The sequence below is a fragment of the Fundulus heteroclitus genome, chromosome 3 (genome assembly GCF_011125445.2).
Source record: "Fundulus heteroclitus isolate FHET01 chromosome 3, MU-UCD_Fhet_4.1, whole genome shotgun sequence".
Classification (NCBI taxonomy): domain Eukaryota; kingdom Metazoa; phylum Chordata; class Actinopteri; order Cyprinodontiformes; family Fundulidae; genus Fundulus; species Fundulus heteroclitus.
This window is the reverse complement of record NC_046363.1, coordinates 11,376,902-11,448,990: the sequence shown is the minus strand read 5'-3', so window position 1 is coordinate 11,448,990 and position 72,089 is coordinate 11,376,902. Positions and strand designations below refer to the sequence as shown.

Below are 72,089 nucleotides of genomic sequence, written 5' to 3'. Positions count from 1 at the left end.
GGTGAGACTTTCAAAACATGTGGGCCAACCGTCCAGCATGGCGGTGGCAGCATCATGCTGAGGGTCTGTTTAGCTGTCAGTGGTATTCATGCTATGGAGAAGTAGGACTATATCCAAATTCTTTGACTATAACTCAAATCAACAACTAGCCAATTGAAACCTGGTCAGACTGGGTGTTCCAGCACAGCAATCCTAACAAAACAACATCAGAACTGCTTTTGGATTGGATGAAGCAGGCTGACAATAAGCACCTGGAATGACCCATCATGACCCAGTTGAACATGTTCTACTGGTCAAATGAGTCATTTGATTCATGAATCTCAGCTGTGAAAGTGTGTGCAAGGCATGGTGCATGTTGTTATTCAGACTCTTATTTTGAAATAAGACATGAAGTAGGCCTTCAATTGTTTTGTTGACATATGCGATAAACTAAAGTGGGTTCTGTGCCAAAGAAGCAACCAAGAAGAGTTATCAAACGTTCTGCCAGAATTATGGCAGGACCAAAAAAAAAAAAAACGTGGTTATTCTCAAACTTACTAAGGGACATATATTCATGTATTAGTATATTTAAGGCTTTGTCGATAGGAAAAAGAAGCCTCAAAGAGCTGAGACTGGTGAACCCGAATCTTGTTTTAAAAAAATCTACAAAGTTGTTTGCTTTATAGTCATTACACCATGAAGAAAGATGAAAAATGCAATAAATTAGACACGTGATGAGTTTCACTGGACATGTTCACATTTATCTAAGGCTAAAACATGAAAGCACTTGTCGTTTAGCTATTAGCCAAACCCATGCAGCAGTTACCTGTATTCCTGCAGGTTTGGCGAATTGTAAATCAAATCTTTTCTACCAAGAGCACTGATGGATTTATGTGGTTGTGCAATTGTGCTCGATTTGTCAAAAAAAAAAAGTTGTCAAAGAAATTTCATGGAAAAAAGTGTCGTGAAGCAGCAGTCATTCCTTTCTCTCATCAGAAATCAGCAATGGGAAAGGCCTTTTATGAAAAAAAATGTAAAAATAAATAAAGAACTTGCCTTGAGCCATTGTTCACAAAGCATTTTAAGGAAACGAATCACATGATTTTGTGTTTCTGCTCTGGAAACACTGTCAAAAAGCGTCTTTCTTCTTAGTTCTATTACTGTGCTCATGGAGCATTTGGAGAAAATAAACCAAAGCAGCATTCATTCCTCTAAAACAACCGCTGTAGGAGCAACCAAAACAAAAACTCCCAGAAAAAATTGACTTTTGAATACTTTGCAACCGGTCCAATTCATTGCACATACAGTGCATGCAATAGGAACAATGAGAAGGGTAAAATTATCTTGGTGAAGTGACAAGGAAGTGACAGGCTGTCCATTAACTCAACACCCAACTGCAGCTTCCTACCTTAGTACTGCTATGGTGGTCATTAACTGGGGTGACTGCCAATCTGTATTCTCCACACCAAAGCTTTCACTCATCCCTCCTTCAGGAACAGCAATGGGGAATTTTAGGTGTAAATCCTAAACACTAACCGTATTCTGAGATTCGACGGCCTGAATGCAATCTTTTTTACACACGGGGATTAAAAAGTGCCATCTGTGTACACTGAAATATTTATTTACATCCGTTTTGCTCTCTTATTTTTCTATCGCCGCCTTGCAAAAGTATTCCCGCCCCTTGAGTTGCTCCACATTTTGTCACGTAACATTCACAGACGTTGATTCATTTTCCTCAAGGTTTTTCAGTGCTAGAAAAACTAAAGTGTTTCATGGCTCTGAAGTGAATTAAAAATGAGACATTGAGGTCATTATTTTTTTAAATAAAATATGTATTTGTGTTGAGCCCTTATTTTCATAGAACCGCCTTTTGCTGCAAATGCAGCTCTAGGTTTGTGTGGGTATGTCTCTTCCAGCTTTGCAACATTTACAGACTGAATTTATTTTAGATTTCTATTTATACACATTTTTCTGAAAACCACTGATCTGTTTCTCTTTTGCTTCCCAACTATTCAAAACTTTATTGTTGTTCCGTCACATAATATCCAAAACGTTGCTGTTTGTGGTGACAACGTGACAAAGTGATGGAAAGTTCAAAGGTTATGGATCATTTTGCAAGGCACTGTATGAATGTAGACTTTGTATTTTGTTTTTGTTCTCTTTTTTTATGTACAAAATTGACTGAAAAAAAAACAACCCATGGTTGGACATTAATGACAGAGAGTGAAAAATCCCCTCACTAAAGTGGGATTATTTATATGCCTTCACATTGGATCTTAAGGGATATCAGCAAAGGCATTTAGTTTGGATGTGGTGGGGGGGGGGGGAGTAAAGAACAATTTGTACTTTGTCCAATAATGTCTGTCTTGGTATCTGGGTATGTTTATGGATTCAGCACAAGGAAACAGTCATTCCTCCTTGAGACGACACTGTTAAAATTCTAACTGTGTCACAAACGCTACATGTTTTGTAAATCTGTGTGTTCACTAAGGAGATAAGAAAAGGATTTCATTCAAATGTTTCCACTTCAGGAGGCATGGCAGAACGAAGAATTATCAGTCTTGCCATCGCAAAACTAAAAACTTGGAGCTAACTAAACACTTCAGGTTTTTTTTGTAATAAATCCTCTAGAAGTGTTTGGCATGAAAAAAGGACAAATATGTTGAAACCAATCATTCCCAATGTTTAGTATGGTGAAGGATCTGTGATGCTATGGGCCTGGCATTATGAACTCTTTCAAATACCACATAATTTTGAATTGAAATCAGAAAACAGTGAGTTTGGCATCAAGCTATTAAAGATTAATGTACAGTATTTTAGAGATTTCTTCTTTATAGGGATGCCAATAAATGTGAACCACTCATTGCATGGGACATGTAAAAAGTTTGCGTTTATCTGTTTATCTGAATAGAGACACAATTCATTTAATAATGATTTAGGGTCTGGAGGCATAAGAAGCAAAATGCTGTGATAATATAAGTATCATCATTATGTCCACACGGTGTTGGCAGGATCTCCGTCTTGCACATCAGATGCTCTAAATGCTGATTTAACAGCCCGTGTCCTTATTTCCACTTTCAGAACCTAACAACCACATCACCCTTTGCAATAAAGGAGAAATATGAGCCTTCTTTTTAATTTCTTTATTTCTGTAAGGTCTAAATAAAATGGCCGTGTCCGGGATAAAGCACGACCTTGCCCTGCTCCACCCCATGGCAACATCCTGGTTCAAAGCAGCACATGTAAGAGGATGGATTTGGGTACTGCTCCCATTCCACCCTCACCCTGCAGTGGACCTCAGAAGGCGAGAGCCATGGAGAGTCAAGGTTTGACAAAAAGATGGGAGGCGGGAAACTTTTTCTTCTTCTTTCAAGTCGGATCTGAGGGTCGAAATTTTCAGCAAACTAAAAGCAAACTAACCAGACTCTGTTATACTAACTTTTTTTTTAATATTATTTGTATCGTCTGTGCAGATCTCAGCTGTCCAGGTCATGGCAACAGACAGATTTTGTATTGGTGATTATTTAAAACCTAATCTACACTGGCACAGATCTTTTGCAGGTGAAAAACATGTGGCCTGAGTATTCAAAGATTACAAGAAATGGTGATATAGCAGCCCAATTTGCTCTATCCCACTATGGTATTATAACAATTGGACTGAATATTTGTAAATTTAAATCTAAACAAATGGCACATGCACTGAATTTCTATACTGAGCCACATTCGCCTATTTGCACTCACTAATGCACACACATTCATACACCCACACGCAGATCGATAGGCAACTCGGAGTTAAGTGCCTTGCCCAGGGGTGCATCGACTCGTGACAGGAGGAAGCTGGAATTGAACCCACAACCTTCCCCTTGAAAGACAACTACTCTACCCACTAACAACTTGAACCGAAATGCGTTCAATGTATAATAAGAGGCCAGTTGAACAAAATGTTTTCTGTCTGCTGCATCTCCTCTATTAGATAGTTAAAAGAGATGTTAAAGACAAAAGATGGAGTTTTCAGTCCTAATTGCTTCATAGGTTTTAAATCACTTGATTTTTGTTATATTCTCTCACGTTTGAGTCATTAATATTCTCACGTTTGAGTCATTAATATTCAGAAGTGATTTGAGAGAGAAAAATACTGTAGGCCAAATGAACAGATACAGGAGCCTGATAGAAACTGGTCAAAGATCTTGCTGAAGGTAAACCGTCCTCCTGCTCTTTGTCCGCTTGGCCTGATGCTCTCTGAGGATCATTCTGCTGCATTTCTTCTAAATCGCACTTCCCCTGTGAGATTTCCTACTGTCAAACTTTGTACCTCAGATAACAGCTTCCTTTTTTTTAATCTCCTCTTGGGGTTTTTCAGATCTTTTACCAACTAACCATGCTTTTACTCAGTGTATCCTAGCAATGCTGGAAAACATGATTGGTCGTGGGAAATCCAACCCATGACCCACACGAGATAAGTGATGAATTCACCGTCTGGATTAATGGGAGACCTAACAGGTAGCTGGAGGCAGAGAGAGTGTCTCCTTTAAACACCAGCTTACACATATAAGGCAAGAAGAACATCAGGCAGTGGGACCTTGGACTCGGAGGCTAGCTACACTACTCTTGATATTCTTCAACCCGATCATGTTTCTTTACCTGTTTTCTTTTTATTTAAACAAATACAATAAAATATTCCATTTTGTGTGAGTGTTTGAGCGGCTATTCCAAAGTTGCAGGGCCGGTGGATCCAAAACTTACGATAACATGACGTCGTTTGCTCTGACGGTTTTCTGCCACACGGTTATGTTTCCACGAGCATACAGAGGAAAACGGTGACCTCTAAACAATGCAAATCCTTCTGTTTCTGTGATGTTTTAGGTTGGTTGGTGAAAGGATTAGGCTTCAGCGTACAAGGTGGAAAAACTCTGCCACCAATGCTGTCGAGAATTAATTGCCGCGATTAGCTGTGTGATGTATCTCGGTAAACTGAAACAATTTGGTTCTCTCATAAACGTAGCCTCACTGAAACCTTGCTGATTATCATTAGTTTTTGGGAATGCATATTCATATACCCAATGAGATACTGTGGAAATCACAGTTTCAGTCGATTAGATGAATCAGAAAGCCAACAGAATAATTTTCAGTCTCTTTTTCAGTTTTTACAGGTCCATCGTTTCACTCTTTACCCTCCCTCGTTTCTCTCAGACAAACCTTGGGCTTTACAGTGACACACTAGGAGAGGACTGAAATTCATATTTTCTATGTAACACCAATGTAATAACATAAGTGGACAGGTGACCTATGGGGCCTTCAGGCCCTCCTCCCTGCCTGCCCCACAGCAGAGGGCTTGTCCAGGAGAAGAAAGGCCTCGAGGGCCTGTACTGTACATCGCAGTCACGTCTAATCTGGTTACCAGGGCAACAGCTGGGATTAGGGAGGGGCCTTCTAACAGACTAGTCATATGCATCATTTATGTAAATGAGTCAGGCTGGGTGTTGGGGGGGGGGGGTGTTCAGGTGAAGTTGACGGCTGATGAAAGCATTGAGAAGACACACACCTCACCACTGTTCACCAGGAAGGCCGGTGTTTACCCACCAGCTTGATGCTCTCATCTGCGCATTAGCGAGCGCCGCTGCAGTGCATCACCTTGTGCTGATGTGGCTACTCGTGGTGTGGGTTTTTATAGCTAAACAGCATAAACACCACTACATGTTCAATTGCTGCGCTGATTAAGTGCAGCAGGAGGAAAAGCGGGGCCCTGATGAGACGCGGCGGCGGTGGTGCGGCTCTAACGACGCGCTGCAGCTGGCGCCTGGAAGGCAGCCGCATCCGACGGAACGACACAGGGTCATTTCAAGAATATTAGTCATTTTCACTCACGAACAGATGTCTTAAGGGACGAGATTATCGCCGCGATTTCAAGATGGCTCAATGTGCGTGTCAGCAAAGCGTGAATGGTGGGTGGGGGGGGGGGGGGTGCTGTGTGTTTATGTGATAGAGAGATAGAGACAGTCTGGCTGTCTTGCATTAGTGCATTTGAATGCACTTGTTTATGTATATGTTGCTCCTCAGTGGACATGACAAACGTGTCGCCCCTTCAGCGTGTCCTACACCAAGATGCCGCTTCAACCTCCCCCCCCCCCACACCACCACCACTGTTGTCCCTCGAAAACAACACACGCCACCTCTTCGCCCTCGCTCTTCTCCTCCTGCCCTGATATTCCAACACCCCCCCACCCCCCACACCCCCCCCCAAACACCCCACCTGCATAATAACCGCCCCTTCTGTCTTCCCCTGCCAGAGCGCCCATGTCCAAACCAAACACAACAGATCAACAACTCGACATGCAGATCGTGTCACGGGATAAATTATGCGCGGCGTGTCAGCTTCATACGTGGGCTCTTGGCTGGGTGTCCGTGACATGTGTCAGGGTGCCCCTGCATCTCCGCCGCGCAACGCTAATGACGGGATGCCGGGTTAGCCGCCACCCCAGCTTTTTGCATGCCCCTACAACCCCAACCCCACTACCAGCCCCCCACCCATCATCGGCGATGAGACAGTGTGTCACCTCCAAGAAGGGCAGAAGATTCAAATGGAAGAAAAAAAAAAGAAGAAGAAAAAAAATTGCAGGTTTCAAAAGTGCGAAGAGGGACAAGAGTGTTGGGCCCTATGTGTGGATCTGGGTTGGAGGGTTATTGGGGGGCCTTTCAACAACTTTTTTGATATAAATTTGAAAACGGTAAGTGTCTGTTTTGTCATATCAACCATTATTTTTGTATCCCTTTAAAATAAACAGCGTCCGCATTAGTGACACATTAAGCTTACTGATTAAAAATACATTAATATGACAGTTTAACATTTTTTTAACCATTAAATGATGTACAAAAACAACAAAAACAGTTTTAGCCACGAGCATGAATAAACATCTGGGGATTTCATGTGACAGATTCATTCAAATTACTAGGTCATGGTGAAGTGGAAGGAAAATTATGGTTTTCCAAGATTTCTTTGTGATAAAAATGGCCACCACCTCTACCTGCTTTGCACACCTGGTTATGTTTTGTTATTTTTTATAAATATATCCAATAGCTCGGCCGTATTGGATGAAGAACATCTATGGACATCGGTTTTCAAGTATCGCCAAAGATGCTTTATTGGTTGAGTCATTCTAATACACAATCTAGACTATAATGTTGCATCCCTGGCTGCGTGTTTACGGATGCTGTCCCGTTAAATCCTGATTTTCTTCCAGGATTGCCCCGTAATTAGCTCCTCCTGTCAATCCTAATGGGCTACCCTGTCCATGCTGAGAAAAGACAGCCCCACAGCATGACCATGCCATCCCCATGTTTCACTTTTTAGTCACAGCCTTTTGTAAGTAGGCCAATAGATTAAATTTTGCCCTCTTCTGACCAGAAAAAAACAACTTTGTTGTGTCTCCTTAATGGCTAAATTGGGCTTAATACATAGGAGTGCCACATTTCTTTTAAACCATGGGTCATTTTTATTCCACTTCACAACCCTGTGCTGCTTTGTTTTAACCAATCACATAAAATTTTAATGAAATAAAATGAAATGTGTTGCATTGACACACTTTTGTAAGTTACTTTATTTCAGTGAAACCCTTTTTTGAATACATGATAAACAAGACCTTTTTTTTTTTTAAGATTTTACCAGTATTCCTCACCTTCCTATGTTCTCTTCCAGGCAAAGATAGTGCATTTTTTATTTATGCCCTCTTTTTTTTTTTGTTGCTAGTCTTTGTATGCAAATCCTGTCTGACTTGTCTGAATTATGTGTGTCTGTCCGAGAGCTTTGGTGATTTGGAGTGACTGAGGATTGCACACACGGTGATTGCATCCACTGGGCCCACTCTGAGCCTTGCATAAGTAATTGAGATGTCAGTATGTGTTCTCATATTCTCACAACAAAACTGCACGAAAACATGCACTGTTGAAGGTCATTTGAATAATTCCTTAATGGAAGGCAGGCCTTGTTTTTTCCCCTTTTTTTTTCGGGATGCATGAAAAAGCAAATGTCAATGATCAAAATCGAGCAGCATCATATCTCACGGAGGCAGCACTGATTCCTGGAGCACTTCACCCTCCATCTCTCCCTCTCTGCCTCTCTCTCATTCTCTCTGAAAAGATAGATAAGGGATAAGTGTCTTTGTACATATCAAACGCAGCACAAGCCACTATTTCTCAAGGGTCTTTTTGAAACACAAATTGGTTTTGAGACATTTTCTGCGTTGACCTCTTTGATTCAAAATAGGAAATGACAGGAACATGGTAGTTGTTCTCTTACACAAAAGGAAAAAAAAAATCCCTGAGAGGTCAATGATTAAATCATGCAGACACACATACATCTACAGACAGCATTTGGGGGGAAATATATCATTAATCTTTCATGTGTGCATTATTACTGCGGCTATTGGCATGTCCCCAGGTGAGTAGACAAATAGAGATGGATTAGCTGCAATACAAAACAGGCCTGCAAAGAAAATCACATGCAGTATATTAAAACTTTGAGTAAATGAAACACAAATAACATTGTATTTCCATATACAGTATATATATATATATATATATATATATATATATATATATATATATATATATATATATATATATATATATATGTTTTTTTTTCATGATAGCTTTTTACTTAAAAATGGAAAGAAACGCATATTCCCACTGCTGTTAGTTATATATTGCATATGTTACAGCAATGTTAGTGTCATATATATATATATATATATATATATATATATATATATATATATTTTTTTTTTTTTTTTTTTTTTTTTTTAACTGAAATTCGAATTTTGATTTATGGAGTTTAGCAAAAATATAGAATAATAGCCCTCAAATCTACTAAGAGCAATAGTCCAAAAATAAATTTAAATTTAGATATTAAATAATAAATGTAAATTTTAGGGTTAAAATTAGAACAGTAACGTATTTGGCAGAATATTATGCCTTGTTTTTTGTTTTTGCTGTGCTGCTCTTTGTAGCATAACAGCAGTACAACCTGCATTTATTGTTTTAAAACTGCTTTATTCTATTATTAGTGATTAAGGATGCTCCTTTAGTCTTTACAAAATGACTGTCCATGTTTTGTGTCTTCTAACTAGAAAATTTCAAAACACATAAATATGTCTTACTTATTTCAGCTCAGTTTTTAAAGTTTGATAATGTGTTGAGAAACAGTGGGTTTGGATACTTAGTGGGATTTATTGGTTTAACAACATCCATGTTGTACCATGCATGAATCACAGATACCAATGATGAGCCACTATGATGAGCCAGCATCACTAACTTCCTCTAAAGTTGGTGAAAGCACTTCATGAAGCTAAACACGTTGCCTCCCTTCTTTGCTTTTCTCGGAATAAATGTTTGACAAGGAAAGAAAATATTTAGAGAAGAATCTACACCCATGTTGGATTAAAAACGTTGTGAATGGGAGTGGTAATGTGCAGAGTTTATGCAGCTGGCCGTATCAGATTTCCTTCTGCTTGTTTACACACGTAATGATCAAACTTCATGAAAAACATTTAAAGCTGCATAACAGTTAATAACCTTCTGAAATGTCGCAATCTCATTTTGAATAATGGGTTGTATGGAAAAGGTTCTTCTTTATTTGGAGTTGCAGTCCAATAAGTGCTTTAGACTATTTTTGTCATACTGGCATCAGCACGTTATACCTACTACCAGTTTTGTACTTTAATGCGTCCTGGATTTTTTGTCTACTTTTTCGTGGCAAATGCTAAATGTCAAAAGTGGCTCTTACAAAATGCAATCAAAAAATTGCGTTTGATTTTTGGAGGAAAACTTGTCATTTAGATTAACAAATCAATTGCCAAATAGATTGATAGATTAATCAAAAGTGTAGGAGTCCGGGTAGCAGTCCTGGTTTTAACAAAAGTTCTCTTTTAAAAAATCTTAACCGTCTCTTTAAGAGAGAAAACAGTGAAACCTAAGCTACTGGTAGTCTGCACAACAAATCCGTTTCAGTTAATTTAATCACTTTTATTTATTTGTTTGCTTTTATTTGTGAGTTCACAACCGTGTCAGATGGAACGGACACAGGAGGTAGAATGCAATGCCTGACTTTCAGTCAGCTGGCTGGCAGTGTGCAGCAACGGGTAGGGGAGGAGGGAGTTACTCTATACTTCACATGACTGTAGAAAGCTCTGATCACTCTGGAACTTTACCTGGCAGCTCAATAAATCCAAGGAGCGTAAATGTCATTTGAAAGTAAAAGTTTTGAAAAGCTTGTTACTGTAGATATTGGCAACTGGCTCACGAGCCGACTAGCAGTTCATTTTATTCTCCAGGCCACACTGATCTGGATTTATTCCAGAGGACGACACTGAAACAAGTTCACTTCTAAAATTCAGAGCTGTCACTTTAAGGGAGAAAACAAAGAAGCCTGAATTGGTAGTCTGCATCATGAGGTATCAATTTGATGGAGTCCTTTGTCTTCGTGGAGGGGGGGTTGGGGAGGGTTTTAACTATAGAGCCAAAGAAAACTCTGGTCACTTCAGTTCTTTCTCTGGCATCTCATTAAAGTCCTTTTGGATCGTATGCTGAACAAAAATATCACCTGTTTCTGTTTTGTTTCTGTATTTCTCTTTGGGAAACAAACATGGACACATCAACAAAGAGATTCAGACTATCTCCTTCCTCTAACTCATATCCACCTAAAAAAAAAAGAAAAATGACAGGGCATGAACAGAATGGATAGGTATCCTATCTTGTTTTGTAAAACCACATCCCTCATCCACCAGGATGGAAGAAACATTTCATTCCCCCATGCTTTGTCCAGACTTGTGATGGATGAAGGGCCTGGCGACACACACCTGCAGATCGCGCCCAGCACCACATCATAACTAAAGCCTCGGCAGACCGCGATGATCTCCTACATCCGTTAGCACGCCGCTGTCAAACACCATCATTCTCTAAAGACAACTCTGTCACATCAGCCGTCCCACAGCAAGATGAACCCACCTTGATGAAAGACTGTCTATCAAAGAAAAGAAGAAGAAAAAAGAAAAAAAAAGAAAAGGTACAAATGCACTTGCCACCGACACCAGCTGGGCTGCCGCTGTACGAGGATCACAGTGTGCTGCCTGGAACAATGTGCCGTGGCTCTGATGAATAGGAGGAATATGTTTTAATAAAATAAAAGTGTCCTTGTGGAAATGAAAAGAGTGCCGAGAGCCATGGATCTCGCAGTAATTGAAGCTATGCTATGAGAGAGTGAAAGCTAACGCGGAATCGGGCCCGTACCACGGTGGAACGGCCGATCCGACACATTTCTCTGATTTTGAAAATGTAAAATTGGGAAAGTAAAAGAAGGAACTCCAGAAGGAACACCCACCATTGTATCTGTAGTCACACTGGCTTAAAACAGCCAGGCTATTCCGTGGAGTTGTGAGAAGTCCTACCTTACTAGAACAGAACATTCCTGTAAATAAACAAGTATTTTTTATTACACACAAATAACTGCTGAGTCATTATTTTCTTCCAATTTCAGAAATCTTTCAACAGAGTGTCATTTTCAACTAAGAGTAACATGATCAGACTTCCATTAAACCTCTGATGATAGGTTAGATATAAAAATCAAACAGTAATATCCTGGTAATGTTAGAAGGTTGTGTTCTTTACTTTAGTTCAGGCTACAGAACAAGTTTGTTAACTTAAAGACAGTAACTTTTTATTTGCTAGCCATGTTAGCTATGGCTAACATTCACACTTTTATCAAAGTATTGGTCAGGAATCCAATATGTACAGTTAATATGGTGTGCAATCAGTGCAGGGTTTTTGTAGAACCATCATAGTCCTACATAGCACCTGAGTTTCCATAGTAGGTCTTAGATTCAGCTTATGTCCATGTTCGATTTGGACATTCATCAAAAGTAAAAAGAGAAATGTTCAGTAAGAAATCGCCAGCAGCATTCATTTGTTGGGTGTATTGTAGTTCTGGTTGGTGTTCCAGTGCTGTGGTAAAACTACAAGGCGCATAATGCAGAGCAGCAGACAGCCCTGCTGTAAGGAATGCCACGCTTCTTCTTAGGATAGAATCAAATGGGGGTCCACTTACGACAGACTTGGCAATAAGGATGTTATTAAATAAAATCTTATGAAGCACTTTTGTTGGCACCCCCCTGATGTACAAACATCAAAGTAAATTCCTCCTTTTTTGGAGTAGAGTACAATAGAAAGTGGAAGTGACAGAAATTGTTTGTAGGGTAGCAAACTAAACACATTCTATAAAGTCACTTAAAAAGATTTGGAATCAGACTGAAAGAGGAATCTGCCAGCAAACACGGCTCATACCTGCTCCCTCTGAATGGCAGCATCCACAATGCGACATTTTATCAGGAGCTAAACAGATTTGTAAGACTTTAGTTTCTGATCCGCGACAAAGGCTCGATTTCTCTGTACTTCTGTCTGTTGACTCTCTGTCAGAGTTGTTTGTTTAGTCTGAGGTACTTTGGAAAAGGGTATTAAACCATACGTCGGGGCTGTGCTGCAGACTTCGCGAGCTTTACAGACACGAGCACGAGCTTTTGTCTTTCAAGTTGACAATGATTCCCAGGCTTTTATCACATGAACAATAACCAAAAAACATACAAACACCAGCTAAAGAGATTGCACGGTTGTTGTTGTTGTTTTTTTGTCCCGTCAGCAGGCTTTCTTTTTTGAGGCAATAACACACCTTGAAACTTTAAAGGGAGACCTCAGATAAGAGATCAAACATCACAAGATCAACACACCCTGCCTTACGTTTTAGCCTCCCTCCCGTGTGAGCCCGGGCTGTAAGGCGACACCTCTCCATCACTGCCTCCAACAGATAACACCTGCTCTTGGTGTAATGTCACGAATCAGAGCGTACGCATAAACATGCAATAACCCCCCCCCCCCCCTTCTACCTCGGCAGAAGCAACTCATGGAGGTTAATGCTCCCACCAGCCCAGGTGAGTTTGCTATTCCGTTTGTGCCCTCTTCCTACGCCCGCCCCTGTCTGTTGTACATAATGGTCCCAGCCCGGGGAGGAAGCAGGCATTTACTTATACAAAACCTAGAGGAAATCCCTACCAATCCTCGGGGCTCACGTTCAGCGGCGCCCAAAACACAAAGGCTATGCAAATCTGCCCAGCCTGCGTTTATCTACCCTCGGTTTCCGTTTGCACCACGGGAACCAGCATTGTGCCGTGCGTGGCGATTATCGCATGTAATTTACATAGAATACGCGCAGGAAACAGCGAGCTGATCTCTAACAATGCAGAAGGGGGGGAAAAAAAAGGAGCCTCTATCGGCTCAGGAGCTATCTGACGGCACAGCAAAATTACAGGTTTTAGCTGTGGGGTATTAAACCTACAAGGTGTTTTTTTTTTTCTTCTTCTCCTTTTTTTCATTTCTAGGGCCCGGGGAACACTATCTCCTCCAAAATGTTGCTTGTTTATCTGCCTTGTTTGTTTTAGAACCCAAGTCGGGCGGCCCCCTCCGTTCCAGGAAGACTGCGTCTTCAACCGGGCTAATCTGCCCTCTGCCTGTGTTTCCTTTGTCAGCCAAGCCATGTATCAACACAGCGAGGTGCAGCCAGATTGAGGAGGTGTTTGGAGCCGCACAAAGGCTCTCGTGCTAATTTCGCTGCGTGCGTGCGTGCATGCGTTGCGCGCGTGTGACTGACTCAGCTGACATGAGGCATATTGTGAACGCGAGCAACGGCAGTCATAACACCGCGGCGCGGATTCGTGCGTACAAAGGCCGCCACTGTGAGCTCTCCATCAGGAACTTGAGACATGAGGGTGAGATGAGAGATCAAATTCCTGATGTGGACGCTTCACCTGCAGGGGCCGCCTTATAGGAAGAAGGGAAACTGGCTGCCTGCCTCCGGACAGGGATCAGATAGAGGTCACTGTACATAATGAGTCACTTTCAGCTCACGCATCAGCTGAATGTTAAAGCGCTGGGCTGGGTTTAATCCGTTTAGGCGTGCGAACTAAGAAAAGAAAAGAAAAGAACGCTGCTCACCAAAGTAAAGACTTCTGGAATCTGCTTGGGTTTGTCAAAAAAAAAAAAAAAAAAGGTGATAAAACGCATGTATGCAAACATTCCTTTATGTTTGCATAGTTTGCTTCCAATGGGGTGGGAAGAATTGATCTTAATCTATAGGAAGATCTCCTAAGAAGCTTTTGCAGTTTGATGAATCAGATATTTTATGGGAGCATTGACGATGCCAGTATGAAAATCTCATAAAGACAAAGCTGTTGGCACCCCCAGTAAAAATGGGGGCAAGGGTTTAAAATAAATGGAGTTACATAATCTCACGCTGATTATTTTTTTAAATCTTTTTTAGTGGTGGTGGTTTAATTTAAGTACGTTTAACACGTGGAGATGCACGGGTGAGACTTTTCCTCGCCGATACCAGTTTATCTTTGATGAGTAGCATGCCGATTTCGAAGTTGACCAACTGATTTTTCTTTTGTTTGTTTTATGGAATATTATATAAAAGGCAGGGGCGGATATCCCACAAGTTTCCATAATAGAGGTGGTAGTTTTGAATTCAACAATGAAGGAATTAAGAATAATGATCCCAGTTTATGCATCAAAGTATAAGTCCTCATTCTTTATCTGATTTTACTTCAATTTTGAGGCTAAATTATGGATTTAAAAATAAAAGATTTTCAGTATGTGCAGTGTTTTCAGATTCAATCCAGCCCAGTATCTAGTTAGCATCTCTGCAAACAATCCCTTTTAAACATATTACAGTAAAACATTTTTTTAAAATCTCTTTTTTAAGTTGAAGTTTTTAAAGGAGCTTTAATCAGTAATCCATGAACAAAGCCAGAAAAAAGGGATTTGTCTTTCTTTCCACCACAGACATGGAGTTGCCTAAAAGTGACAGGGAATTTACATAGAAGTGTTTGCTTTGGTCAGATCAGACAAATGTGGTTTTTGTTTTGTTTTTGCAACTAAAAAGAAAAAGAAGACATTCCCACTTTAAGGTGCCCACTAAGTACGGTGGATGATCTGCTATGCGTCCAGAAGTCATGTGAACTCCGTGCACTGCATTGTAAACCAGGAGTAAAGTCAGGTGGACACTTAAATTAAACTGAAAATGGTTGTTGTTGGGACGTTTAACAGCAATGTGATCTAAAACATATGGTGAAATCAACATAACTTGTGTGCCAGACGGAAACTCGTCCTTCTCAGGTCATCTCAGTCCCCAGACCTAAATCCAGCAGAGGAGAAACCCTAAGGACCGGGACTCTGGAGAGATCGTGCAAAGATCGCCTTTATGGATGCACCCATCTTGTGACATGTAGGAAAACATTAACTGATGTCCTGCTTGCAAAAGAAACGAATGTTTCAAAACTGATTTGGCTAAAAGCATTTGTTTCATAACAAATGTGGAATACATATACTCAACTGAGGAATCAGTCTAGATTTTTTTTATTTCAGTATGAAAACATGCTGCTGCAAAAAAGGATATCTTTACTTTTTTCTGTCTGTACCAGGGGTGCCAACAAATGTCTGTATTTGCTAAGATTTTGTTTAATAATGACACCCTTATTGCCAAAGTCTGTCTAAGGCAGACACCCATTTGATGCTATTAAAGGAAAGGAAAAAGTACACATCTTTCATTTCTAACACTGATTCATTCAGAAGGGCCCTCTGAAAGCCAGTCACAAGCCTAGCATGGGTTTCTCACAGTACAATAGGGCCCCTTACAGGCTTATCATCCCCGTCATCTTTATCATCATAATCATTGGCGGTATGATGCAGCTCCGTCATCAGTTAGAAGTATGACACTGGCAATTTTTTTCCTTTTTTTTTTTTTTTGCCAAAACATTCTGGCTAAAAGTTAAAAGTGGGCCCGTTGCAGCAAACAAAAATGCGCTGCTACAGGGGCCATTTTAAATGGCACCTCAGCAACGCTCGTGTTTAGAATAACCATGAAAAGAAATCCTGTTACACTGGGTTAGGATTTGATATGGATGTGAATGGTTTATTTGCCCGAGAGCAAATTTCTACAAAGCCCAGATTTATACACGATGAGTTTGCTGCACCAGCATGACAAAAGAACACACAACCACAAATATTCGACTGTTAACAACTGCTTTGGGGTTTATTTTACAATTGAGAAAGAAAAGGAAACAAACTAACTGGTGCTAAAAAGTTTGTTTTGTTTCTTTTTTTCCATTTTTTTGTACAATATTGTCAATAAAACATTGAAATGTATAGTCATTGTGCATCGCTTATTTATTTTCCACACCATTTCATGCATCAAATTGGATGCAAGTATAATTAAAATCATTTCTGTAAACCGAGCCAAAGTAGCTTAATTTGTAATTTTCTTTAAAAAATGACATTTTGTAGCTCTACAGCATATATTTATATACACCATCTGTTTTTATGTTCTTTTTTAATCATTTTTCTATATAAAATGACAATATAAAAGTTAGAGAATGCACACACCTTAAGATACAAAGAATGTTGAGCCTCTTTAAATGGTATAAGATATGTCTTATGGAGCACTGACGTTTCACTGGTGGTCATTTACATGTAACGGACTGTTCTCTTTACAGCTGAAGAAAGCGACACAATTTTAGAAAGAGAAACTTGTAACAAACCATACAACTGGAAAATCTGCTATAAAGTGATACTTCACAGCAAGGAAACTTTCTTTTTTTTTTTAAGAGCAAACTTGCATACTGATGGCCGTTCACTTGTAACCGAGAAGCAGCATTTTTAGTTTCCCAAATGATCTTCTTTTTTATACACCAACAGATTCATGAGCAGGCTATTCATTATTTTAAAAAGTGAAAACAAAAATGAAAATATATAATCACAAGGAGAAGAAATGGAAAGGTGGGAATGATAATCCTTGGATCTTTCCAAATCAGACTTTAAGAAATGCAAGACACTTGAAAGCATGTTCTCTTCACAAATTCAACTGTCTAAGGTGCTACTGTACTTCAGTCTTTCAGAGTACCTTCTTTTCGTTCTTTTGGTGTACACATTTAATGTTAACTTTCTTGATATCAAGTATTACACAGTCCTGGCTTCCACCAATGTATGCCACTTTCACCATCGAAGCAGTAGTTGTAATTTTGCTATAAAAAAAAAAAAAAAGATTCAAATTTCGTGTTTAACCTTGATTCACTAAAATACATGCACAGGTCAGACAAATAGCATATAAATATTTTACAAAATAAGTGTAAAAAAGCTTGGCAAAACAAAACAAAAGAAACAACATTGAAAGAAATGGTCCAGTCAGGCAGTCGTCACAACTAAAAATAGTAAGACTGATTTTTTTTTTTTATTATTCTTTTTTTTTTTTTATTCTGGCGGCTCAGTTCGGCCCAGTGCAGTAACTGTGAACAATGTCATTTTAGTGCAATGAAATTCTAATCAGTTCCACAGCTGTCAGTCTTTTCCCTCAGCAGCTCATGGATTGGCTTGATTAAACTTTCTCCATTTTGTCAAGCTTCTCCAGTTTCTCCAGAGCAGTGACAAACACCAGGTGGTCCTCCGGAGACTTGCCGTGGGTCTTGCTGAGGTGCAGTTTGACTGCGTGTTTGCTGACGAATGTCCGATTGCAAAGTCTGCACTGGTAGACAGAGCCCGTGTCGTCCTCTGGTGTGGTCAAGGCTGACAGTGGGCTGCCGAATGTCATTTTGTCTGTGATCACCTTTGAGGCAGCCTGCTGCTCCCGTAGGTGCTCCGCTGACAGTTTGGACAGGTCCTTCAGGCTGAAGCCCAGGTGAGACTCCAGGTGGCTGATGTAGGAGGAGGGAGTCCTGAACTGAGAGGCACAATCGCCACAGAGGAACACGGGCTGGCACGAGTCCATGTTCTTGAGAAACTTGGTTCCCCCAGTCCGTCTCAGCTGATATTTTACGTTTGCCAGCCAGTGAGATATGGTGGTCATTGAGAGCCCTGTGAATTTACAGATGTGGACCCTTTCCTGGGGGCCCAGGTCAGTCATTGCGTAACGGCCCTCTGGGGTCTCCCTCAGGCTAGAGGCAAACTGTGCTTGCAGGATGAGAAGATGTTGAGGGTTCCAATTGGACTGCCTCCCTTTCCTCTTCTGCACGGGCGAGAGGTCCTCCAGGGCATCCTCGAATGCACTACCATCGGCATCAGACTTCTCCGAGATGGAGGAAGGAGTTGACGATTTGGGTGTCAGTCTTCCTGTAAGGTTCTTCACCATATCCGAGATGTCCATCAGGGCGTTCTCTCTCAGAGGAGAGGAGACAGAGTCAGGGAGGGAGATAAGAGGTTTGTTGCCATTGACACTGTTGTTGTTGGTCAACAGCCCACCGCTGCTGTTGGTACTGTTACTGCTATTCGTGGTGGACTTATTTTTACTCAGATCTATGGGCTGGTCGTTGCTTTCATACAGCTGAAAGTGGTTGATGGGCTCGGCTGGCTTGCCCTGAGGAGTTGGGGTAAAAGCTGGTTTATCCATCATGCTGTTGCTGATTTTGTAAAGCATAGACAGCGGATCTGCTGCTGGACTCACAGGTTTGGAAGCCTTTCCCAGATGCGTGTTCATGATTGACTGGAGTGCACTGAGGGGGTTGATGAAAGGACTTTCAGGTGAGTGATCAGTGATGATCCCAAGACTGTTACCGTTTGTTACCGGGGATTGGGATGCCTCTGAGCCATTTTTTGAAGGGTTGCTGTGCCCATCCAAGAGACTCTCTTTGGGTTCCTTCTTACAGATAAGCTCTGAGTCTACGCTACCCGGGCTGATGCTTCTCATTCCGGATGGTTTACCAACAGAAAGGTCATTTGGAGATGGTAATTGCTCTCTCTGCTCTCTCAGAGCAGGAGAAGGCGATTTCACCAATGACGGTGGCCTACATCGCTCCAGGCTGACCAGCTTCTCCTCCTTTTCTTTCTTCACCGTGGCAGTCTTTCCTGTCACTTTCTCAACAAGTTCCTCCATGGCAGTGACATTGCTCCTGAGGGGAGTTGGAGAGGAAGGGCTCCGAGGGGAGTGAATGACAGAGTTGGGGTCATTCACAAGACCTCGCAGCCCACTGTTAAACATTGGCTGCATCTGAACACTCTGGACGGTTGGGGGAAGAACAGTAGCTGAACTTTTCATTGCACCTTGCAGCTGGTAGGCAGCATGAATGCTCGGATAGCCACCCCACGTGGGTGTGCCTGTCTGGGCCTTACTGATGGCACTGGATACAGTGTTTTCAAGAGATTTAAGAATATCTAGACCCTCTTTGGGTGTTTCCTCTAGGTCTTCTTCTCTAAGGTATTTATAGGAAGTAGTGTCAGTCTCTGATTTCTCACTTGAGTCATCTTTCTCCTCCTTGATTTTTTTCTCAATAGGCTCACATCCTTCAACTTTTTCATCCTCCAGTCCCTCCCTCTTATCCTCAGAGCTAGAGGAGAGGGCAGGGGATACTGGTTGGGATTTAATAGTAGTGGGAACAGGGAGTCTGGTGGTGGTTGGGGGCAGTGGGATCGACTGAATCTTTTCTTCCACCACTGGATCAAAGACCAGCTGTTTGCCCTTCTTAGACGCAGAGTTTGTAACCTTCAAAAAGTGACCTGTAACCATCATGTGGGCAGTGAGCTGTTGTAGTGTGTCATGCGAGCTCCCACACTCCATGCATTTGAGGATCTGCGCTTTGCGAGCCTCAAACTGCCATGTGTAGCTGGCACCATTCTGGTAGCCATAGCGGTTGTTCGGCGTCACGTAGGGGTTAGCTGCAGATTTCGAATCTTTTCCCACATCCCCATGAGACAAAGCACCTCCACCACCACTACTAGCATGAATGGAGTCTGGGGAGCACGGAGAGACTATAACATCTTGAATAGCACGTTTCTTAGCTGAAGTTGGCACCAGCTTAGTAGCAAGGGCTGGCACTGGTTCTTTGAGAGGCACTTTCTGGTAATGCTTAGTCTTGATCATGTGTACGCTGAGATCTTGTAGGGACTCAAATGAGTGGCCGCAGTACATGCACTTCAGCACTTTCTGCGCATCCTCTTTGCCTTCCATTTCCATCAAGGAACGCTTGCGTGGTTTGGACCAGCGCTTACCCTGGTCCTCGTCTTTATCCTTGTTGTCGTCTCGATAGTGGCCCGTCTCGTTCATGTGGACCGTCAGGCCCACCAGTGTGTCATATGCGGCACTGCAGTCTTTGCAGCGGAACTTGCTTGCACCAGTAAAAACAGAGCCATACAGCTTGTTGTTCTGCCGGTAGAGCTGCACTGTGCTGAAGAGGCTAGGCTCGGGTAAAAGGTGGTATGGGGTCTGCTGAAGAGTTTTGGCAAGGGCTGCCTGGTGCCAGTCGTAAGCTACACCACTTCCATTGCTGGCCCCACCAGCACTGCTTCCACTGCTGCTGGTTGCACTGTGGCTGCTCACGGAGCTAGTTGTTGTGCCATTGGTGTTGGCACTCACGCTACTGGTGTGGTTGGCAGTGTTGGTGGAGCTTCTGCCATTGTGGTGACTGTTAGCCATGTTCACCACACTGCCCTTGTTTTTGGTTGTAGTTGGTGAGACCGAGACAGCAGAGACAGGTTCTGGAGTCATGAGGGCAGTGCTGACACTGCCAGCTGCAGCAGGCTTAGATTTCATTATGTCCATTGTGATGCTAGACCAAGAGGCATCTGAGATGAGATTTGCATAGACGGCTTTCATCTGTGCCAGGCTATCCTGGAAAGACAGGCCGTTATTGGGACGGAAGGGCGGAGCAGAGCCTTCCCTCTCCTGACCGTCCCTAGAAGAGGTGCTCTTGATATCTGCAAGTCGGTCGCTGGCATCACTGAGTGGAGACCCATATCCAGCATCCGGGTTAGTACCATTGCTGAGTGGAGAGTCTCTGTAGCTGGGCGGCTGGCCTCCATCCACATCTTCATCTTCGTCATTGCACAGGAACTCTGTGTCCTGTCCATCTAAAGAGAGGCCGTCATCCTGCAGGTGCTCTTCCTCATCATGAGTGGCTGCCTTAAGCTCATCCTCAGGCATGTATGCTAAAATGCAGAAAAGAGAGGGGAAAAAAGAGGTCAGCTTGGTGAAATTAAAAATTAACGCCACACTAACAGAGCCACTGACTAAATAACAAGGAGTGAATACACAATGATGGAAAATGTAAGCTTTTATTTTCCTCCAGTGTGTGTGTGTGGAGTCTGTGTGTAGGTCTGTCTATGTGACTGTATGCATGCATACATGAGCTTGTGTGTGTTTTACGCACATGTGGCTCTGAGAGGCAGTGGTGAAAAAAGCCTCCAAGGGAAAAATAAATCGCTGAGCTTCTGACAGTTGTCCTTTTCCTTCTCGGCTATCTATTCTTCCACACGTGTCTCATGTTCCCCAGGAAATCACTGTTTGGCCTTGTTAGCCCAGCTGCATGCTTAACTCCTATTTTTCCTTTCTTTCTATCTTCTCCAATCTTTACTGCATTTTACTCATCAACATCCATAAATTTCATCTTCTCAGACATTTATGTTTACTAATTTGTAGTTGAAATAACTACAATTATATCTTTTTTGTAAATACTACTTTTGGTTAAAAAAAAGAAAAACATTTTTCACGGCTGTACCAAGAAACCAGCTGGTGAATAGAATCGGAAAATGTTCTGCTCACTCAGCCCTAACCAGTGGCCAGTTTGGCCAGTCAGCAAAAAACAAACAAACAAAGACAACACAAATGCTATGTGCAGTTAAAGGTGAACGTAATTATGTCCCATAAAGATGTCTACACTATTCATTCAGACTAGCGCTTTTAAACAGGGGGTGAGACATTAGCAGATAACAGGAAGGCTAAATTACTTTTAGCCTTTACAATACATCCTTTACAATGCACCAAAACTTGGTTGGTTTTAATATTTTGAGATTTCAACTACTGCCCCTCCTGTAATATGCAGGACTTGAAAATGTTGGCAGACCTTAAGGTAAGTCTCTACATTCGTGAGGGAATGCATCTAATCATGCTAGCTGCCAATTATGATTCTACAAGTAATAGTTAAAGTCTGTTTTGCAATTTCTTTGACACACATGATGTGTGACGTTTCCTCTGATCCTAACAAATAAACAATTACGTCTTTCTGCAGCAAGGCAAAAAAAAAGGTATTTTGGATGCCTTTCTTCTACCTGTATTATAAATCTTCAAGAGAAACTGGAATTGGCTAAAATCATTATCTGCAGGTCAAAGTAAAAAAAAATAAAAATAAAATGTAAATGTAAATTGGCCACAAAAATATCAGCTACTGCATCTGCATATTTTTATTTGGGAAATTAAATGAAAGGGTTAAACATGTACTGAGAAATCGGCTAGTGACCGTAGTCTGACAATTTCCCTTTGACCCGGTCTGACCACTAACTGGTTGGTCACCCAAACTTATTTTGCACAATGACTGCAGAATACCTGTGTGCTAACTGGCCATGCTAACAATAGCCCTCTTCTGGGTGGAAGTTGGAAAATAGACACAAACTTCTTACTTTTAGAATCAGTAAAGAGTCTTAAAACGAAGGCAGACGAAGCACTAAATGAGTAAGAATTTATGAGAGAAAAAAATAGAGGAGACGGGCTGACATTTCCCTCAGAAGATAACAAGAAGGCTAAACGTAAAACAGGAAAATTTCTCTGTTTTATCCTTTTAAGCCTTTAGCCTGTCTCGGAGTTAAACGTGTCTCAAATGTCAGAGTTAAGGTAAAGATGAATACTTTTCTGGAGAATACACTCTGAGCAAGAGTTAACAATGCTAATCAGGGTAACTGCAGGTGTTAAAGATAGTTTGAAATGTGAATTCCACGATCATTTGTCGGCAGGGCAAAGCTGCACAAAACTGGACATTGGAAATCAGCCACGCAACTCTGACTGGGTCATTCCCAAAAAAGGTATGTGCATCTGCATGCTGACGGTAGATTGGGAAGAATCTGTATGCTACAGAGTGAGAAAAGTGAGAGAGAGAGGAACGGATAAGTGAATGAAAAGATGTGGGGAAGAAAGGAAAAGTGAGCAGGAGGTGGTGGTAGAGAGAAGGGCTGTAAGAGGAAAAAAAATGGGGAGAGGAGTAAGTGAGTGAAGCAGGGAGACAGGAAAGACAGCCCCCTAGCTCCTTCCTTTATCTCCTTCCTGCATGGTGAGATGTGCGTCCTAGATGCCAGTATCAGTCTCTCCTGATGAAACAGATGTGCTGTCAACTTCAAACGGCATGCTAACCTGTCACATCATAATCTAAGTGGACATAATACCTGATATATATACACTGGCACCATTTACTGCTGCCTGAGAGGAGATGGGTGGAGGAGGGGTGGGGGAAGGTGAGCAGCTGCAAAATCAAGTGTGACTGCATGATGATGATGATGCGCCAGTGCGTGCGCGCAAGCGCGTGCCTTTGTGAGTGCGAGTTCGTCCGCACGCTTACCTTCCGGTGCATATCTATGTATGCACTTTTTTTTTTTTTTTTTTTTTTTTTTACAGCTCATACATTTGCTTGTACAGCGCGAACCCGGAGCCACAAGCCACAACGCTGCCTCTGAGTCTGAGTCCGCCCGGTACCCAACTAAAACATCCCTCCCCAAATGAGCAACGTACTCCCCCCTAATGCGTGACAAGATTTCTGAGGAATGAGAGCACTACAGGAGAACCTGGCTGCGCTTCAATCCAACTGACAGACTGAGACAGTTTCTAAAACTCCTGAAAATCCCTAACACAGCAGATTAGCATTATGTGCCGTTCTCCCTACAACACATCTGCAGAGTCCCCTCTGTTACAGCAACCTCTCCTCTTCCTAACACGTTGCCAGTAGAGCAGGCTATCAATACGCATCAGCCACTTAAAACCAAAAAAAAAAAAAAAAAAACACAAACCATCCTAGAGAACGGCTATCCGCTCTTCACAGGCACAGCGGCACAGTGCAAACATACAGCAGGAATTACCTACGTGAGCAACTCATGTCTGCAGGAGCCAACAAAAAATGAAAAAAAAGAGAGCTAAACCCCAATATTTGGCAGTGTTTAACACAAACAGGCTCACGCACAGAGCACAGAGAACAGGTTGAGAGGCGGCGAATCAGAAATATCCCTGGGTGAGTGACAAAAAAGCAGAATGCAGCAGGGAGGGGCTTCCAGCAATGAGCGGGTCGCCAGGGAACCCTTTGACGATCCCTGTCAATCAATTCCTGTCCTGCCATGTTGTCATGGAAACAACAAAGAGGGGCGATATCAAAAGCACACAGACAAAAGACTGGCAGAAGCCGACATCTGTAAGAATCACAGGCAAGCAAAGTGAGCGGCTTTGCACGCCATCAACGTGCAATATTAGCGATGAAATGTGGTTAGCGAGGGTCTGATCGCTTCATCTGCATCTGTTTGGACAGGATGCTAAAACGCGAGGCGTGATGAAGAGGGAATATCAAAAGCCCCACATCAGCTCCATCACTGCATCCTGAAGATGGATGCTTCTGACTGGCGAGCAGATTAAGCTTCCCCCTCCCTCTCTGGTTCAGGGTGCACATACGCCGAGCAAATACCGGCGGCGCAGAGGACGGGCTAGGGAAGGGGCAGGGGGCTGGGCGCCGCCGTCCCTGGCGGTTTGGCTCGCAGAGCGGGTGATGCCTGTGAGCAGGGCCATCTGCACGGGCGCCAAAGCGCCTGTCACTTTTGCTCGGGGACGCGCCGCCATTAAGGAGACAGGCGGCAGCGTGGCCAGAACGGGATGGTAGACTCGCTGTCAGAAGCTGCAGCGATCAAGGCCGCCACCAGCCGAGCCAGATCACAACCATCACACACACACACACAGAGAAAAAAAAATTACATTACCACCCCTCTGTCTGATCTCCTATTAATGCTGTACTGATAAAAAGGAACACGGGACTATCTGGTCGTAGTCCTGTAACTGACATTCTTGCACGTCTCCTCACAAGGCCTTGGTGTTTTTCACGTGACAAGAGGTTTACATGCGAAACGACGGTCTGACACCCCGGATAGGCCAACCTCCTGACGGAACATGGTGGTGGCAGAATCATGCTGTGGGGGAACTTTTTCTTCAGCATGAACAGCAAACCTGGTCAGAGTGCATGGGGAGATGGATGCAGGTAAATGCAAGGCAATCCTGGAGGACAACCTATGAGAGGCAGCACAATACCTCCGACTGTGGTGGACGTTCATCTAACCCTAAACATACAACCAGAGCTGCAATGGTTTACAGCAAAGCATATCCATGTGTGGTCCATGGCTTAGTCATGGACCAGATATCAGAACTACTGAGAATCTGTGGAAAAACCGGAATATTGATATTCATAGAGGGTCCCCATCCAATCAGGCTGAGCTCTTTTGCAAAAAAGAAGATGTAAGGATTTCATTCCTTACATTTACAAAGCAGGTAGAGACAGCCCGTCAAATGTGCAGCTGTCATTATAGGTAGTTTTAGAAAGTACTAAATCAGGGGAACTGAATACAAATGCAAAACGTGCTTTTAAAATCTTTATTGGTAAAAAAAAAAAACAAATTGCAAACCTACATCGTCTTCCTTCCACTTCACACTTCTGCTCTACTTCATGTTGGTCTATCGTATAAAACCTCAATAAAATACATCCAGGTTTACAATAAAGGTAAAGATCTATGTGTACTTTCCTTTATTACCTAAAAATAACTCAAATATGTTTCTGGTTCCCATCTGACTTCATTATTGTTCTTATATTGTTTCTGAAGGACTACTCAAATAATTTTAAGAGCTTTTGATACTGGCTTGTGCCAAACATAATAAACACTACTGCATGGTACAAGCTTATGTAACTTTGACATTAGCATACCACCATACAATGAAGAACACAGTTTAGTGTCTTGCAAAAGATTTTAAATCCCTTAAACTTCTTCACATTTTGTCCCATTGCAATCTCAAAGTTCAATGTATTTTTGGAGTTTTTACGCGAGGTCGTTCACATAATAAAAATAAAGATCTGCCTCTATCTGAACTGTTTGCGGCTCCAAACTGACCTGCATATGCAAAAGAACAATAACCCGCTGAGGTCCAGGAGAGATGGAAGAAATAAGTGTTATGGTTCTAAGTGTCTAGCGGGTGCTGAGGGCGGAATGAGCGAGTTAAAAAAAAAGAGAGAGAGAGAGAGTGAAACAGTTTTCTGACATTTTATGGATATTTGGCTGCCAGTTTAACACAGAGGTCTTTTTGGATGCAGGGATGGTGGAGCAGGCCATGTCGACAACTTCACAGACACACAACTCACTCAGAACTTTTTAATGTCGAGAGCAACTTTTAATTGTATATGTCAGCGCCTCTCCTGCAGCCTCCTAAAGCAGGACACGCGTTGCAGTCCACTGTATCACAATGCAACATGGACAGATTACCACACCGTGGGTTACCTCTGCAAAGCCCTCTGTGTGTGCACGGCCGTGTGCTGCGCCCCTCATCCAAACGGTTTCTATACGAGCGTCCCATTTGGCTTGAATAGAGATTTGGCTCCATATCTTCACGAAGTCTAAAATCTCACTGTCCCTCCGTTGTGCAGTACTGTTGCGGCTGACGTCCATCTTGCTGAACGCTACACACACCAACAGAAACCCGGTTTGGGCCACATTTGTCTGCAGCGGGAACGCGGCCCAACAGCTTTTCTTCCTGACCTCTCCTGTATACACTCATGCTACCATCAGCTAAATCCCATCCCTGCTGAAGAAAAGTATCCCGCACCATAATGCTGCCACCTCCTTGTTCCACCATGGGGGATGATGTCAGTTCTCTGCCAGACATAGAGAAAAGGGTCTGTTTGTCCTCATCGGCCGTTCATTCAGCATCAATACTTTGTAGAAATGATGTCTTTCTGACAGGAACACCCCCCGCAGTAGTAAACACCCTGAATCCCACCTTAGATCAACATTGAATGGCACACTAGAACACAGCCAAGCGCGGGTCACCCCGCTAACATTCCTCCACTTAGGCAACGTAACTCTTAGCAACTCTTGATTTTTTTTCTAAACACCCCGAATGAAATACAACCAGCAGACATGTCAGCATTTTGGCAACAAGCGGGGCAAGAAACATATCACCCCCTTTAAAAAACTTTGCTATCCTCCCGCCTTCCTTTTTCTTCTCTCTTTTTTTTTCTTTTTTTTTTTTGCCTTCTTCCTTTTCTTTGCTGAGAGTCTGCTGGTTGTTAAATCAATATAACTCTCTGTCAGGCCCGAGGAGCTTCACCATTTGGCCGCTGTCAAAGCCAAACAAACCAGATAAGAAAGGCAGAAAGGCGATGAGACGGCAGAGGGAGGGAGGGAGAGGCAAAGAGAGAGAGAGCCGGGGATGAAACGATCCAGCTTCCCCTCACCGCCGGCCCCCGTTTCTCCAACACCCCTCCTTCTATTTATTTACACACATTTCTTTATTTATTTGATGTAGGTTTGGAAAGAGGGGGCAATCACCGCAGTCATTTGCGGCACTAATGTCCAATCAGGCGCCCCTTCACTCATGTGATTTAGGCAGTGCAGGAGTGTGTCCGTGTCAGGGAATAGCGGGAGGGTGTAGGTGGCGGGTACGGGTTGGGGGCGAGGCCGTTTAGGCCGGCCCCTAATAGGAAACTGGCAGTCTTATTCCTTCCCCAGATTCTGTTTGTCACCCGGCTCTCCATTACGTGCCTCTCAGCCCTGATGGCTTTGGACAGGAGCTGATCAAAAAGCCATCGCTTGACCTACACGCCGTGGCAGAACGCGGCTCGCGCCCGGCGCAGGCACAGCGCGAGATGAGACGGCGGTGGGAGGGGGGGGGGGCGGTGTGGGGTGCATGTCAGCGCAGGGTACAGAGCGGAGGGGGCGGGGTGGCTGATAGCACTCGGGCTGGGACAAGAGGGCTGTAAATAAAATGACATTATTATTTCCTCTGTCCCGTCATGTAGAAAAGCCAATTATGGTAATGCTGCTGCCGGCGTGTCAGAGGGAATGCTGGGATGTGCTTCCCGTGAAGCGGCTAACATGAGAGCAATGCCCTGATCAGGAACGCGGGCCTCATCCTGACAAGAGACAGAGCAGAGAGGAAGGAGGAGAGAGAGAGAGAGAGAGAGAGAGAGAGAGAGAGAGAGAGAGAGACAGAGAGAGAGAGAGAGAAGCGATATGAATCAAACTGCAAAAAGCCGTGTGTGGGCCTTGTTTTCCAAACGGATAAATATTGAGCTATCCGCCGCAGAGAGCTGTTTAGTCTGAGGATCCAGAGTCGAGAGCAGGAGTTTATTGTGCATTCACATCGTCCCTGTCATAATTCAGATGGGATCGCTTGTTTTCAGAAAAAAAAAAAAAAAAAAAAAAAAAAGAGTTTCCAGAAATCAACAAGTAACAAAAACATTTCTGTAGAATGGCTTCATCTGGACCTTTCTTGCTGTTGGATGATGATAGGAAAAAAAAAAAATAAAAGTTCACCAATCTTACTCAGCTCCCTTAAATCCTGATGAGATGAATAATGCAAAGAGAACGGTGAGAGAGCCGGATATTGAGAGGGAACGTGATCGTTTCCTTTTTGCAAGCTAACTCGTCCTCAAACCTCGTCTGGAGGCTTCTGCTGGAATTCTGTCTTAAAAAAAAATGCCTCCTGTGCTTGATAAGAGAGCTCTCCTTAAAATAATTCCTCTCTTACCTTCCTGCTCTTCTCTCCCCTCCATTACCCCACCCCACGCGCTTCAGCCTCGCTCACACGCCCACATGGGCCCCTCCCAAGCGGAATAATGGGAGCATATGGCCTAGGCAGCACCTACGGGGCCTTAAATAACTGCTGCAGTATCCCAGCCCGCTGTACCAATTTATCCCCCCCCCCCCTCGCCCCTCCCCACCTCCGCGCCCCGTCCCCAAACACTCGTAGCCCGAGTTTGAGCCGGGCAGACAGCGGCGGATGGGACACGTTGCTCTTCAGACACATAGCTACTATTATGGACTGACGAGAAGAGTGGTGTGAAAGTGAATAAGTGCTGTGCAAACAGGATTAGTGTGGAAATGCTGTTTTATTGGCAGATATTCCGCCAGCTAACCGCCAGCTTTCCTGGTAATCGTTTGTGCTGGTGGCTCTATGCAAACGCTTCAAGTCATGTCGAGTTACACTGGGCCTCTGACATTATGTAAAGTCATACGACGGATGCTTTGGGCAGCAAGCCGCTTGTGATGTTTCGCCCCGCGAGCGGTGAGGTATGGAGGCAGCAACGCCGGCCGGCGAGCCTCTGAAACTTTCCTCCACCAGCACTGGCCAGCGGTGCAAAGAAATTCAAGGTAGAAGTTGGCACTGGTTCGATTTTCACAAATACCACTAAAATGTTTCAGGTGGTTTATAAGTAAAACTCTTTTCTTCAAATATTTTTTAATAATACTTGTTAAATGATCATACACCATGATTCTCAGTCATTACACAAACTTCAAATGTACTTTACAGGTATATTATGGGACAGGTCAACAAGAAGTAGCGCATACTTGTGAAGTGGAAGGGGAAGATACATTCAATCTGAAAAGTGTGGCCTGCATTTGTATTCAAACCTCTTCCCGCAGCTTCAGCTTTCTGCATTTTAAAAAATTATCGCAAAAGTGCTCCTTGTTATCAGATAATGCATTAAACAGCACTTCGTAAGATGTTTAAAGTTTCACCACAACTTTCCTTCAGACCTATCTTTTATGATCTTCATGCTGCTGTTTGTTTACTAATGTTCACCAAAAAAACAAAAAAAAACTCTGAGACCTTCACAAAACAGCTGGATTTGACAATACTTGATTTCACTTAAATCCTTTTCCTTCCGGTTCATAATTGTGTAATACTTTGTGTTGGTCTAACACACAGAATCTCAGCAAAACACATTGAAGTTTGTGATCATGATGTCACGTGATTGGCTACAGCATAAATTGAATGTTGTTGTTTTTTTCAACATCATGCCAGACATCTGTTAGGGTAACCCGAACGAGGCCGGTCTGGGTCATGCACGCGTGCAAATATGTCAATATGTCCAAAGACTTTCTTCTTTGTGACCTTTAGAAAATGATGCAGGGATGAATGGCAGAGTATAGACGGAAGCATTTGTCTACATTATGGCGTCTGAACAGGTGCGTGAGATGCGGCAAGTAGAAGGCCAGGACTGAATGCATGTGCTTCTATGTGTGTGTGTGTGTGTGTGTGTGTGTGTGTTTTACAAAGAAAGAGTCTGTGTAAAAGGTGCTGCTGCTTTATTTATAGAGTGAGCGCTATTTATACCCAACTCAAAGATCAGTTCAGAGAAGCTACTTGCGGGCCACAGCAAAGATCACTCTCTATTACAGAGCATGCACAACCACCCACCCACACACACACACATCCTTGTTTTAAATGCAAAGTGAGGACCTTGCCTTGATTTCCATTGACTTTCATTCATTTTCAACCCTTTCTATGGCCTAACCTAAACCTAATTGTCACCTTAGTCCTAAACCCAACCCCTAGCACAGAAAAAAAAAGTGAAGAACAAAGAAAAGGTCTTCACTTTACATCAACGTCCTCACTTTACTAGTAAAATGTGCAAAAAAAAAATCACACTCAGCTGCACGCACACACACAAATGTTTTAACGTACACTTTTTTCTTAAGCATTAACGCAACATGCAGCTTCTGCATTTGACGCACGCACACAGAGAGAAGGCTACGAGAAACACGCGGCATATACAGCATAAGCATGTGTTAATAGGCGGAGGGCTTTCTGACTGAGAGTGCTTCATGGAGTACAGCAGGCTTTAACATGTTCAGGAATCAATAGAGTGAACCAGTGCCAATCGATTGCAATTCATCCGTCTCTCTTTATTTATTTATTTTTCATATTTCATTCTCGCACGCTGCACAATGAGCTGCAGCTGTCCTGCAGGGCAATACATAAATAAACGGACACTCATTTGCATACATAAGGGTGCATGAGCACGGCGACGCGCACACACACACACACACACACAACTAAAGAAGGGCCCGTACAACTGCACCCTCTGCACAAAAAAAAAAAAAAAAAAAAAATAGCGTTCAATAAACCCGTATGGAATTTATTTATTTTTATTGAGCATATCACCTTATCTTAGTCCTCTCTGCATAACAAGGCCCGTATAATTAAACCATAAATTTCAGCGTGCTCCTTTAATTACCACAGACAATGTCAGGAGGCAGCAGAGTAAACAAATGGCTTTGAAGTGAGCAAGGGAGCGAAAAAAACAAAAAAAAAAACGCTTCAACACAGCAACGGAGAAGCTGTTCATTTTTGGTGGAGATGTTGTTGCACTTGAAAAGGATGAAATGTTCAAAAGGGTGTGCATGTGTGTGTGTGTGTGTGTGTGTGTGTGGGGGGGGGGGGGGGTACATAGTCTATAGTTTTTCTCCTTTGGGTTTATCTAAGAATGCTTTTGAGGGATGCAGTTTTACCTCGGAGTGAAGGGAGGAATAATCAGCGTATCGGTGCAGACGTGACAATGTGAAAATATTTATATGTGGATGGGACTTGAGTGCACTTCTAATAAATATGTGTGAGAGAGCACCAACCCCCCCCCCCCCCCACCCCCCCGCCCACCGAACCTGCAGAACCCGTGTTTGTGTTTGCATGTAATTTACATCGACTCTTGTCCCACTTGAACGCAACTGCAGATGCCTTGTGAAGTGTTTGTCTTATTTAATATATGGGAGCCCGTGTGTGTGTGTGTGTGTGTGTGTGTGTGTGTGTGTGTGTGTGTGTACACATTGTTTGCGCGTGTGTACGTTTTAGGTCAAAGTCAACACACGGGCCTGCTTCTCAGCAGCTTAGCTAATTACACAAGAGCCCCGAAGGCCACTTAGAACAGGTTAGCTAATTAACAAACAGGCTGATTGCAGATTAATTGAGAGGTGTTCTTAATCTTCACCCCTAAATGCAATGACAAATGCTAACTGGCGCTAATTAGGCTGGTATGGGGAGCAGAGAGTGGAGGTTGTATTTACAGTTGCCGTGGCTCGTATTGGACGCGTTGGGTTCCCTCCCTCAGATCTGCCGACAGGTTGAGCAAATAAAATCTCCATAAAAGAGACGGAGCAGCGAGTCAAGATGCATATGCAGGACAACAGCTTGCCGATGTCATTCAATTAAGTTTGTTATACTTACCCCAACCCCTAATATTTGTCACAGATCCCGGTGGAGTAACTACCCGTCAGGCTCGTTAGAGATGATTCTATGTTCGCGATAACAAAGTGAGATGGGAATTTAGCGATATTTTTTGGAAAAAGTACCATTTCCACTTTGTTTATTTTCAACAGACCAAAAACCTTGTCGTAAAACAAATATGTAATGAGTGCAGAACAATTCAGTCCGGGTTTCCTTCGTCCAGATATTACCTTTTAATGTTTTTATAATATTTGGGCTGCTTCTAATGCCAAAGCAATGAAAATGCTCACCTTTGTGATTTTTTACAAACAAAAGGTTTCAGAAATCTCAAACATAGTTTTATAGAATCTATATTCAGAACAGAATCATCCACGTCAGGTTTGATCAGTAAGTATTTTACATTTTAAATACGTCTTTTACAGTTGTTAGCGGCTAGCTTACGGATCCTTCCCTAACCTCTCTGCCACTGTTTCAGTTTACTGCTGAATACCCAAAAATGCCAGAAAACAACATTTAAAATTGCGGAGGAACCTTCAAAGTGTTGGCTCCCAGCCAGATGAGCAGCCTTTAGTAGATGAGTCTGTCAAAACAACACGGCAGGTCAAGAACTACTTTTCTTCCTTTTAAAATAAGAGTTTATGACATAAATGCAACAGAACAATAGCTTTTACCTCCTTCATCAGAGGATATTACAGGATGACCGTTACTAGACAGACTGGACTAAACTTCATGGGATATACTGGCCTGTAAAGTGAGATTTTGCTACAGCCCTAGTAAGTACTGATTTTTTCTATTGGTTGCCATCTGAGCTGAAAATTATCCCAGCTTCCTTTCAGACCTTGAAACCTTCATCCTGGTTACGTGTGACAATCTCCTACTCTTCTTCTAAACTTCCCCAGTGAAAGCAGCCTGTTAAGGACATGTTCACAGCTGACCTTTAAGTGCATGTTTGCATGTGTGTGTGTGTGTGTGGGTGGGTGTGTGCGTGTGTGTGTGGGTGTGGGTGGGTGGGTGTGTGTTTGCGGGCACTGACGTCTGCACCATTATGAATGGTTTTTGTAGAACATGAAACCTGAGACGGTGTCAACACGACGGGTTACGGCGAATTACAATGGCAAAATGAAGAGGAATGGGCCCCTCGGCAGGGATCTGAACCAACACCCATCTGTGGATGATCAGCTGCCAGTAGGAAATACGGCTCGCTTTCTCACGAACACACACACACACACACACATACACACACACACACACAAAGAGAGAAACCGAATCTTGCAATTTTCACTGCCGTGAAAACTACTCCCCCAAGGATCGACTTCTTCCAACTTCCATCTGCCTGGATAGATTTATCATCCAGCTCCCCTGTCTGTCACCACACCTGTGCCTTTTAAGCCTCCCACCTATATACCCACCCCAAAAAGCACAAACACTCCGACTCCACCTGGCCCCTTTCAACCTCTGACCCCGCCCTCACCAGAGTCTGCCTCCTTCTGATAATCCTTCCCTCCATTGACTAACCGTTCTGCGTTGCTTCGACCACCTGTGCTTTTAAATCCCGGCATCAAGGCAAACCAACACAGCGCCGGTAAACACACTCCACGTAACAGCGTGCACACATCTCTGCTCAGGTCCCAGCAAAGACACACAGACACAGGTATGTACAAACACACACACACGCACCGTCCCCTACGAGACAACAGCTAGCAGCAGCTGCTTCCATCTCCTAGCAACAGCAAGCCTGATAGATGACCCTACGATGGATAATTACCGTAAATCACCACAGCTCACATACTAAAGGCAAGAGAGGGCTGAGAGAGTTTTTTTTTTTTTTTTTTTTTACAAAAAAAAAAAAAAGGTGAGAGAGAGAAAGAGAGAGATCAAAACTGGAGGACTGGGACTTGTCATGTGTGCACTAATGCACTTTGATGAGCTCAAATTCAGCTGTCCTTTAAAGCTCACAGCTAAGTGTCGACTGCACAAATGCACATATAACCGCATGCTTACACGTGCGTAATTTGTTTCGCACTGAAACTGCGGCCAATGGATGAGAAACAGATGTGTTTCCCTGCAAATGATTGAAATCTACGACTAAAACCAGGACGGTATATCGTAGAACACATCTTTTCACCACAATGTAGAACCATATGTAGCACTCCTCACAGGTATTGGTATCCCTGGAAAAAAAAAAAAAACGTTGAAATAAAAACTAAAATAAAATGATTTGTTGCGGCCACATGAACTCAAACACCCCAAAAAAAAATAAAAAATCAACCTTTAATTTCAGTACATGTATACAGTGAGGGGAAAAAATCCAATATGAAGAATTATAGTCTACCCCAATACATCCTGTACATAAATGTATCTAAAAATTCAGTCGATCATCAAACTAGTCATCTGTCACTAATCTGTGGGATTTATAAATATGACACGACAGTGTCATAATGGGAAAGATAAGAGGGCACACCTTTCATAAGATAGATGCTTGTCGGTCTTCTTAAGTCAGGAGATGGCCGCAAGAAAACAGTCACAGACCTAAAATAGTCCATAACCATTTCCAGATAATAAGAATGTTTAAAACAACTGGAATTGTGAAATTAGGCCACTGTAATGAAGACTAATTTATTCTGAGACGATATATACATATCTACAAGGTGATTGTGAATGGTGCTGCAATAACCAGTTCAGTATTAGGCTGATATAAATGGACATATCTGAATGGTAGGTGGAATGGAAGTGGAGAATTAAACCTAAAACTTGGTCTGTCAAAAAGTTTACAATAAGCTCATAAACATTTAAAAAAAAGTTCATGAATAATGGCCATAATGATCTGGAGGGAATAGAATCACTGTTATCGTAATAAATAGTGAAAATATGAATGTTTTATTGTTTATGAGCAAATGTGAATGTTTGGTGGAAGTTATAAACACTGAAATGGTCCTTTATTCTAGCAGTAAGAGACAAGATTGTATTATCACAGTCTTTATTAATCTTTTGCATTTTACCTGTCACTCTGTCATGGTTTCATTTATCTACCCAGTGATGATAATGCTGCAACAAATCAGAACAAGTTCGGGTGAAAATGTTTTTAGTTTTTACCAGCTGGGTAGCCAGTCCAGAAACACTTAAAAATCCTTCATATCTTACATTTTACTCTGTCAGTGTTACTTTTTTTCTATAGTTGCGGCTAGGAATCAGATGCCAATTATGACAAAGTTAGTCACTAACAGCAAGCGAGCCCCTATTTTTTACAGTTTGCACTTGTTATTTGTATTTTACCTGACCCTGTTATTGAATTTCTCTACAATGGACCCAAAATGTTGCCACAAATCATCATAATTTTGGGTGAAAACATTGATGTTTTGTCCTTGACCAAATACTGCTTTAGCCTAAAGTAACTAAAAAACTACGAAGCGTTAGCAGCTAACAGCTAGCCACGGTATTAGAGCAGTACTTACAAACTCATTCGTGTCTAATCTGTCACCGTTACCTTTTTCTAAAAATACCTAAAATGCTTCACATCACAATGAGCTTGGGTGAAAATGTGAAGGTTTTATTGTTTATGGGGACGTTTTATGAGTTGCGGTTTTTTTTTTTTAAGTATCAAAAAACAGCAGACAACTGAAACAACACATCTAAGAAATTTCATGTTTCTATGGATTAAAATGTTTAATGATCCTATTTTGAATATCTGTGAACAAGAAAAGATGTGTTCCTTTCCCATTTAAAAATACACGTTGGCCACTGGGCCATGTGAAGACAACGTTCCATACATTCTATAAGCAACGTAGCAACACATTAATCTCCCCTCCAGAAGGTACAAACAATCACGTCCCTAAGAAAGCGTACCCCAAAAACCCTCATCTATGCAGATGCAGCTGCTCTAATAACTCCATCTTCATTTTCAGCTCTCCCAGACACACAATCTGTCCCAGTCCTTGCCTTCATTCTTTCAAACGCCCCCCCCCCCCTCGTCCCTCCCTGTGCGAGTCCTGGCTGCTGCAGACATTTGATCTGGCTGCCTTGTGATAGATTGACAGGTAATGAGGAGGTTGAAGGGGCGTTGGAGACAGGAGCAGGTGTTCAGCACAGTGTTTTTGGCCAGCGCTAAGCTGCCATGTCCTTCACTGCTGTACCGCACCACTCCGCTTCCTCTCCCTCTCTTGCTCATTCTTTCCCTTGTTCTACTTCTTCTTCTTCTTCTTCTTCTTCTTCTTCTCCATCCCATCTTTCCGCCCTCCCTTTCTCTTCCTGAGAGAAGAGGACTATGCCATCCATCATGCTGTGACACGGTCAGACATAGACTGTCTTTATATGGGGAAAAAGCATCGGCCGTGGAAATAAATAGAGAAACATCCAGTTCCATGCTGGCAGCAGCAAACTGGGCCCGGGATGGATCAGTCAAACCGCGTGGAGGGCAGGAAGAGACCGATTTGGAATATCCTGCATAAGTAAGACAAATATGGACTTCTCAGATGTTTAAGTGACAGCCAGCATCACTTTACTGAAATGTTTACTTTTCTTGTTCTAGGGTCCGCTTCATGCACAGTATTACTTCAAAAGTCCCTTAAAAAGGGGAAAACAATAACATCATCAGATTCAGGCAGTCAGGAAACTCTTCCTAACCGTGCACACCTACCAGCTGTCTAAATGACATAATATTAGAAGTGGGCCGACTTACAGCCTTAACAGTGTCTGGTGCATCTTTGCACTCTTATGTGAGTCACTCTGTATTTTGACCCAGTCAGTCCTGCTGACACAGCAAAGCACAGCTTTGTGCCGTAGATGAGAACAAACTAAGGAGGGAGTTGAAGACGAGAGTGGACTGTGATGAGTGGGTGGAAGGGGCAGAACTCTCGGGGGGGGGGGGGGGGGGGGGGGGAGCTGAAGCTAGAACAAGAAGGAGCCACAAGGAAGATCGATATTTTGAAAGTTACTTCAAGGTGTTTTCTAGGAATTTAAGGTGGTTTGGTTGATTTCTCTAGATTAATCTGAAATAATTACTGGAGGAAAACAACAAAAATATACAGGGATAGAGTAAGTGTTTATAATCTAGAAGTTCAAATTCAGAAACATTTTGCTCGTGGGTAGAATAACCTAATTCCTAGTACATAGCAGATTTCACCTACGATGACCTCCTTTGTCTTTAGTTGGGCTGGAGCTTGTGTTTTGAAATCCAAAGTACGGTTCCTTATTGAATGAAACTTTATCTTTGTTTGATTTCCTTGAGTGAGGCAAATTCCCCCTGAAGGTCTACGTTAGGCATGGGTCGTATACTAAGGTTTTAAAAACGTTATGCCTTCGAAAGCAAGAACATTTGTTTCTCCCAAGGCTTGAAGTCCTTTTCATAAAACGCTGGTGCGGGCGTGAAAGTAATTTCTTCTCACTAAATGGAGAATAAAGGAGCACCACGCAGCTCCTTTTCCACCACGTGCTGCACACTTACAGCCAGCTGGCTGAAAAGAAAGCTATAGTTCTCTTTCTTTCCTCATAGGTAAGACACATTTATATATTTATATAGTGTCCAGTCGTAAAAAGCTCAACATCACAATTTTCGCTGTTTTGAGTGTGCAGATGGCAAGCCATAAGAGGCATATCTGTCCATCATCCGACTCCAGGCCATAGCCGAGCAGACAGTCTAACTAGTTAATAAAGATGCACTGATCAGGTGCAGGAGATTGATTTGGGATCTTCAGTTTTGGAAAGCTACGATCAGCTGATACGGATTTTAGCCGACAATGATTTCTCTTTTAGAGCTATAATATAACAACAGTTTTGACAATATTTTTTCCCCCACATTTTCTTGCCATGAGAAGTCCTTAATTTTATATCTGAAGCGGAGCAGTCATATATTTGGAGCGGAGCAGTCACTGTAAAACAAAGTTTTTATTATTTAAAAACAAAAAAGCTAAATTGAGACTCGACATTTTAAACTGACCGAAGCCTCTACTGTTGGTGAAGTGTGTGAACAGCACTACTAGCTGTAAACAGCAGTCTCTGAGCGTGTCCCCTAGAAATGGACACCCTTACCTGAATTCTAAGATTTCCAAAACCACTGTGAACATGTCTGAATTCAGATATAAGGGATTAAACACAGAACTGTGCTGTACTCCACCCAGCCTTCATGTTAGCTCCTTAAAGCCCGGTCTCTCCCAGCGTGAATGAAATGCAGAAATGCTTTCTCTCCCATGTTCTCCCGCTGGCTTTGGTTTCAAACACCTCTCTGATATTGAAAACTGTTATCTTTGCATCTGTTTTCAGGAACGGCATTCACAACAAAGAGCGTTCTTGTTCTGCCCAGCCTGGTAGCTCTTATGTGTGGTGCATTCAGTGATTACCTTTTATCTATATCTAAATGTTTGATGCATGTCTGTTTTTTTTTAAAGTGTCTTTATCATGTCATAGTTGCCATAACATCGTAATATAACCCAATGCGAAGAATACCATGTGAATCTCATTTTAGCCCAAACGTAGTTTAAGGTGGACACTTTGTTATCGTCATGGGTTGAGGGGACAGAGTCACCGAGGGGAGAAACGGGGCTTCAGACTATAAATCCAGCCATCCAGTTTACTACCTGGCATTACAGACGCTGCTCCCCTCCTAAATCAGCGCACCCACAGGAGACAGCCGGGCTAAAACAGGAAGCATTTGCATGGACCCCGAAACATTCCCGAGAGTTGAACAAACAACGCTATGCTTCAAACAATCACCCAAAAGTTATTCAAACCAACCCCCCCTCCATCCCCATCTAGCTTTACCTGGACGGTCTTACAGACAGCTGAATTATTTAACTTAACGCTGTTAAAGTGTAGAAATAAAGAGGACGCCGCCAAGCTTAAATTTAGCCTTTCCCAATTGTCACCCAACTCAAAGAGAAGCTGTTTCCTAACATCAAAAAGAAAAAAAAAAAAAAAAAAAAAAAAAAAAAAGGAAAAGTCATTGACGTGCAATCACATTCAAATGCGTTCGCCTGTCAGTTTATAACTCTCCTGCTCGCGCACACACCCAAAGACAAACTCACCGCATGCACAGACCAAACGCCGACCAACACACACACACACACACACACACACAAGAAATCGACACCAACACGTACACACTTTTTAAGCCCTCGGCTGGCATCAGCTGTCACATAACCTGTCTGGGAGAACTAAGCGGAGACAGACGTTGTCAACTTAGAGTGCCTCAAATGCCCACATCCAGCCAGGCAGAGGAGAAATCAAGCTTGTCTCCCAGTATAATTTGCGCTAATCCTTCGCGGAAGATAGTGAAGTCTATGGCATATCTGCCTAATAGCATCAGTCACTGGCAGGTTCTAATCTCATATTTAGACCTATTTCCACCACGGACTGACGACAAAAGCACCAGCACAAAGTGTGATTACCTTCTTTCTTTTTTCTTTTTCTTTCTTTTTTTTAACATTTCTGCATGACTTGACTCCTGATAATAGTGTCGGGGATGGGGAGGGGGGGGGAAACTTTAAAAAGCCCAAACTTTTAGGTTCTTCTCTTAGTTCTGCAAGAAGAAAGTCATTTCAGGCGACAACGGTAGGGCAGGTGGGCACGACCAGCATCAAGAAATGTAAGGAGTGGATGTAAAGAGTGTGAAATCCTTTCAGTTATGAGCTTGCACCCTCGCGCACACACACACACACACACACACACACACAACCCTTTAACACACTCGCATGCAGACACTCCTTTTCAAAGCGTTTACAACCAGTGGTGTTTGTCCTGCTCTGCTGGCTGCTTCACCACGTGCATTTGAATGCCGACTGGAGTGCATCCCTCTCTTTCAGACAGCGCCATAAAAGACGACACACACAATAAGGGGCTCTTTTCACCCAAGTGGGGCTGCCATGGGGGGGGGGGGGGCAGGGAAGCACCTCCAAAAAAAACGCCACAGCCCTTCAACTCGCCAGGCACAATGAGGCGCTAAGCCATGACGAACAATGACAGATTATTTATAAGGATGACAAACAAGAACTGAAACAAACTATACAAAGTGTCGGGAATGAAGTGTACTTTAGCCGCAGCTTTCCTTCGAGAGAGAGAGCGGCGTGTTGACCGTACGGCCGGCTGTGCAGTTTGTCTACAAATGCAGGCTCACAGAAGGAGGCAGACAAAAAAAAAAGAAAAAAAAAAAGAACGGGAGGTAGCGCAGGGATCCTAATGAAGCCGTAAATCAGAGCCCAGTGAGAACAGACTATGAAGGAGGATCACATCAGCGGCGATCAATGCAGACAGACTCACACGCAGATGAGAATGTAAATAAGTAACGAGGAGACGCCGAAAAAAAAACATAACCAGAGTTTCTCCACAATAGGGGCAAAACTAAGTTCAGCTTACAAGAAGATGCTGGTCATTTCGTCCCCGTGTGGTTTTGGTCGTTTGGTACCTGAAAAAAAGACGGGCACCACACGGAACCTTCTCAAATGAAATGTATTGAGTCAATTCGTACACACCAGTAAGTTATTGTTTAGACCCAATTAGACAACCGACAAACTTATTTTTTCCATATTCTATTTATCTTTTTTGTAATTTCTGTGGCACCGGTGGCCTTTAAGGAATGTAGGCTGACAAGAAGGGGGCTAAGAGAGAGAGAGAGGGGGGAAGACATGCGGCAAGGTCCACAGGCTACCCCCGCAGCACCGGCACGCCCAACATGCTGTTCTTCAGTTTCCATCGGATTTAAAACTTTTCAGTCTATCACAGAACCAGTAGTCCATTTTTTTTAAAACTTTGTGCTTTTATCTTGTTTAAAAAAATGTAATTGATCAAATGGATGGATGGATAGAAAATCAGAACTGACTGATCCTACCTTAAGGAAAACTGGAAATCTGTATGAATCAGAATGAGCCAGATCGGAAAAAGGGTAGAACTGAAAGTTTTCTTATTTATTTATATATATATATATATATATATATATATATATATATATATATATATATATATATATATATATATATGATCTAAATTATACAACAAATTTAAACATTTCTGTGAAAATAAATCTCAGCTTTTCAAAAAATACTTTAAAAATACTTTTCTAGTGGTTATGTACAGGTGTATGAAGTGGTTTGTTTTTGGGTACAAAGAAATAAAAAAATAAGAAAGCCCAAAATGGCAATAAATGGCAACAGTGTATACAAAAAAAAAATCATGCACGCTCCTCTAGAATCTATTAATCCCCATTTCCACCTCTCCCACTCCCTGCCTAATCATTAGGCTGAGGGTCCCACTTCCTTGCTCATTCCACCTCATCTGAATTATATCTACCGTGATGAATGGAACCATAACTCGGATACCCACAATCAATCTCCGCTTTCAAGACGCATCCATCTCCTAAAATGCTGAACTGGTTGAAGATGATGGTGATGGCAGCAGCAGGGGAAGACGTTGGGGTGCTTGCCTGAACCAGGCAGAGGGTAGGGCATTTGAAGGCCTAAAGGTGCTGACGAAGGAAAAGGCAGGGTATCACGGCTGCTGGTCGACTGAGTGATGTCTGTGAGCTCACATTTGGAGGCAAACATGAATACAGCTTGTGAATACACATGGAAAAAAGGTTTGCCTGTTTTGCCCTCTACCTTTCTGATGTAGACACACATAAACTGGGGGACAGGTGTAGAGAGATGGTTGGGGATGAAGGTGAAAAAGGAAAGAAGACAGGGAAGGAGGCTGAATAAGATGAGTCGGAAGAAAGGTTCTATCAGCATGTATGCAGATGACTTCAGGTCAGGTGCTCGTCCAATCAGAATTGAGTCATCAAATGTAGAGTAAAACCAAACTAAACCTGGCTGCACATTGCAGTCAACTACAACCTCCATCTGAATGCTTTAGGTCACAGAGGAAGGAAGAAGGACAGCAGGCCTTGAATTGGCCACCTTAGGAGTAAAAACTTGGGGACACATCGTTCACAGAGGAATGGAGGGTGGGGGGAGGATGTGCTTAAAGAGTGAACTATCCATGACCTCTCTGAATGGTCACTTGGTTACACTGCAGCTGAATATTTCCCTTAATGGTCGACCATGTCGTCTAACCCCCGCCGACGAAACAAAAAAAAAAAACGTCATACTGTCAGGAGCTCCCGCCACCACCACTTCTTCTTCTTCCTCTTCTTCTGCTTTCCCCACCTCATTCCCGATCTCATTCTCCCCTCCTCTAAGTCGATCTACGCTGTGTTAGATTTTGAATAATTAAAAGGAGAATTCCACCCAGAGAGCTCTTCTGCTTTTCTTGAGCCTGTCTGGTCTGCCAGGACGAGACTTTCTGCACGGCAAAGCGTAATGTTTTCTGCTTAGAGATGAATAGACATTTGTAATTACCATCACAAGTCACTATAGAAGAAAAAGAAAGATGAATTCATCCAAGTTTCCTCTCAACAGTTTGTGTCTGGAGCTCCCGGCTGTCCACGTTGCTTCGGGTTTGTTCTTCTCTTTTTTCTTCTTCTTAACCTTTAGAAACGTCCCTGCATTCAATACAGAAAGTCGCTGCAAGATCTTTGTAGCAACAATCTTGTTAAAAGACGTATACCTTCGGATTTATTTAGAATATTAGTGTGACCGCTGGGGTTAGCTGCTAATACGGTAGTAAGGTGTACCACGCTTTCCAGTAGTAGCAACAGCATTGATTTAAATAACGCCTCTGCTTCAGATTTGACGTTGGCAGTGCAATGACGAGCGTAAATGTGTTACGTGGGTTTTTATACAGCGAGAGACTACTTCCTGTCAACTCTTCTTCTATGTGTAGCTGTGGGACCTTTCTCAACAGTGACCCCTTCTGTTTCGGAGAGGACCTTAAGCAAGTGCAATGCACAGTCGTAAACAGTCACCCCACCATTTTGGTGCACAAAGCAGCTTAATCAGTTTTGGTTTGCCGTTAAAATTTTGTTTGTAGTCAGGCGAAATACCTTAACGTATGTTTAGCGACGGAAATTCTGTAAATTCTGCAAGCTAAGTCTATCACAAACAGCTCTGCGGGTGTCATACTGAAGGAAGACGGAAGCAACACGAGCTAAAACCTCAACAAATTTCAACATGAGGCTAGCTTCTTGATTCTGCAAATACTAATGCAATGGAGGCTGAATGTCACACAAGAAGAAGAAGTAAAACCAATCGTTACAGTTTCAACACTAAAGAGAGATGTATGCGACAGTGGATGAAATAAGATATGCAAAAACAAAGCTTCCCCTCCCTAACCCCATGGTGTAATATACCACTAGGCTGAGTTCTTAGGGCGATACAGCCAGCTCATGTCTCAGAGTTGTGACAATTCATTATATTGTTTTAGTAAGAGATGAGATCATATTTTAACATTGTTTTTGTGTTCTAACACACAGTAATAACTGATTCAGTTCAATTAAAAGTGTGTTTTAATTGAACTGAATCAGGGTACAAGATTTCCCGTCCTGATTTGACTCGCCCTTTCATTGTAGATTTTAAACCCGTCTAAATGTAAGTCCCAATGGCAAACAAGCATTGAAATTCATCTGTTGCATGTTTTCACAAACAAAAATTAAGATTCCATTTAAAATGTAGGGTTTTGAAGAATTTATTTTCAGTGAAGAACCTTAAAATTCAGGTTTTACCAGTCTTTGAGATTTTAAACCAAATATAAACATAACCAAATGAAGTTCAGACTCCTTACAAACAGCAGAATAACCCTTTAATTGAATGCTAGCAGGAATCTCTGAGTTAATTGTAAACCTTTGCATTGTTAGCAGTTAGCCAGTCACCGTATGCTCATAATGCTTTCTTCATTTCTGTCTTATCCCTTTGTCACCGTTTCCTTTTTTCAACCAAGTACCCAAAATGCTGCCAGATAAGCAATTTAAATATGATATAACCTTCATCAGGGATCATGTAACCACGTGTCAGCCAGCTGAATTACCTCTTTATTACCAGTTTCTGTCAACAGGCGACCAGTCAAGAAATATTATCTTTATTTCCTCCAAATAACGGTCTCAAACTAACACAGGGTGTCACGCTTAATGCACACCCCTTCATATGTGGAATTCATGATACTCGCTTAAACTTTCTTCACAAGACAAAGTCAAACGCTTACAGCAGCTTTGTAAGGGAGACTTTACTCTGACAAGAAATATGACTTATTTGTTCCAAAAAATCTTATTACATCTCTACAGATTTTTAACGTAAGCAACACGTAGAGGTGTTACGGTGATGCTGTAATCTTACCGTCACCTCGTGAACTTTTTATTCCAGTGCCTATCTAATTATTTGTAGTGCTTTGCTGTATGTTGCAATTTATTGAAAATAAAGCTGCATGTTGCTCCATTATTCCAAGAAAGTGAGGTTCAAGATAAATCTAAACGCATCTCAAGCCTGTCTAGGCAAATAGTAATGCTGCATAGCACGGTGTATATATTGAGCAAGATTTAGAAGTATTTTTAAAAATGGATAATGCCCAACCCCATGTAACAGCATTCAAAAAAGAAACTTCCCATGAAGTTAAAAACAATCTTAAAGAGAAACAAACATGGCAACAAGGCGTATGCGCAAATAAAAGGGGAGCTCATGGTGGTGAAGGTCAAGCAGGTAGGGTAAGTCAGCAAGGGACCAGAATGAAGTCTCCCCCAGCTGAGGCTGACTGTGGGGGTGGATGAAGGCCCGGGATAAAAGGTGAGCCGATGATGGATGAGAGGAAGTTGGGATTGGAGTCTGTGCGCTGAGGTAAGATGTCGGCATAAAAGGGGAAAAAAAAAAGCTGGTAGATAGACATGCTGCAACTGGACTGAAACTCTATTGTAGGTGGCACTTTGTGTACAGCATGTATTCCTGTGCATATGCTGCTCATCGACGGAATGGATTCTCAAATCAGGACTGTGATATCTAACACGCCAGGAAAGCTGTAAGCACTCATGCTTAACAAAAACAAAACTTTTGTAATTTTGCTCTAAGTTGTAAAGGGTGACTTCTGGCTGAAGGATGTATGTGGTAATTCCTCTACACAGTCTGACTGCAACCACAACTGGAACACCCAGACTCTTAAGATCAACACTTTGGTATAGTTCATGGCAAAAGTGTGAACCTTTTCACATTTGGTCACATTACAATTCCATATTTTATTGTATTTTATTGGAAATTATGTCATAGACATACAAACAGTGTCACAAATGAAACATTGTCTGTTTATTTTTACAAATAAAGCCCCAAAAGTTGTGAAAGTTATTTACTCTGATATCCCCAAGTCCCTTTAGAAGTAAATCAGCGGGCATCTGTGTGAAATGCACTCTCAAGGTAAATCCAGATGATCTATAAGGGTCTAGGGGTTTCGCAACAAAAGCATCATGAAGACCAAGGAACACAAGAAGACATGAAAATCCACCTAAACTGACAAGCAAAGGCAGCATTGATGAGAGTAGCAGTCCAGCGGCCCTTGGTAACTTTGGAGAAGCTGCAGAAATGTGCAGCTCAGGCTGGAGAATCTGTGGACAAAACTGCTATTAGTGGCAACAAGAAAGTGTTGAAAGAAAGTCAGAAGAAGTCCAATTTGCAGCTTATAGCAGGACAACAAGCCTAAGCATAGTCGGAGTTGGTGGAGTTGTTTCGATCAGACCTACATAGAAATAAAAGTCTGATTAAGAAGTGCCTCCTTTAGATTCAAATAGAACGCACCAAAATGGGTTTGCTCACAGATGCACCTCAACGCAGGGGTAATATAGGGAGAATGTGGAGGTAAATTAACTAGGATTTCAGACCAAATCATTGCAGTTCCACTTTATATAGACCGCAACTGAATGATTTTAAAGGCACGATCTGTCCCCTTTAAAGAATCATGGCGTAAGTTCCACGATTTTTGCATAAGTTCAACTAGTGTTGTGCACGTACATGGAGGAAGAGAAAAAGGCGCCTGCCGCTGCGACTGCACAGGGCTTTTATTTAGAGGCGTAGTGCCTCCTAAGGTAAGAAAGTTAGAAATACTGAAGTTAGCCCGTGTTCTCTCGCTAACGCATCAATTACGGCGGAGACTCAACAAAGTAGCCAGGTAATCGAGAGAGCACACGCCCATAGGATTCGGCCCGAATCACTCTCTCTGAATATCCAGCCTATAGAGTCAACTGCAGTAAATAAAGGAAAACTCATTTTACTGCTGTTGTGAGGACATGTATGGGAAAGAAAATAAATAATATTTAAATGTAAAACGTACCCGACGCACCTTTAAGCTACTTTTCTGAGGACAACACTTTTAGTCTCCAGTTTTGCAGACCTCAAAGAGTCACACCCCAAAATCCTTTAAGCTTTAATTGCATTGAAATGCGGTTCAAAATACTGGCTCAGGACAGCTGAACACAAACGCACGCCAGACTTGTGACAACCATGTATCACTTCCATGGTTCCAGAATTATGACCTTCAATGCTTTGGTCTGACACACAAAAAATGCCAGTGAAACACAAAGTAATGCATTTGTGGGAGTTTGAACACTTTTGCGGTATGAATACTTTTGAAACCCATCGTAGTAGTTTCTGAACAACTTCATAAAGACGTTTCGTGTGTCGGGTTGAGCTGTAACGGACACTCTCACAACTGACTGAAGATCCTTTTTCCTTTCCCCTCAAAGTTGAGCGGACTTTGGCTCTGAGGTGCCGCCCAGCCCTGAACACAGTGGGGGTAACCCTGCATACGCACAGACACACAGCTGCTGTGAAGACAGCAAACATTACAGGGCCCTTTTTTTTTTCTTCTTTTTTTTTTTTTTTTTTTTCCAGCACCAAGCGAAGTGAGTGGGTGGGTGGGTGGTGATGATTAGGGGGGGGGGGCTGTAGAGAGAGGAGAGAAAACGAGGAGGAGAGTGAACAGTGGGGGCGGGCTGAAGGAGTGGAGATGAGGGAGCGAGGAAGGGAGGGTTGTGTTGGAATGAACTCTCTCAGGCTTTGTGGTGCACGTTTCCCAAGGCCCCCGCCTGGCCCCTTTGATAAATGACACATGTCATTCTGTCAGCTTGTGACACTGCAGCTGGGAGGCCCGGTGATATATGGCTCTGCTGAAAAAGGAAATCAACTTTTTTCCCCTTCTCCCTCTCCCTCTCTCCTGGTTCTGTCCCCCCCCCCACCCACCCCTTCTTTCTTTCCCTCCCTCCATTCCCTCGGCCCGGGTTGAGTGCATGGCCTTTTTATATATAAGGATTTAGGTTTCCTCTGGTCCACTGAGCCCCGTCCACACACACACGCGCGCGCGCACAAGGCGACAGACGAGCTCGTATGTAGACAGGTAGCGGCTGGTTTGCTCTCTCGCACACACACAGGCAGTCGCCATGACGCAGCCATTATGATCGCATTCAAAGCCATAACCTGAGGAAAGGAGGGCAGCGCCACATAGGAGGTGGAACCAGGATTTATGGCAAAAAGCCGAGGAAGTAAACAAAGAGCACACTTTTTAATAGGCAAAAGGGAGGGGGGGGGGGGTGGGGGGTGGAGGGAGTGTGGAGAGATTCCGGTTGGGCAGGATGGCTGGTGTCTCCCACTGGGTCATCTGTCATCCATGTGTCTGACTGAAGTAGGGGAAGCACACCCACACACACACACACACACACACACACACACACGGCTTTGGAAATGTTGAGTGTACACACCCATAGACATACACACACACACACACACACACTCATGCTCCCACAGGAACTGGGATGGACTGAGAAAAGTATGCCACACACACAGCTAAACGAGCAGATACGGGATATGTACGTGAGCGGATAAATATTCGCACACTCGAGAGGAACTTTTCAGAGCAAAATGCTTCCACTATCAATCTTCGAGCGATGAGAGAGAGGGGGGGAGAGAGAGAGAGAGAGAGAGAGAGAGAGAGAGAGAGAGAGAGAGAGAGAGAGAAAGCAACACAAAGACACACTGAGATTTTATTTCACAGGGGCAAATGAATCTAGCCAATGAGCTGCTCCCGTGAGGCCTGCCCTAGCCCTCCCTTTCCTGGCAGATTAGCCTATCACGGCATCTTATTGACCTATTCCACTCAGTGCACCGCCCACGCTACGGGTGAGCCAACATAAAGAAGATCTTTCCCTTTTTTTTCTTTTTTTTTTCTTCCTCCCGTCTTGCTTACACACTTTCTTACTCTCAATAATCACATCCTGATTCTTCCTCGTCTCCCCTCCCTCCGTCAAGGCTCTGTCTATTCCTTTACTTTACACCCCTCCTCCCACCCTCTTGTTTCACTCTCAACGGCTGACCTGTTATCAGCACACAGGAGACTTGTGGGCAAAAAAAAAAAAAAAAAAAAAAAAAAAGGCGAAAAAAGGATAGAAAAGGAAACATGAAGGACGGGTAGTATCAACTAAGCCAACTGACTTGAAATTTTGGAAGTGCAATATTTCCTTCACTTTTTCCACAACGCGGTCGGGTGATAGGAGGGAGAGAATAAAAAATAAAAACGATGACAGTCCCGTTGGCATAAAATTACAGCAACGAGGAGCAGCATTCAGGCCATTCAGCGGCTTGCATACACAGGGTAATGAGTAAGAGTTCACCATGTGTTGCTATGGGGACCAGGGCTACTTTTACTGAAGGCGTGCAAAAGAGACAGGAGACACAGAAAGACGGGGAGGAGAGCACCAGGAAGGATAGAGCATGGAGAGGCAGGAGAAGTTAGCGATCTGTAAAAAAAAGGAGGAGTTAACGGTAGCTGGTAATGTAGGGGTGTAGAGACGCATCCAGCTCACGAGACGAGGCCATGCAAGATACTGAGAACAAAGTGTCTTTTAAAGAACCAGTAATCAGATGATATTAGTCTCTCTCCGACTAGTCCATCCATCACAATATTTTATGACTAATTGACTGTAGGTCCGAATGCCAAATAGACAAAATCCGCACACTAAAACGCAGCTGTTGTGTTTCTCCCCATACAGAACAAAGGCTTTGCGAATTTCGTTTTATCTCATTTTGGCGTGGAATTTACCAGTTCAGGTCAGATTAAGCGTTTCAGATGGCGAAGCAACATACGATCAAATCCAGTCCAGGCTTGGAACTGGATTTGATCTAGGAAATAACGCTTTCGTTTGGCACCGACAGGGCAACTCAAGAACTTCTTCCGTTCATGCACAATATCCACAAGAACCAAAAACCTCTCACTGTGCAACGAGAGAGCCATGGTTCTCACAGCCCCGGTTTGGGAGCTCGATCTTGAAACATCATCTGGGCAGAGCTCTTTTTCAAATGTAGTATCTGAAGACCATTGTGTGAATGGTCAGAAGTTTGAAGTTTGGTTAATGGAGAAAATGTTTTAATTCCAGCCATTTTCAGGGAGGGCTCAGAAAGGCCAAAATGTCCGGGCCAGAACAAGCTTTGTTCATGTCATCTCAAGTAAGAAGGCATTTTTCTCAGTTTTCCCACAGTATGTACACCCCTTTACTTCAAAATAAGAGTCCGAGGTTTAAAGGGTCCATAACAATAGCTCACTATTTAAAGTCATGCTGACAGAAAACTGGACTGCACCTCGGGTTTTGAACTATAGATTATCAAATATAGTCCAGGCTCCTTAACAACTGCAAAATGGCCCTTTAAACCCTTTAAAGCTAAGCAAAACGGGAAGCTCAGAAGCACATGCTAACTTTAGCATTGCATTTTGTTCATTTTTTTTTTTGCAGAGTATCAAAAACGCTGCCAACGATCTAAAAGTGGTGGAGGATTCTGCAATGATAAGGCAACTATCATGTATTGCCTCCATCAACACTACCTCCTTTCTGACCTCAAACCAAGAGCTTTGAATATAGGGCATAAAAGGTGCTCACTGTACATATACAGGGCTCAGGGTACCTTAAGATTACATGCAGATAACTACTTCCCTAGATGGACAACGCTTTCACGAGAAATACTGTGGGGTCAGCTATAAATGACAATGTTTATTACAATTAGTCCCCCCTATCAATCTGCTTTAAACCACCTTTCGTTTGTCATCGTTTTGTGACCTGAAATCTGCTGATTTCCCAGCATGCCACATCAGAAAGATCAGCTACCTCCCAGATGTGAAACACCGAAGTTCTTTTTCTAAAAAAAAAAAAAAAAGGGGCTCGCGTGTGTTTGAACTGGAATTTCGCCGGTACTCTGCGGCAGAGGAGGGAGACGACAAAAAGAGAGCAAACAAGGACCCGCACAGTCCAGACTGTGGCCACCTGGGGGTCAGGACCTGCCCACGACCCCGTCAGATGAGCGCGCTGGCTGGAGGGCGCATGCAGGAGAGGCAGGGAGGGGACGGGGATGGCTGGCGGTGGGGGTCTTTCTTCTGCAGGGTGTACACATTTATAAATGCCAGAGGGCCTTCACCATGCTGTCACCCAAACTGGTGTAACAACTTTGCGTCTGTGTGTGCGTGTGTGTGTGTGTATGCGTGCCCTGAGAAGAGTGGTGGATGGAGGGGGGTGGGATGAACAGGCACTGGTCGTAGCCCCCCCCCCCCCCCCCCCCCCCTCCCTCTCCCTCCCTCGTTAACAAGCTGCCTCTGTAACCCACAGGATATTGCTGTACACATGCAAACAACAAACACAGTGAGAACCTGCAGCACCGCTGCCGCTGGAGGAGCATTCCTACCTCTAATGTCCTTCAGTGCAAATAGTCAAGCCACTGTGGCCATTTTGTTTTTGTTTAGTCTCCACGTCTTTTTTTTTTTTTCCTCCTTTTTTTTCCCCCTTGGTGCAAAAAGTTTGGCTTGAGTGGTTTGATTTCGCTCCTTTTAATCACAGCTAGAGCAGAGGAAGGATGGAGGAAATGAAGGAAGTGATATGACAGAAGGGCCAGTGTGTGGAGGCTGGATCTGGGGAGTGCGCTGCTGTTTGCACGCGGCAATTTTTTTGGGACGCCAAGGTCAGCTGATAAACACCACATTCACAAGCCAGGAGCAAAGGATGGTGGTCATTCTGAAAACCCTCCCACACACACACACACACACACACACACACACACACACACACACAGACACACACACACCCTATACATACGCCAACCCCATTCATCCAGTCAGAACCCAGCATTCGCCTCAATTAATCACTGAAATTGTTACACCATGGTAATACAGAAAACAATCTCCATGATCACACGCACAAACAAAATTTCAAATTGCTATCATCCATCTCACCTGCCCCTGTTAAAAGCATAGAAGTGGGGGGAGGGGGTGGGGGTGAGGTGGATGGCTGAACCGTTCATCGGGTTCCCTCTCCCTCGCTCTGTTTCTGTTTTCCAGGCCCAGCCGGCGAGCTGATGGTGAAAAATTAACGGCAGGCGGCTAAACAAGTAAAGGCACCAGGGCGAGGGGGATCAATGTGCGGCATCCGTGGCGGGAGCAGCTATGTAAAACACTCGCCTTAAGTCGGCTGCATCCGGTTAATATTTAATCCCTCCATCCATCTCCACAAAGAGCATTTCCCTTTTCGCTTTAGCTGCCGTTTACTTTGATTACACAAAACGGTTTGGGGTGGCTGGGTGGGGTGGGGTGGGGTGGGGTGGGGGCAGATAAGAGCGCATGGTGAGGTGATTTGCATGAGGATGGAAAATATTCTCAGGTTTGATAATAGCTCGGAGCAGCATAATGCTGAATGAGGCCGAATGGAGGCAGGCCTGAGGAAAGAATGAAATAAAAAGAGGGAAAAAGGGGGGGGGGGGGGGGGAAAGGGTTGAGAGAGATGATAGGTTTGTCATGATGAAAACGACCGAAGCTTGAGGGAGAGAAAAAAAATCTCTCTGAGATTTTGCCTTTTTTAAAACAAGAGATATGCAAATAAAGCAGCAGCAGCAGGAGAAAAAAAAAGAAAACAGTGATATTATCTTCCTTGGTTATTTTTTGTGGCAAATGATTTCTAGAGAGGGAAAAAAAAAATCCAAAAGTCTAAGTCCCAAGTGAACATGCAATTGCGTCTGTGTGTTCCTGGGGAGCTTTTTATTTGTACGCGCTCGCTCTCATGTAGCTTTTTAGCATTGCAGTTTTTTTGCTTCCTCCATCAGCCGATTGAAGCCCTCCCATGTTTACTCTGCGCCAGCACTGAAAACTGCATTCATTACAGAATCGGAGCAATAACCACAGAGCGAATGGCGTGGCACATCATCATAGAGCCAGCGGACACGATGGTGAATTCCGTACTGTATGTAGAAAATACGGGCTTTCCCTCTTTATACCTCATGCCTGCGCGAATCCATTTCCCACTGACAGAAGTCTTTCCGTTAAAGCTTTCCAATCAAAGTAAAGGTGAACTGCATACTAATGCAACGGCCAAAAACCCCATTACCTGAGAAAACCAGGTAACCACATGCCAATTAAAACATTTCTAATGAATTTGCAGTAAAACCTTGAGCTAGTTAACTACAGATGCATCGACCAATCAGCCAGACAACAGAGTCAAGCAATTTCCCTTTGTTTAGATCAGAGATCAGTAAATGCATCAAAACTAAAAACTCCACAAGTTCCGGTTAGAATTGGATCGCCATGGGATGCACTTTGACGCACCTTTCCTGAGTTTAACTAAAGAAAATCTAATGAATGTTAGGGACACATGCTTGGATGAGGAGATTTGAAGGATCTTGTAATGCTTTCATTTTACACTACATTAGGAATTACAAGCTCTTTCAAAGAACTTGCGGTCTTTTTTTTTTTGCGTTTTAAGTGTTGTAGACAGGAAAGGTCAAAACCGGACCTGGTAAGTCAGACCACGATGCAGAAATAGGTGTCAGTGAGGAAAGCCTTGATGGGAGCCTCTCTGCTGTTGACGCCCCAAACACACGTTTGCCGGTCGTAGGTTTGCCAACGAGACGCGTCAAGATGTTTAGAAAGTTTGCAAAAAGCCGCCGATCACCTCAGGCGGTAAAAGCCAGCATTCAGCAAAAAGAAACAGAAAGCTGACACCAAAGATTTGTACGTCTGCAGATGGCTCATCGCAAAGTGAGGTAGAGGCGGCGCGCGCTGTGCCCGAAATGCATCTAGACGCACATACAAATTCAACCAGAGATGAAATGAGAAGACTTGTTAACCTGCAGAGTGGGAACGGGGCGTTTCAGAGCAGCCAGATCTGAAAGATTTAGATTTCTGAATACCTTGTGCAACGCAAGATACCGCTTCCTGAACACGCCTCAGTCTCTGCATCTGGCTAAAACTACTCGGGTTAATCGGTGGCCGAACTGAAGGCATTGAGAAACGGCAGTCATACTGGCACCCTTCGATGCTCCTGGTTGTCCAAAGTCGCACAACAGTCGTGATCCTGAATGCGACTGCTGCTCAAGAGACGGGAAACCGTGGATCTGAGTGCCATTTCTCTCACAAGTCGACAGCTGGACCTAGGAGGGGGGCGGGGGTGTATACTAGAGGGACGGAGGGACATGTGCGGGAGTCCAGAGGGGCACCCGGCCGGCCCAGGCAGTAATTCTTAATTGACACCTGTCAGGATAATGGCGGCAGTCACAGCTGCTGTAGGAGAATTTGTCCATCGTTCTTCCCGTTCATCTGTCAGCTTAAATATCCTTCCTAAAAGCTTTACCCCACCCGCCCCCCTCCTTCCCACGCATAGAAACACATCATAATAAACACCGCCTTCCTTGATGTTGCCAGCGCCCGGGACCGCCGTTTAACATCGGTACTCCACACAGCACTTCAACACCCGAGCAAACGGGACGCGACTTTTACCCGTCGCTGAGTGTTACCAAAACACGCTCGCATAATCCGTTATTTGCAGGAAAACAGCGTCAAACTCAAAAGACCCAGGCCCGGTGGAAACTCCCTCTCTTATCATCCTTAACTTCGGCCCTGATGAAGGGCCGCAAAGAACGGGAGTTGTTGGATTCTTGTGTATGTGTAAACGGAAAAGTAAAGTTTTTCTTCGCTTTTAAACATCTAACCCGAAAGAGAGAAGAGAAATGCGCGCAAGAGACGGGAAAAAGGGGGAAAAGACCGGAGAGGAGGGAGCGCTAGGAAACAAGAGTCGTGTGAAAGAGATGGAGAAGCAGAGAGATGAGGAGGGTTGGAAGAAAAAGAAGAAGCGGGGGGAGAGGGAGGAGTACACAGGGGTGTGGGTGTCCCTGGATAGGGCTTTCGCTCTTCTGTAGAGGACCCATCTCGTTTGTCTTGTTTGTTTGTTGGCATCAAAGGGCTGCCTCTCACTCCCCCTGCTAACTGATGTAATGAGTGGGTAAGCTACATGTTTTTTTTTTCCTGTTTTTTTTTTTCAAGCGCCGAGGAATTCAAACACTTATTAGACAAAATATTCTGTAATTGCTCATCTTTTATTGATAGTAGGAACATGATAAATTTGGTTCTGGCAGACTTTTCCCGTAGCCTCTTGAGGAGGCACAGCGCTGATCAAGAAAGCAAATTTACCCACAGCTAATGTAATACTTTACTTAAGAAAATTTGAGATATCAATTTTTGGGCCTTAAATGTTGGATGACTAGTTCTCTCGAACGCTTCCCCTCTTATCTTCCTCATGTCTCAAACTATGTGCCAAAGGCAAAAAAAAAAAAAAAAAAAAAAACATATCAACAGTTTTCTATTAATGAGCTCTTAAGTCTTACATCCCCGCTGTGGACCCTTAACAAAATGTAATTACTCAGCACAACACCACTATTACATCGTAATTAAGCACACTTCGCAGAGAGCTGATAACAGTGACAGGAAGCAATTTATCAAAGCGTTTCACTCCCTTTCAGAAATTTCTTTAAAAAGTTCAGAGAGAAAGAGTTTGTTTCTGTTGCTGCGTTTAAAAAAAAATGAAGAAGAGAAAAAAAAAAGCAGGAAGAAAAAAATTTTCTTTATTTGGGTGGAAATTGTTTTTCTATGGCAGTCAGCAGTAAGACTGCTTGTCAGGCCAGTCCCAGAGGGCTGCTTTCTATCTGTTTCAGACTTGATTTTCTCAGACTTGGATTTCTTCTCCCCCCCCCCCCTTTCAGATCCCATGACTTGCTGCTGTTTTTATGTGCTGCAAGGCAGGCAACAAAGCACATCTGGCTGCTTTAATGATATGATTTCCCATCATACTAAGCCACCTCCATTATGACCTCCCACAGAGACATGCTGGCTGCACTTAAGCATTAGGTATAGGTGTGTGTGTCTGTGAACGCGTGCGCGCGTGTATCTGACAGTGTTTATGGTTCACGGTGCGTATGTGTGTTTTAAGTGCACCGAGGCCAACAGAATGCGAGCGATGGCAGCGGCTCGCCCGAGGGGCCGGGAAAAGAATCAGGTAGAGAAAAAAAGACAAAAATCAGGTACTAAGATGCAGTGTGAAAACTAACCCTATCGACTGTGTGGAAATTGGAAATCCTTGAGATTGGCCGTTTTTTTTTTCTTTTGATTATTTGTCTACACTGACTATCACTCTCAAAATTAGTTTTTTTTTTTTTGTTACACCCCCTGTGTATGGTGACTACATGATAGAGACTTTAGCCTCTGGATTTGTTTTGTTTTTTTAACCAGGGCTAGGTATGGCCCAGTCACCAGTACCAAGGTATCTGGAGGTTTAAAGAAGTTCCGCTTTCAAAGTCACAATCGTTTTCTTCATCATACGGTTAATTTGAAAAGGAAGTGCCGTACTGACCGAAGTTTTTTTTTTACCCACCCCGACTGCATGCCTTGTTTCTTTGTGGGGACTGTTTGCCAGTTTAGGTGGACGGCCGTGTGTTTGAGGGTTTGCAGTCATGCCATACTCTATTTTTAGATGATGAACAGAAAAAGTGCTCTGAGGTTCAAAGCTTTCGAAGTGAAAACGATACAACGAAGCGGCAGAGTTTGACTCCCTTCTTTTATGTCTAGGATCAGCAGGCTCGCAGAGACATAACATGGTTTTATTAAAGGCTTTATTAAAGGTGTACAACACAAGGTGTATAAAAGGTGTACACGGATTGGTAGAGTTAAGGAACAATGCATCATTTAAGTTCAAATTAATATAGAGAGGGAGAGCTTTGTGGCAGTACAGGCCAAATTTGTTCAAACCACAGCATTTAAGATAGCTCTGGAGCATTCCGCATGGCAAAGTTTTCGAAATGTATTATTTTAGTAGTCATTGCACTACATCTAATAGCATTGATGTAGCGGTTTGCTAGCGAGAAAGGCTAAAAAAAAAATTTTAAGTGAAGTGTTTGGGCATGTTAACAGTATAAAAGGAGTACCACGGTCTTAGAAAGTTAGTTTCAATTTTCCACTGCACCATTCCTACAGTTTAAAATCCTGTTAATGAGGCGTCAGAGTGAGTGCCAGATTGACCAGAGTTTTCTGTAGCTGCACAGAGCCGCCGCCCCTCCCTCACGTGCTGCTGCATTCTGAAGTCAGGAGGATCTGACGGAGGCTACAACGTTACAACATTTGGTCGCAAAAAAAAAAAAAAAAAAAAAAACTATCATGTGCTGAAATCTGATGGAATGCCGTCCAGCATCCTCATTATGCTAATCCTGTTTAAAAACTATAGCTGGTAAGCTACAAATGGCATGTCTGTAAGGCAGCAGACTGCAGGCTGACAGTGTTATATATGGGGATAATCATAGAAAAGAAAAGTGTAATATCCTGCTTAATAAGCTTTTGAAACTTTAAAATAACAATAAACAAGTGCAATAGAATCTAATACATGTAATAAGCACTTATAATATATTACTATATTATTCAAGCAGGTGTAGAATTGATTGTTGCTTTTCTGGTCTAGATAAAAGCAATTCGCTGATGGCCTGATTTTTTTTATTGCATAAATTTGCGTTAATGCTGTGATATTTTTTTTTTTTTTTACTCAAGGTCGTCATACCTTGCAAGGATCCCGTAACAGCCCGTGGTGTGGAAAGGACACGTGGTTACTTGAGGCACTAAAAGGAGCAAGCTGAGCATGTTTGACCTCTGACCTTCCAGAATCCCAGATGTAAATTTAAACCATCGTTTTCAGAGGCCGGTGCAGGAGCAGAGAGCGCCTACTGACCAGGTCAGCCGAAGCCCACCTGCTAACTGCACTGCCGTAACGTCTCGCCCGAGAATCACTGCCCCACACACACACACACACACACACACACACACACACACACACACACACACACACACACACACACACACAGAGACATGTTACGTGGAACACAGCGGAAACATACGACTAAACAGGCAGCAAGGGGATAAATAGGTGGTCCCGATTTCAAGGCTTTTGATTGGAAATGGCTAAAAATATGTCAGACGAAAGAAACCCCCCGACTGTTGCAGCTCGTTTTCCCGTTCCTATGAAAGGGGGGGAACGGATATGAAGCGAAGGCTGGCTGTGGTAAAGAGGATGACTAACTTGGCGTGGTCGCCGCTGCGCTCGTTTGAGTTATTCATTCCAGGAAAACTGACACTGGTCAGTACTGACACACACACACACGCACACACACACACACACATCGCCCCGTCTGTTCCTGCTTCTTTCACACACACACACACACGCACACACGCTTTTCCTTTTTTTAAACGCAAAGCTCAAACACCAACAGTTGACTCAGACACTGTGAAGCCTTTGAAATTGTGAGTTGCCCCAGCTTCTCAAGTCCAAGACTCTCCGATTCCGTTTCAGACGGTTATGGCAAGTAGGGAAGTACCAGCTTATACACATTTGGTAGACAAAAAAAAAAACTTATTTAGAGAGGATAATCTAGAGGGGAGGTATGTGGGGGGTTGGGAGGGGGGCATAAATCTCTACCTGGTTATTATTTAGAGGGAGGTCTATCAAATAACAGCGTCGTTGACCGGGAGCACAAAGGTCGCTGTGTAATCTGATCTGCCCCCAACATGCAAAATCATTAATCCCTGGGCACTGCGATTCTCCAGCTCGGAATAAACCGGAGGCCTTCAGCGAGCTGGCTGGCTGGCTGGCTGGAGGGAGGGAGGGAGGTTTGTGTGTTCAGCTGAACTACATGGAAACCGTTCTGATTTACAAGCAACACATGCGAAAAATGTAAAAAACAAAACTCCCAACAGGACGTCGAGAACTTGAAAACGATTCCAAAGATCGCCTCAGCTCTGATTTATCAAGTGGCTGCGGCAGGCCCGAGCTGCGCCATCAATAAATAATAAGAACAATAACATTAATAACGCTCTGGCAGCGGCTGAAAAAGTGTTACAAGAATTTAGTGAAATCGCCGTGTTGTTAAAAAAATAAATAAAAAAATCGGACCTGAACGCGGTCGGGGATGAAAACTAAAAGGGGAAAAGGTCGGGACATGTCGGAGCAGGTCCGGGCTCTCTTATTACGACCTTATGAGCGTGGTGGGAGCAGGGGGGGGGGGGGGGGGGGGTTGGGGGACGGGCACACAGAGGTCATTAACTGGCATTGTCTCCTGACGTGATTAGTCAGGTAGCAAAGTCCATTTGTCACCTGCGCGGGTAAATTGAGTTGGTGCTGCACTAGGGGCTATGGGGACTGTATAATATCAACTTGATTACATCAAGGCAGCTGCGGACTTGACACCTTACTGAATTTGTCAGCATTAATCGTTAGGGCCTGTCACAAATCCATCAGCCCTGCAGATAATTAGGGCTCTCTCTAATGAAGCCAACAGGAAGCAACCTTACATCCACCACCCCCCCAACGCCGTCTCAGCGGGCACCATGAGCACCCCTTATCCACTCTTTGCAAGCTTAACACACACACACACACACACACACACACACACACACACACACTGTCTATCTTATAATTAACCACAGTGTTTCAAAGAAGAAGGAGTGACTATATGATCTGTACGCCGTTCTGAGCCCGCCTTGGATGAGAGGCAGAGACACTCCTTTTTTCTGTCCTCAACTCGCTCTCGTCTTCTGCACCTCGAAAGCATTCGCCTAAAAGGAACGACTTCAGGTGTCACACAGGAGGACACTTCTGGGCTCCGGTGGGATGCAAAAGCACGGAAACGCGTTCGGAAAAAAAAACAAAACACAACTACATCCAGTTTTGCCTTGCAACGAAAGGCGGATTTCCATCCAGATTTTCCATTTTGTTTTATTCTGGGGGAGTTTTTGTTTCAGTCGTTTTGCCTTTTTTTTAAAAACTATAGTAATTAGCACAGGAACCCCAAGGGCTTCAAAAACTTTTCTAAAAAAAAAATGGAATAAAAAGGAATGCTGAATTATTGTCTGTAATAAATTGATGGATTAAGATGTGTATTTCTTTTCTAGAAATATACAAATAAAAAATACCTTAAATTATAGTGGAAAAAAAACAAAAAAGAAAAGATGCATCCTATAATAAATGTATTTACTCATAAACATTTTAGCAGCTTATAGTAAAACTCTGAAATCTGCAGTAGCTGTCAAAACGGAAGTCGTCTCTCTATTTTCGTACCAACATAATTTCATTGAAGTGTGTGCGAAATGAAAAGAAATCCGCCCGGAACCTCTACAGTAGTCCCATTTTTTTAAAATCATGTGATGTCTGCTTTTTGCCACCAAAAGCAGTCTGAGCAGCAGCATACAAAGAGGAAGCTACAGGTCAGCGGCAGCTCCCAGTGGAGCATCAGGCTAGCCTGGTGTGTGTGTGTGTGTGTGTGTGTGTGTGTGTGTGTGAGTAATGTTCAAGTGGGAGCCTGGAGTGGAGGGCCTTATCTGGACCGGCCCTCGTTTTCATGGGAGAATGGAAAAGATCCCATTTGCCAAGCTCTGATTGACCATCAGGAGCCGTGATGTTTGCAGCTCTCAGTGGATGGAGGGGGGGGATGGATCGATGGTGTTTACGTGTGCGTTTTGGTAGGAGGAAGAGAAGGGCCGGGGGTCACAGCGATGTCACGTCTTTCATGCGTCCATCTACATAACGAGTGTAGCGCTCGGAGATTTTTTTTTTTTTCCGCTGCAAAACAATGGCACAAATTCCCTTAAAACACGCATGGAAAAGTACAGCAGACCTCGGCGTGGAAATCCGAATCCCTGCTTCTCAGTGTGGGCCAGCAATCCCAGCAAGGTTGTTCAGTTAGACAGGCAAAAAGGAGACGGCAGTGAGCACCGGTGGAATCGTCTCTATCTCACAGTCCCTCTCATCCTCCTTCTCCTCCTCCTCCTCACCATCATCACAATGATAAAACCCGCTGAGTTCAAAGTCCTCGGCGGCTGGGCCACACGTTCGACCCGCTCTGCACCTCATATTTAAAAAAAAAAAAAAAAAAAGAAAATCTCTTTAAAATTCTGTAACTGTCTTTTGTTCACTGCAGTTGTTAATGCCTAACTTCAAAGGCTCAGCCTCATTAGCACAGAGGTAGAAAAGCCCATGTCACTCATTTACATTTGTTTAAAGGCTGCAGGGGAGAAAGAAAAAGGGGGCGGCGGTGGTGGGAAGGGTTCAGATCCAAATCCAAACCAGTACAAGTCAACCTTGCGGGTCCTCTGCCAATAACTGGTTCTATCAGCTGGACACTTTGCAAAGATCACAGTGTATGGATACAGATCTGGACACTGGATCTGCTGTAGTATGGAGTGTGGGATGAATCCAGAAGAGAGAACTGGACACTCTCATTTGTCCCGTTAAAAAAAGGAATGTTTTGGGTTGATCCAGCATACATTATATGGTACAACGTGCTGGCCAATCACGGGGGCTCGTTCAGAAAAAGAATGATTCCACCAAGAAGCAACAGAACGCCACAGGAGAGCTTTCCTACCTGTGGCCATCGAAATGCAGAACCGCATGCACAACAGACAGTCATTTGCATTAAAGTCATTTTATGTACAGATGGGCTAACTTCAAACTGATTTGTCTAACGTAGTGTTCTGATTGGTGCATCAAATTCTGTAGTTATAATCATTCTTTCCAAATTGAGGTTTTTCCATTTTTTTTCCCCCTTTCGAATTAATATTTTCCCACTTCACAAATGTTGATTCAAACTGAGCGACTGATTAAATATTTTCTTCTGGCAAACGGTTATTATTGTTCTTAGGATTTTTTTTAAATATCCAATCTTCCATGTACATCAAATAAAATTTAATTCCCAACTTTGTATGATTGTTTGAGCCTTTCTGATTCTGGTTAAAAACAACTAAAACACGTAAAAAAATAACAGAAAGAAATTTCATATATATATATATATATATATATATATATATATATATATATATATATATATATATATATATATATATATATATATATATATATATATATATATATCATTAAACAGGAGGGGTTGCGTGTGTCTGATTGGCTAAAGCTGCTGCCTTCATGGGATGTATTGATGTTTATCGCGGATGAACAGATCAAAGAGTGCCACATGACAGGCGATCAATCACATATCAAATGAAGGATGGCAATCCTCTAATAAAACAGAAAGAAAGAGGGAAAAACCGACTCTTTGTGTCAATTATTCATCATTACTCACTCTCAAGCCTCTAAAGTCTCCGGCTTTTATCCCCCCCACAACATACCATTGAGTTTATCTCATTATTCTTAACAGAAGTTTCCAGGAGGAAAGTGCCGGAACCGTGCGTCTTTTGCGCAATTTGGGCACTTTCTCCAAACGAATATGCGTCACGGGTGAGTTAACACAACACGGGGTGATTGCAAGTGTAAAAATAAACAAATAAGTGGCAACAAAAATGAAATGTGACAAGGTTGATAAAAAGGAAAGGTTTGGAAGGGAAAGAGCGGGCTGTACCTGCTGATCGCCGCGGCTCTTGCTGCTTTCTCCTCGGCATAGTGACCGTCACCTTCCACGGAGCTTCTCATGCAGGAATAATTAAAAATAAAAATAACGAGTCAAAGTCTGATCAGATCTGAGGAACCATCCCGTTCTGAGCCTAATAAAGCGTCAGGCTTCTTTTTCTCTTTGATGTGATGATGGCTGGGTCGGCTTCAGCGAAATTGAGGGTTCGGCCAGCTCCCGAAACCTCCGTGTCCATCAAATATCATCTTCCTTCATTACTCTCATCGGCAGACAAAAAAATAAATAATTATAGTATTAATAATAAAAATAAAGCACCAAAAGTAAGTTTTCAGTTCACTCCTTTTTGTGAGAAAAAAAAATCCCCTATAATTATATAGTCCTGGTTGAAGGGGGGGAGATAGTTTGCTGCGTCTTTTACGCACGTCAAAACTATATATCAAAAAAGGTGATTTCACCAAACAAATAAGGTCCGATGTGAGTAAGCGGTCTCCACACCTCCTCCTGCTTCCTCCTTGTCTTTATCCAGACACCTGAAAGAAAGGAAGAAAGAAAACAGACAGAGAACAAGGCGTTAGATGGGTTAATTTCAACCCCGTGCCCAGCACACCACCTCAGCCCGGATCCAGCCTCACCAGTCCGGCGGAGACTTTCCCCTTCCCTCCCCTCCTCTCCCATTTGGAGAAAAAAAAACCCAACAAAACAAAACACTGGAACAATACAACTGAGACAAGCACTCTTTCTCTGTTACTTACGTTTTAAGAGTGGTGCGAATAATTTCAACGCCTCATCTCGGACAGAGTCGGTGTGGTTTTCCTTTATTTTAAGGATCTCCGCTTCATGCGGTGGAGAGGCGCATCCGAGCTTCGGCCAAAAATATAAAAGAAAACACCCGGATCAGATCTGATCAGATCACATCGACATGAGCGAAGACGGTTTGCGTCTTTGAAAAGAAGAAGAAACTCCAGGGGACTGATCCGAGGTTGCTCTCCCGAAAGGAGAGGAGGTGGGAAAAAATGGGGGAAACGCGGTGGATCTGGAAGCTGTTTCAGACAGTCTCAACTGATAGACAGACGCATCGAGTGGCTTTTCCTGCTACAGTTTTTACTCCTCCCCTCTCCGCAAGCGTCACCCCTGACAGAGGAGCCTACCTGTCAATCTTTTTAATTGTCTTGTTTTCTCTCTCTCTCTCTCTCCCTCCCTCCCTCTCTGTATCTCTCTCTCTCTCTGCCCCCTACTTGATTTAAGAATCCCAAATCTCCTTTTTGGAGAAAAACGGAGATCCTTTCGGAACTCAACCTGACACCGTGAAGGGGCGCATCCAGAAAGTTTTGAAAAGGGGCAGCCAGAATCGGGAGCCACCCCCCCAAAAAACACCAGAAGAGTTTTATTCAATAAAAGTATTTGTATTTTTAGGCGTTTTATTTCTCCTTCTTTTTTCTAAGTCCTGCAGGTACCCTCCCAGGACATTTTAGGACCATGAAGCCTTACGGGTTTGCAGGGGTGTCTCTGGGAGGTTTTGTTAAAGGGGCAGTTGGATGGGGGTGGACCTTGATAATTTTGAGGTGGCCCCTCTAAATCCCAAAAGCACTATATATATATATATATATATATATATATATATATATATATATATATATATATATATATATATATATATATATATACACACACATTTTGTTGATGTTTATCTTGCCTTTTGACTTATGGGAGAGGTTGCATGTTTGGTTGTGTGCAGTGGCCGAAGGAGGGGCTCTGACCCAGGTCCACATTCTTGCAAAACTCTCTGATGACAGCCAGATTTTCAAAACAGCGTTGTGTCTTCTGAAAGCGCTTAGAAGCGTTAAATTTCCCTTTTAAATGACACAAAGACCAAGGACGTAGGTGAAATCTTCTGAGGGAAACCGTTTCAACATCCTCAAGACTAGATTTTGCAGGGGCCAAAAAAAAAAAGGAGATAAAAACACGTGCAAACATATCAAACTAGCTTTTTTAGTGGTATAAAGGGACTTGAAAATGTGAAGAAAGTTTTCAGTTTTTTATTTTTTTTTTATTTTGCCATAGCAACATACCTGATAAAAACGCTGAAATACCATTATTGCTTTTGCTTTTGCATTACACCCGTCCCGCCCCCATCTCGCTACCCTTTCCAAAACTTTCTGGGAGCGTTCTTACATGACAGTACAAAAAAAAAGACACTTCCTGAAAAAATAAAGATCAGATGATAACGAAATGAAAACAGGCAAATTCCACATATCACCAGCGAGAGAGATCTGGTTACAGGTGTACACACCCACACGCGCGCGCACGCACGCACACGCACAGACTGAGGAACAGCCAAGGTAAAGGGGAGCGTGTCAGTAATGTTTTTTTTTTTTTTACATTTTGAATCAATCTGTGGTGTTTTCCAGAGAAGGAAGACGGTGCTTTGGGAGGGAAACGCTTGGATGTGTGCGGATTGATTCGCTTCACCTTCGCCTGTACTAGGAAGTGAATGCTGTGTCCGGGAAAGGGGAGGGACTCCGACGACAAGTCAGGGGCGCTGCTGTTGTGCCTCTTCCCCACTGAGCTGCGGCGGTGCTGCTTTTTAATCCTTAAAAAAAAAAAAAAAAAAACAGACACACATACACATCCAGTGTGCAGTTTTGCCCGAAGATACCGCGTTACAAAGCGGGCTGATTTATTTTTATTCATTTTTTTTTTTTTTTTACTCGCTAAAACGCGTTCAGCCTGGCCTGATCCGATCTGCCCGCCGTGCAATGCGCAAAGGAGGGAGGGGGGGGGAAAGCCTGTAGCGCAGGCTAACGGCAGCAGGGCTCATTGCTGCAAGTTTGCTCCGTGAACTTTGCCACAATTGAGAGCCATGACCAGCCCGCCGTCGCTGCTGCTGCTGGGGAGGAGAGCCGCGGCGTCGCTTATCGGCCGGGGCTGCGCCGGAGTCACCGACGCGCGTTCGGGAGTTCGCTCGGCGGTTCCGAGGCGCTTCATCATCGACACGTCCTACGCGGCGCACTTCATGGATTTCAAAGGCTCCGCTATACCGAGCAGCATGAAGAAGCTGGTCGTCACCAAGCTCAGTCAGGATTTCAGAGAGGCCGTCTCCGTGCGCACCGTCGCCGTTCCGACGCCCGGAGACGCAGAGCTCCTCGTCAGGAATCGGTGAGTAGTTGTTGCTGCTGGCCGGTGGGGTGGTGGGTGGAGGAGGGGGGGTGACCGACCTGGCGTCGATCTATCAATGCATTGTTAGGGAAGTTACAGAAAGCTCTCCGCTTACCTCAAATCCGGCGACCGCGACCATCGTCAGCACTATCATTATCACGAGATGGCAAAAAATAAAAATAAAACCCCCCACACAGTTACTCCAAGTTCCGCCCTCCGTGCATTTGTCTGTCAATCCATCTCCCTCTCCCTGTCCTCTCTCACTCCCTCTCTCTGTCCTCCTGTCTCCCTACGTCACCAACCTGCACGCACAGAAAGTCGGTGGGGGGCTCAGACTGGCATCAGGAGATGGTGGAGAAGGAGATGCGGCGTTGCGTGGCGCTGGAGCTGCAGCATCACGTCGCTCATTCAAAGCAGCAGCGCGTTTAGGTGGAATCAGCCACATGCTTTCTCTCAGCCTAGCACCGATGGCCTCTAAAAGCACAAGTTGCATTACACTGAGCGTTTATTGGCTTTGAAACAGGACTAAAAACATACTTTAATACCATATTTTCCTCTGCTTTTGATTTACCACCCAACTGCTGACAGTGCGGACGACCTGATGGGGTTCTTAATGTTTATTGTTCCATTTACTCCCTATAAAATACTTTGCTTCCCCATTAGGCTGAACGTAAATGAATGTAAAATGTTCTACATCAGAACCTTATTAACTTGTAAGCAGAGATCCACTGATCAGGCTTTTCCTGCTTCTCTTTTTTTAGGTTCATTTCTTCTTTTATTATGTTGAACTGTATAATTTTATTCTAGAGATTATAGAGAAAAACATTGTTGCTGTTCACTTGATGGTGATAGTCGTTTCTAATCCAACAGATTATCTAAATCTGTGCATCAGAGTCTTATTCAGATGCTTTAAATCCTCAAATTCTCTCAGTTGACGCATTTACGGACTAAAGATGAGGGGAGTTCCAGGTTTCAAATCATTAAATAAATAGGAGTTTTTGCTTATCGCAAGGGACAATAGGCTGATTCCAGTCTTCAGCAGGTTGATTAGTGCATCTCTGCTTGTAAAGTAGCAGATCTCTTGCTTTCAAATTGAGACCTCTGACCGTTTGTTCGTCTGAATCAGCTCTGGGAGCTGGAACATATTGTGGAAAATAGTTGTGTGTATGTTATTTAAAGGTTAACTATTATGTGTTTTCGGAGGGGGTATGAAATTTGAAGCAGGTGGTTAATTTTAACGGGAGAGGCGTAATTGTTTTAATAGCGAGCATCTGACTGCAGTTGAAGAATGAGTTAAATCTGAAAGAGAGTAGTGCTAATTCTAATTTAAAATTAAGTATTGAAATTAGTGCAGCAAAATCTTTTTAATCTGCAACAAACCATGAGTGTTTGTTAGAAGCAAATGTGATCTCAACAAACATTTAGATGTAATACGAATCTAAAAGATGTCCACAAAAGAGAGGGTGATAGAGTGTGTTGTAGGGCTTTGAAAAAAGCCCTACAACATGAAATATGAATGAAATGAAATGAAAACATTTTTCCATATTTCCAACAAACTATACCTCTTTTTCTTCTCCTTTTAAGTTCTGTGAATGGAAAGGACGAGTCCTTTAAGACATCTAAGCAATAAATATGATAACTGCTGATCATATTTCATTAAATACATCAAAACTAAGCATTTAGCTCATGCCTGGCCATCTAACAGATCAGCCACCAGCATTTCCTTTAAAAATACAACAAACATATAAGGACAAAAATCAGTTAAAGGATGGAGACATGTTTTAATGCATATGTTAGAATAATCTAGTATCCTTGTTTTTGTTGAATTTAAATCAAACTACCGCTATCGGATACCATGCAGCACATTTTTTTTTCTCTTTCATGCCTTTATAGTCTTAAAAAACAATTAAATTAAAATCTGAATCCGGCTGCTCATGCCTTAAAATGAAATCAGAAACTGGTATTGGCCCGACAGAAACCTGATCGGCACATCTGTGCGCTTTAGTTGTTGATTTTGCCCTCAAATATATGATGAATGTTAGACTCATATTTATTGAAATAGTCCCTGAAAGGATACGTGTGATTTTATTTTATCTAGTCTTCACAATATACCCTGTTCTTTTCTGATGAACATGTTGTGCTTACTGTCTGTCATGATTATTAATTTCGCTTTAAAACATACAAACTCTCGGTTTAAAGTGTGAATTGTACCTAAACTATAAGCTTTGGTTGTTCCACACATTTGGGCACGGCATTCTGTCAATATCATAACCTTGACTACCATGCAGCTTCACTGTATTACCACAAAATATTGCACTGAAAATGTACATTAAATGATCCCATAGAGGGGCGGCATCGTGGTTAGAGCAGCACGCTTGCACTCTGAGAAGGTTGCGAGTTCCCGGTTCGATCCCCGCAGACTGCCACTGTGGGTCCCTGAGCAAGACCATAACCCCAGATTGCTCCACGGGTGCTGTGATAGCTGCCCACTGCTCCCTAAGGGATGAGTTAAATGCAGAAGACTAATTTCATTGGAGTGTATAACTGCAATGACAAATAAAGATTTCTTCTTCTTCTAATTCTTCTTCTTTTACTGTTCTGCTTTAGTTTCCACACCATGACAGCCCATGTTTTTTTCTCTTTTAGCAGTAGGTGGGGGAGGGGCAGCCCTGTATTCCTTTCGTGTTCACTCCATTACTGCCTCGGACGTAATATTTACACATAAACAAAACATTTTTGTAACCTCGGTGTGCCTTGATGCCTAAACACAATCTTTAGCAAACCTCTATATCAGTGCTATTTTCTTCACAAAAAAAAAAGATTTTTAAAACATTATCTTGGCGAATGGCAATGAGTTTCCACACAATTTCAAACGCTGCAGGTTGGACAGATTCGGGCTTCATTGCCACAATAATCTCTGTATTTATATCAATGCAAACATGAAAGCTTCAATATTTCCCAGCTGTATAAATCCAAATAATTGTACCTCTTTGCTAAAACCACACCATGTCTCTGTGAGGCAGCCGATCCAACAGATGTAAAAAGGCAGTCAAATCAAGGCATTTTGTTATATCATCTTTACCCATCTATAAACCACAGGAGCATTATCTACAAGCTCAAAGTACACGTGTGACATGCACAGTAATGAGGCCCAGCATGCGCCGCCGCTCTAAAAGACAGTAAATGATTTATTTATACATTCCTTTTCTCCCAGATTTGTTCCCAGCGTTGGTACAAAAAAAGATGAAAACGGCCGCCTTCTCGTGTTGAGGCAAGAAGCGACTGTCTTATGATTTAATAAAAAATAAATAATAAAAAAAAAAAAAAACAGTGCAGTTTCAGTTTTGTGGTGGGTTTCTCTGAAGACAATGAATTATGACATCATTTAATTTGTTTTGTGCTACAAGCCTCGTCCTGTTGGTGCTCTTTTCTGGGCAAAAGTGGCGAAGCATTGCCGAAACAAACCCGAGCACGACTGGGGGACTTGAACCTTGACCTTCCCGCAGGATTTCAGAAAATATCCGCCTACACTTATGACATCGCGAGGCATCTAACGCTGGGTTTTGTGTCCGCCACATCGTGTTACAGCTGTCTTTTTTCCCGCTCACCTTTGAAGCAATAAACCTTTGTGTCTCTGTGTTCCAGCTTTGTGGGAATCAACGCCTCTGATATCAACTACTCCGCAGGCCGATATGACCCCTCGGTGAAGCCCCCCTTCGACGCCGGCTTTGAGGGAATCGGCGAGGTCGTGGGCCTCGGCCTCAGCGCCAGCTCTCGCTACGCCGTCGGCGACACGGTGGCTTACTTCGGCAGCGGCGGCGCATTCGCCGAGTACACGGTGGTGCCTGCCAAAGAGAGCGTGCCCGTTCCCTCGGTGAGGCCCGAGTTCCTCACCCTGCTGGTGAGCGGCGCCACGGCCTACATCGCCCTGCGGCGCCTGGGCGACCTGGCTAAGGGCGAGACCGTCCTGGTCACAGCGGCTGCCGGGGGAACGGGACAGTTCGCCGTGCAGTTCGCCAAGCGGGCCGGCTGCCACGTCGTCGGCACGTGTTCGTCCGACGAGAAAGCCGGCTTCCTCAAATCCATCAGCTGCGACAGGCCCATCAACTACACCGCCGAAGATCTCGCCAAGACGCTGAGGAAGGAGTACCCGCTGGGCATAGACGTGGTGTACGAGTCGGTGGGAGGCAGCGTCCTGGAGCTCGCCGTGAACAGCCTGGCCAATAAGGGCAGGCTGATAGTGATCGGCTTCATCTCGGGCTACCAGACGGCGTCGGGCATCGCTCCCTTCAAAGGAGGGACGCTGCCGGTCAAGCTGCTCCAGAAGTCGGCCAGCGTCCGGGGTTTCTTCTTGCCCCACTTCGTCGGGGACTACAAGGAGGCCCTGAGCAGCATGATGCAGATGTTTGCCAAAGGGGAGCTGGTGTGTGAGGTGGATTGTGGGGATATGGCGGAGGAGGGAAGATTTGTGGGTCTGGAGTCGGTTTTCAGGGCAGTGGACTACATGTACGCTGGGAGAAACCTGGGCAAGGTCGTTGTAGAGGTGGCACCTCCGATTGTTGGCGATAGCAAGCTGTGATTTACTTGATTAACGATGCACTAAAATCAAATCAAACTTTGAGTGGCCTTAGAGTTTAGATTCTATTTTCACAAGATCTTTAGTAAAGCTCAATAAAGAATGATTGCTAAACTTGCACTAAATATTGAAAAAAGTATTTTGCTTCTGTTAATAAGATTTGAACAGTTTAATCTATATTCCTGTATTTTTATGTATGAGTTAATTTCAGGTAACACTTTTTTTTATATATATTGTTTTGTTTTTTAAATGGCACACAAGACGTACACAATGTAACAATCTAAGAAAAAAATATATGGAAGTCTTAAAAACAAAGACTATTCAGTTCATAAAATTATGTAATAGTGCAGAGGACAGTAATATGCTGCTTTGATCACATCTATGTAAACCCTCTAGTTAGAGTAGACGCGATGTCCGGTCCAACATAACATAGAAAAGGCTCCCCCACGTTTTATAAGAGGTATTATCTTTACTATGTCATTTACAAGTAGAGTTATCTGAAGTAAATATATTCTGTAATAACCTTTGGCTTACAGTTGAAACCAGATATTTATATACACTTTGTAAGAATACACACAGCTGTTCTTTTATTCTTTGACATTGAGTCAGACCTTTTTAGGTCTGTTAGATGGACCAAAATGCCAGAATCATTTTTATTCATCTTCTTGAAATTCTGAAGTTTGCATACACTAAGAAAACCATGACTCAGGGCAGTTTAGGAAAGATGCGATTCAGTGTGATTAAGAAAAATCTAAAGAAGTCAGCTATGCTTCCAGGAAGAGTTTTGCAGGTCTCCATGAGACCTCTATAGAAGTTAAACCATGGGATTGTCATCTAACTCTCCAGAGAGGGGAGCGGTTCTGTGTCCCAGAGATGAATGTGTTTTGACTCGAGATGTGCGCATTAACCCCAAAATAAAAGGAAAGGACCTTGAGAAGATGCTGACTGAAGCCAATAACAGAGTCCTATCCCAACATGCAGTAAAACCGCACTTGGTAAAGAAGAAACAGTTTTTTAAGAATGAGAAGGCTGCTTAAAGTTTACAAATTATACTGAAGGACAAAGAGCTTCATTTTGGAGAGATGTGCTGTGGTCTGCTGAAGCTACAAATGAAGTATATGAAAATGGGGGAAGCCGGACATCATCTCATCTGGGAAGTACGGGGCTGGCTGCATTATGTTGTGTGGGTGTCGTGCTCCAGGTGGGATTGGTGCACTTCAAAAAAATAGATGACATGCTGTAGAAAGAGGGTTAGGGGTTAGCAGCAGCATCTCAGTGCATCAGCCAGGAAGTTAATGCTTAGGCACAAATGGGAGTAGGAGCCTAACCATACAGTAACCTTGCCTGCAAGCTGAATTCTAGTGGTGTTTGTGCTTTCGCAAACCCACGAGACTTCATCTTGTACCGCTTCAACCGTTTGTGACAGAACCGAAGACGGTTCGGGCCAATCACGTTGCAGTATTGTGGTTTAAGGCGGGACGTACAGCTGTGACGAAAGCAAGAGCTGCCGAGCCCACAGCCGAACCAACATAAACATGGCAGCGCAGGAGGACACATGCGTAGCTGCTGCTATCACGTCTGTTTTGTAAGAATCCACAATTTCATATTTGAAAGAACAACAGCAAGAAGTGCCTTGACTAGATTACCTTGTGGTTTCTCATGAGGTCTGCTGCTTACATTTTCATTTGATGCCGTGATTGGCTAAAACCAACCTTTGGTAGGCGGGCACTAGGTGTTGCTTCGTCCAATCAGCTCGGAAAGCTCTGCTGAATGTCCCTCCTTTCCCTGAACGGATTTGATAGGAGTCCCATGTTGATAGTGTGCAGAACAGAGAGTGCTCCACATTATCAGTCTGGCTGGCCAGGTTATAACCTTACTGCCAAACCATCTAAAAATCAGCTTGGGAGTGGCAAGGTCAATATTTCGTATTAACTCTCATAAACCTTGATCTCAGTCAGTCCTATAGAACATTTGTGTCCTGAGCTGAAAAGATGTCTAAGATTCCAGCGACCTGTGACTGAAGATTGTGGAAGGATCTCTGCCAAATGCTAAAGAAATCCCTACTGACTATTTATTTTTTTAAATCTCTATTTTTATACTGGCATTTTTTGTTTTTTTAGCAAATAGAAACTGTTTTGCGAATCCGAACTGAGCTGAAACAGGAAAGATTCAGCCGAAGCTGATGTCAGGCAGTGAGAAACGTGTCTTTTTATGCAGCGTTTGGAAGCATCTGGTTTCACCTGCAGCTTTAGAAAGGAGGTCCTGAACAGGAGGCCTTCACATTGGACCTTTCCAAAATATTTTCATGTTTTGTCTCATTCTGCTGCACACACCTACTGCTCCACGTCACCCACCCTCCACCCCTCGCCGGTGAAATCATTTCACACCTGCTGCCGGAATGCACTTGCCTTTACCACTACCGACTACTTTATCCGCAATAAATATTTTATGATGGACTTCATTGTTTTTGTAATGGGGGGGCGGGGGGGCCCTCGCGTCGGTGCGAGCTTGTCAGAAGCAAGTGCCGCTCCAGGTGCGCTCGGCATTTCATTGCCATGTTTGTGGCTGACAGAAACGGCGTTCGCACAATCAATCTTTTCTTTCACATGCCCCCGAAGCTGCGCGTAATAACAACAAAAAAAGAGAAAAATTAGTCCAGCTAAGCAGTAGTTGGACTAGAAAATGTCATTATTTTCTCCCTCAAACTGAGGGAGAA

General features: G+C 43.3%; 2 protein-coding genes across 3 annotated transcripts; one reads left to right on the top strand and one right to left on the bottom strand.

Annotated features, from left to right (window-relative positions):
* Positions 1–16,084: 16,084 nt before the first annotated feature.
* LOC105933420 (teashirt homolog 1) lies at positions 16,085–65,075 on the bottom strand. Of its 2 annotated transcripts, none has more exons than XM_021321723.2 (3): positions 64,913–65,075; positions 61,633–62,171; positions 16,085–20,985 (listed from the first exon to the last, which is right to left on the bottom strand). In XM_021321723.2, the coding sequence occupies exons 2-3, from the start codon at positions 61,670–61,672 to the stop codon at positions 17,447–17,449; spliced, it is 3,579 nt and encodes a 1,192-aa protein (XP_021177398.1). In that variant the 5' UTR covers positions 61,673–62,171; positions 64,913–65,075; the 3' UTR covers positions 16,085–17,446. The 2 variants fall into 2 exon arrangements, with proteins under 2 accessions (XP_021177398.1, XP_012728407.1); XM_012872953.3 differs by lacking the exon at positions 64,913–65,075 and adding an exon at positions 62,394–62,832.
* LOC105933445 (prostaglandin reductase 3) lies at positions 64,013–70,502 on the top strand. Its single transcript, XM_012872989.3, has 2 exons — positions 64,013–64,797; positions 68,443–70,502. Exons 1-2 carry the CDS (start codon positions 64,502–64,504, stop codon positions 69,374–69,376), a joined length of 1,230 nt encoding a protein of 409 aa, XP_012728443.2. The 5' UTR covers positions 64,013–64,501; the 3' UTR covers positions 69,377–70,502.
* Positions 70,503–72,089: the final 1,587 nt, after the last annotated feature.

Bases quoted from the DNA above. Each gene is read 5' to 3' on its own strand.
- LOC105933420 (XM_021321723.2), bottom strand. From the start codon at position 61,672: ATGCCGAGGAGAAAGCAGCAAGAGCCGCGGCGATCAGCAG. The intron at 20,986-61,632 runs GTACAGCCCGCT...TCTGCATTTTAG, and splicing joins AGAGCCGCGGCGATCAGCAG to CATACATGCCTGAGGATGAG.
- LOC105933445 (XM_012872989.3), top strand. From the start codon at position 64,502: ATGACCAGCCCGCCGTCGCTGCTGCTGCTGGGGAGGAGAGCCGCGGCG. The intron at 64,798-68,442 runs GTGAGTAGTTGT...TCTGTGTTCCAG, and splicing joins GAGCTCCTCGTCAGGAATCG to CTTTGTGGGAATCAACGCCT.